At 38.2% G+C, this 72,089-nt stretch overlaps 3 protein-coding genes across 3 annotated transcripts; 2 read left to right on the forward strand and 1 right to left on the reverse strand.

Moving 5' to 3' along the window:
• The first annotated feature begins 1,675 nt into the window (after nucleotides 1-1,675).
• On the forward strand, nucleotides 1,676-26,591 carry LOC145071301 (putative carboxylesterase 18). Its single transcript, XM_079018201.1, has 3 exons — nucleotides 1,676-2,651; nucleotides 24,876-25,295; nucleotides 26,236-26,591. Exons 1-3 carry the CDS (start codon nucleotides 2,058-2,060, stop codon nucleotides 26,287-26,289), a joined length of 1,068 nt encoding a protein of 355 aa, XP_078874327.1. The 5' UTR covers nucleotides 1,676-2,057; the 3' UTR covers nucleotides 26,290-26,591.
• A 2,053-nt stretch (nucleotides 26,592-28,644) lies between these two features.
• Nucleotides 28,645-30,821, forward strand: LOC145070263 (uncharacterized). Its single transcript, XM_079017196.1, has 6 exons — nucleotides 28,645-28,865; nucleotides 28,951-29,075; nucleotides 29,194-29,290; nucleotides 29,377-29,486; nucleotides 30,230-30,304; nucleotides 30,486-30,821. The coding sequence occupies exons 1-6, from the start codon at nucleotides 28,796-28,798 to the stop codon at nucleotides 30,534-30,536; spliced, it is 528 nt and encodes a 175-aa protein (XP_078873322.1). The 5' UTR covers nucleotides 28,645-28,795; the 3' UTR covers nucleotides 30,537-30,821.
• Nucleotides 30,822-56,639: 25,818 nt separating this feature from the next.
• Nucleotides 56,640-57,642, reverse strand: LOC145067198 (inactive protein RESTRICTED TEV MOVEMENT 1-like). The gene is made up of 2 exons (XM_079014393.1): nucleotides 57,454-57,642; nucleotides 56,640-56,948 (listed from the first exon to the last, which is right to left on the reverse strand). The coding sequence occupies exons 1-2, from the start codon at nucleotides 57,640-57,642 to the stop codon at nucleotides 56,640-56,642; spliced, it is 498 nt and encodes a 165-aa protein (XP_078870519.1).
• Between the last annotated feature and the right edge of the window lie 14,447 nt (nucleotides 57,643-72,089).

A 72,089-nucleotide genomic window follows, 5' to 3' on the forward strand; every position in this document is an offset into this window, starting at 1 on the left:
GTTATTTATATGTTGAATGTTATCTTCTTGTGTATGAATCTTGCTTGTCTAGTTTTTTCAATGTAATTAATGGATAGGAAGGGCACACATAAATGCCTTGTTGAATAATATTTATGAGGTTTTCAATTCTAAGCTGGATGAAGGTATATATAAGCCAATTATTGCATGTGTGGAGTTTATAAGGGAGTGCTTGATGAAAAGGTTGATGACCGTACAAAAAGAAATTGAAAATGTGAAGGGACATTATCACTATATGCCACCATAATGTTAAAAGAGGTAAAAAGGATGTTATTCAATAAATGTGTATATTTGTTGGGAATGACAAGTATCAGTTTAATGGTCCTCCCATGGATCACTTTATGGTAAATATGAGGGAAATAAGTTACACATGTAGGGTATGAGAGGTCATTGGTATTCCATGCAAGCATGGAGTAGCTATAATTTTTGATATGTTGGATTATGGATTAGAAGTTGGAGCTCCTAAAACATGGGTGCATCTTTGTTATTGGTTAAAAATATGGAAATTAATGTACAGCTATAAGATTGAACCAATAAATGAGAGAATCATGTTGCCACATCCAACTATCCTGCTACTATGATTGCACCAAACCATCATAGACAGGTATAATACTTTTCAATTTTCTTGCAAATTACTTATATACATTTCAATATTGCTTATAAGTATATCGGTTTAGGTTAGTAGGCCTAAAAAGAAAAGAACAAGAGCAGTGGATGAACTGAGCAACCAAAGTAAAAAATTGTTAAGGAAGTATGTGATAGTGACTTGTAGCAAGTGTAAAAACAAGGGCCATAACTCTAGAAGTTGCAAGGGACAAGGTGGACCAGGTGAGAGATAAAAAAAAAAGGTTAAAGGTCATAAAGAAGGACAAGGGGAAAGAACCAATGGTCTAAGTGTTGTCACATGATCTTTGTTTATGTTTAAGGATGTAAGACAATGTTTCTTTTTATTAGTTTCTTTATGTTGTTAATGCAGTTCTAGGACATCTTTTGTTGTTGTGCTTTTTAAACAATCAACACCATGGATGTGTTCAAAACAATTGTGTGTAACTTTTATATGTGGTTTCATACCATACTAATATATGTGCCTATTATGCTAAAAAAAATTCCATTCATTTTAGTGGTATATCTAATGACCATTAAATGGTCAATATTGTATGATTTTGCTTACAAAAGTACGTGTAAACAAACCATAATGTTTTTTCAAACAAAATATCATTGCACAAACAACAAACACATTTCCATTACACCAAACACATTTTCCATTACACGAAAGACATTTCTATTTCAACAAAATGAAACAAAATACATTTACAACCACCAAAATAGCATCATAACAACAACTGATACTATATTCACAACTTCAAGCAAATAAAAACGAAAATCAAAACCCTAAGTACTTATGCATGAAAACTTGTACATTCTAGCTTTAGCTACAACATGTCGAAGACCTTCTTCAAGCATGTTTCTTCTCCTCAATACCACATGAATGATTTCCATGGATCTAGGGCACATCAATGGGTTAACATATCCAAATGGGCACTTCGATCCAGATTTCGAGCAGGTCCAGAACCTTCGGCCTGCATTGTTGTCGGTCCACGATGTCAGAAATATTGCTCCTCGACCGAAGAAGCAAACTATCAGCATTGTCCTCTTTGTGTTCTTTAAAGGCACGGTTGTTCTAACCTTTGGAGAAGAAAGTGAGAGTTGGAGAAGAAAGAGCTCTAAAAAAGAGATAACGATATGGCATATGGTTTAAATTAGTGAAATGGAACCATGCTTATTAACGTTCAATTTTACCCTCACATGCTATGCACATGAGGGGCTTTAACGACAATTTAATGACGCCGTCTGATAGAGGGACCTTTTATGTAATATCGAAAAATCGTATGGACCGACTTTATCCATTTTCTTGAAGCTGTACTATATGTGTTTATTTCAAGATACCATAGGGACCATTTATGTAATTTTGTCCAAAATTTAAAAAGAACTATGTCGATCATAAAAATCAGCTATTCGTATTTCCGTCTCATCTTTCGATGGAAGCTGCCGCCAAAACTTCGGCATCATTCACCTTGTCCTGGAGACGTCGGATTCTGTTTTCGGTAGTCTCTAGAGCACTTGCAGCAGTTAGCCGGAGAGATGGCACCGTGAACCGCCGTATCCTCAAATTCATAGACTTCCGGACCCCGGCGTCGTCCAAACCCATCAACGGCGTCAAGACGTACGACATCGTCGTAGATTCCACTCGCAAGCTCTGGTTCCGAGTATTTGTCCCCACACAGCAGTCCATAGAAGATCTCCCGGTAATCATCTTCTTTCACGGCGGTGGATTCGTCTTCCTCGCCCCCGACCAGGACATTTACGACGTTTTTTGCCGCCGGTTGTCCAGAAAACTGCCTGCAATCATTGTTTCTGTCGGCTATCGTCTTGCACCGGAGCACCGGTACCCCGATCAGCATGATGATTGCTTTGATGTGCTGAAGTTTTTGGATGATGAGGAGAATTGTTCGAAGTCGTTACCAGAGAAAACGAACATTTCACGGTGCTTTGTCGCTGGAGATAGCGCTGGCGGAAACCTAGTTCATCACGTTGCTCAAAGAGCATGCGAATTCAACTTCCAACGACTTAAGGTACATCAATCCTTTGCGTAACTAGATTTCCATTTATTTAAGTTTCTCCGATTAGTTATACGTACTTCAAACTATTAAACTTGATTAATATATTTTGCATTGGGAAATCGGATACTTATCTGTTTATCCCGATCACAATTTTTTTCAGCCACAATAATTACACACTATGCAACTTAACATTATCTTTTCCAAAATCGTTTGCCATCTATGAATTTTGGTGTCAATTTAATGCAACTATCATACAGTGATATACTCCCTCTTTCTAAAATTATCTTTTCTTTTTTTGTTTGTCCATACAAAATTGAAAAAATGTCCTATAAAATTTTTGGGGTTTCAGTCAAAACCGAGTTTTCTGAATTTACGGTCCTTTTAGAATAAATAGTTTGTATGTGAAAATAGTTTATCCGAAAATTGAAATATTATATTCTTGAGGTATTTATTTATTATTATTTTTTAATTTAATATTTATTTATTTATTTTAACAATAAAAAAAAAAGATAATAAAGAACCTCTCTCTCTTCCGAAAAACATACACCAACACTTTTACCCCCATCTTTATGAGCCTTTTTCATTTACTCTTTATTGCATATGTTTGTGTTTATATTAAGAGTGGGTATCTTGATTTCTCCTCTCTATTGCATAATAACTTCAAATGGGTGGTGTTATCCAACTCGTGAGCTACTGGGTCTAATGTTTTCTTTCAAGTTTGGATGCATTATGTGTGAAATTAGACACTTTTAGTTTATTGAAGGTACATTTCTTTCAAGTGTTTCATCGAGCATCAGGAGTGCATTGTTCTCCTCCTTTATTTTCTGATTTATTTATTAAGGAGAAGGGAGTCCTTCCCTCCCAACCCACTGAACCCACTGCTACATCAGTTTTTTTACTTTCTCTTTCTTCTATCTTTCTCAACCCACACTATACGGAAACTCTATATTTCTCAACTCACTCAACCCACTTTTCATATCATTCTTTTTTATTTTTTCATTTTTTTGCTAATTTTAAAAAAAATCTAAAATATTAAAATAACATTTAATATTCTTTTTCATTTAATTAAATTAGAAAATACAAATTAAAATAAAACATAACGTTTTTTTGATTTTTTTTGCTAATTAAAATTTTTTTGAAATAATATTTAAAATAACATTTAATTAAAAAACCACACTACAAATAAAAAAACACGATAATTAAAAAAAAATACACTTAAAAAAAGACAACATAATTTAAATCCTAAAATGACAATTGAAATTATCTAGTTATTATCTAGAGTTCGAATGTAGACATGCTCAATATGATCAGTAAGATCAGATCGAAGTTGGTGGTGGGTTTCAGCATTGCGTAATTCGTGTATTATTTCTTGGTCATCAACTTCGTCGGTGGGGGGATCGGGCTGATACACATGAGATATCGCAGCACCCTCATCTTTCAATATCATATTGTGTAGTATAATACAAGCGTACATTATATTTTTTGTTTTCTTCACCGTCATAGCTTGTGCAGGCAACTTTAATATGTCCCAACGTCCTTTAAGGACCCCAAAAGCACGTTCTACATCATTTCTTGCTGATTCTTGTGCCGCCTTGAACTGTATCTTTTTTCGGTAACTGGATATGGATATGCCTTCACAAATACAGCCCATGATGGATATATTCCATCCGCAAGATAGTAACCATACTTGTAGTGTTCACCATTCAGATAAAATGAACAATCGGGTCTTGTTCCATGATATTTCTCATCAAACAATGGTGATTGGTAGAGGACGTTTAAATCATTGTAAGACCCGACTACACCATATAATGCATGCCAAAACCATAAATCATGTGACGTCACCGCTTCTAGTATCATTGATGGATACTGATGGTCACCCCTCATGTATTGGCTTCTCAATTCCGTTGCACAGTTCCTCCAATTCCAATGTGTGCAATCAATGCTACCAAACATTCTTGGGAATCCATGTCTAGCTTCATGTGCTTCATACAAAAGTTGAATGTCAGTGAATGTTGGACGGCGTAAATATTTAGCCTTATACATTTGGACAACACCGTAGCAAAAGTTTTCAAGAGCTTCACGAGAAGTTCTTTCTGACATATTCAGATACTCATCTAACGAGTCTGGGTTATAACCCTTCGCTAATTGACGTATTGCTGATGTGCATTTTTGTAGCGCACTGAAACTTCTTTGATTTATTGCATCCCATGTTGTTTGAAAATAAGGATAATTTGTCTCCAGGTCACCAACAAGTCGTATAAACAAACCTTTGCTCATACGAAATCTTCTACAGAATTGCGTGTAACCATAGGTTGAATCATCTGCAAAATAATGTCGGATCAGCAGTTGTTCAGCCTCTAAACGATCTCTGTGGATTGTGTTTCTCCTTTGAATGTTGCTTGAACTAGCATTATTCTGAAGAAGCAGTTGTGCAGTACGAGACAATACAGGTAACAAATTATTGTTGATAAGTTCATCCTCATATGATGAACTATCATCGTTAACTTCCATTACTATTTTCTGAATGTTTGGATTCATTTTAACAAAAGACAAAGGATAGGGAGAAAATGAAACAAACATAACTATATATAGATAATGAAACAAGGATACATATAGAGAATCTTAATAAAAAAAATAAAAATAAAAAACATAATAATAAAGAGAAAGATTCTCCAGTCATATGATGTCGACATTTTGAACTTCACGGGTTCTCCAACTCCCAACCATACTTAGTTGCAATTTTTCGTTTCCTTTCAAGCACCGTGCGCAAAATACCTCCAGTCAAATGATCATGCGGCTGGAGAAAATACTCCATATCTTGGTTCTCTATCTCCCGATCCAATAATTAAGCTTTTCGTTCTTCATTAGCTTCGAGAATGCGTAATTTTTGTTCCCGATATCGTTGTCTCTGTTCCGCCTCTGTTTCGGTTGCAGTCTTGATGCCGGCAATTTGTTTGACTAGATCAAACATTTCATTTTTTGTTAATGATGTCGATGTCACTTTCTTTCCTTTTCTTTTTCTCTGGGGCGGTGAGTCTTCAATGCTAAACGACTGTTGTTGTTGGGGAGAGAATCCAGGAGGATATTGTGGATCAGATGATGATGTGTAGGCGTTGGATGAAGATGTTTTGGTTCGTTTTGAAGAAGGGGGTGGGGAATCTTCACTCACTTTTGCAACAAATGCCCATTTCGTGTTGTCTTTCAACCACTCCCAAGCTTGTTGATGAGAAAAACATTTTTGGTTAATAGTCCTCCGACACTTACTTAGTGAAGATTGTAAAACATCAGCCTTAGATCTCCCGCTAGCCACACTGTTCATCTTACGGTTATAGATGTCGTTGAAAGCATTACATTTCTTTTGGAGGTCTTTCCATTTTGAGTTTACTTGGTGTCATGACCGATCCAAACCTCCCATTTAAACAGTAAAATGCACTAGAACCCTCTCCCAAAATGCATCGAACCTTTTTTGATTTCCGCATTGTTTATCTTTAAAAACATCGACATATGCCCTAGCCAAAGCCAACTCTTTGCATTCCACCCATTTCTTTCGCTTCTGGCGGTGTGTATAGTTGTGTTTTCTCTCAGCAACGGGTTGCAACTCCTCACTGTGAAACGACCCAAAAATACGACCCAAAAATTTCGTTTTTAATACCATCAAAACTATAATCAGAGTATCATATAGATAAACCATGCGTGATATGTCCCAAAAGATAATAAAGTACTGTGCGGAAAATGTAACATGCTATATCAAAACAACAACTAAATCAAATCCAAACTAAAGCTGAAACGGTGGTGTGTGCGATGCCGTCATCCAGAGCTCTTCCCTTTGCTTGCGGAAGTACCTGAAACCAAAACTGAAACTGTAAGCACGAAGCTTAGTGAGCTCCCCCAACTTACCACATACCATACAACAACATATAAACACATATTGGGCCTTGCCCACTGCATCGGGTCGGGACCCGGAAAACTGCATCGGACCGAAGTCCGGAACTGACTGGGACCTTGTCCCCTGCATCGGACCGAAGTCCGGAACTGACTGCATCGGACCGAAGTCCGGAACTGACTGCATCGGACCGAAGTCCGGAACTAACTGGGACCGTGTCCCCTGCATCGGACCGAGGTCCGGGACTGACTGCACATAGCATAGCATATCATACAATTTATACTGCATACTGCATCGGGCCGTGGCCCGGAACATAAACACATACACATAGCACATAAAACATGTCTGAACCACGAAGGCATCAAACATACTAACTACTACATCGGACCGAAGTCCGGAAACTACTATTAACTGGACGGGCCGGCATTGTGGCCTTAGACCCGCCCCTACGGGAAGGAAACTCACCTCGTAAGCTAGCGGATGAGAGTGCGGCTCGGAAGGCTAACGGCTGCTGCTCCTAAATCTCCTCGGCTACAAATCCATAAACACACTCAATCAATCACTAGCACTACACTCAGGGTAAAATGACTCTTTTACCCTTGGTCAAAGTTGACTTACTCAGGGCTGACTCGCCGAGTCGGGATACCCGACTCGCCGAGTCCTAGACTCTCCGTTCAACTCTTACCTGCTATTACTCGTCGAGTGTGGCATCGACTCGACGAGTACCCTCTGGATCCAAGAACTCAGATGATCTTCATCCGACTCGCCGAGTCAGATGAACAGACTCGACGAGTTGTTCTTAATCCTCAAGGAGATTGCCTTGGACTCGCCGAGTTGTATGAACAAACTCGCCGAGTCCCTCCATTACTGAGTCTACTCTTAACTCGCTGGGTCCACTCCCTAACTCACCTCGTACACTCGACACTGAAGAAACTGAAGAACTCGGGACTCGCGACCTGACTCGTCGAGTCGTTCCTCCGACTCGCCGAGTCGCCGCCATGCAACATATTTTTACTCGATTTCTCTTGAATCCAACACATGCAAATGATAGATCTAGGTCCATTAAGCTGTTTTACCACGTAAAGTTTCCAACTTTACGTGCACAACCACATGAATGAGGGAAATAAGACTAAAATATGCACAATAAGGGTAGATCCATGGCTAATAAGCAATGTAACTCCAAAAAGACAGTGGATCTGGACTCTTCAACACCCCAACACTCAGATCCAAAGGTATTTCGGCTCAATAACACAATCAAGCAAGCATAAAGCTTGGAACAAGCATCAAATAGCCCTTAAAAGAGCTCTAATGGAAGTTTAAGCATGAAACCAGAAGAGAACTCCGAAAATACCTCAATAAGTTCACACTTGATCTTGGATCTTGGCACTAGAACTCGTTTCCTTGCTTCCTTCTTCTTCTCCTTCTTCACCCCTTCACAAAATGGAACAAGATCACTTATAAGCTCACAAGAGGAAGGTTTAGGGTTTCTCACAGTGCTCTCAGGGGGAAAGTGACGAGATGGAGGCTATAATGGGGTTTAAATAGTGAGCAAACCCGGGGAGTTAGGGTTTCACCCAGACGGACGGACTCGCCGAGTCCAGGATATGGACTCGCCGAGTCGCCGGCTCCCGCGTGCACAAGATGCGCGACCCGACTCGGCGAGTCAGGCTAGAACTCGCCGAGTCCCTCTTGAAAACTTAGCCCAAATCAAATTAATTAACATACCGGAAACGGGTCGTTACAATTCTCCCCCACTTGTTTCAGACTTCGTCCTCGAAGTCTGCTACGGCTGGATCTGCGAATAACTCCGGGTAGTGCGTTCTCATTTCTTCTTCAGCCTCCCATGTCCACTCAGACCCCTTCCGATGCTGCCACTGCACCTTTACCAGCTGAATTACCTTGTTCCTCAAGGTCTTGGTCTTCCGTTCCAAAATTGCTATCGGCTTCTCGATATAATTCAAGCCGCTATCGACCTGGATATCCTCCAAGGGAACGACCGCTGTCTCGTCCACTAGACACTTCCTCAACTGCGACACGTGGAAGGTGTTGTGTATCAAACTGAGCTCCTCAGGAAGATCTAACCGGTAAGCAACCCGACCCACCCGGGCCAAAACCCTGAAAGGACCAATAAATCTGGGGCCCAATTTGCCCCTCTTCCGGAACCTGATGACACCTTTCCAAGGTGAGACTTTCAGAAGAACCATGTCTCCTACCTGGAACTCCAAGTCTGAACGCCTCTTGTCGGCGTAGCTCTTCTGCCGACTCTGCGCAGTCTGCAGTCTACTACGGACCTGCTGGATCAGTTCCGTCGTCTTGAGCACCACTTCAGTGCTCCCCATAACCCGCTGACCGACCTCGCCCCAACAAATCGGGGTCCTGCACTTCCTGCCATATAACATCTCAAAAGGAGGTCGATCAATGCTCGCATGATAGCTGTTGTTATACGAGAATTCCGCTAAGGGAAGATACGTATCCCAACAGCCCCCAAAATCCAGAACGCATGCCCTAAGCATGTCCTCGAGAGTCTGAATCGTCCTCTCGCTCTGCCCGTCAGTCTGAGGATGAAAAGCGGTGCTGAAATGGAGACGAGTACCCATCTCGTCGTGAAACCGCTTCCAGAATCTGGACGTGAAGCGAACATCTCGGTCCGACACTACCGATACCGGCACTCCATGACGTGCCACAATCTCTCGCACATAGATATCGGCTAACCTTTCCGCCGATATACTCTCCTGGATCGGAATAAAATGGGCACTCTTCGTCAACCGATCCACCACTACCCATAACGAATCTACTCCACGTGCGGTCCTGGGAAGTTTGGTGATAAAATCCATGGTGATGTCCTCCCATTTCCACACGGGAATATCCAACGGCTGCATCTTGCCGTGAGGCCTCTGGTGCTCCGCCTTGACCTTTCGGCAGGTCAGGCACCTCTCAACGTACCAAGCGACGTCCCGCTTCATGTAGGGCCACCAATAATCAGGTCGAAGATCTCGATACATCTTCGTCGCCCCTGGATGGATAGAAAATCGAGACTTATGAGCCTCGTCCATCAATACCTGCCGTACCCCACCCCAGTACGGTACCCACACCCTACCATGAAGCGTCATCAAACCCCGACTGTCGTAGTCGAACGAAGCTACTCGACCCACTATCCTCTCGCACTTCTGCCTCTCCTCCTTGAGACCCTCCATCTGAGCCTCCTTGATCCGCTCCAACAAAGGAGTGATTACCGTCATCCTCATACACAAATCCCTGATAGGGGCCGCCGACACCTTGCGGCTCAGGGCATCGGCCACCACGTTGGCCTTCCCTGGATGATACAGGATCTCACAGTCATAGTCCTTCAGCACGTCCAACCATCTCCTTTGTCTCATATTCAAACTCGGCTGATCCATAAGGTATCGTAAACTCTTGTGGTCCGTGTAGATAGTACAGCGGACCCCATACAGGTAATGCCTCCAAATCTTGAGGGCAAATACAACTGCCCCCAACTCCAAGTCGTGGGTAGGATAATTAGCCTCGTGAGGCTTCAACTGTCTCGAAGCATAAGCCACCACATGGCCTCGCTGCATCAACACTGCTCCCATACCTGTGATCGAAGCATCACAATAGACCACGAAATCCTCAACACCATCTGGCAAGGTAAGGATCGGAGCCTCGCACAATCTCTGCCTGAGAGTCTCGAACGCCGCCTGCTGCTCAGGCCCCCAACGAAAAACTACCGACTTCTTGGTTAGTCGGGTGAGCGGCACTGCTATCTTGGAGAAATCCTGAATAAACCTCCGATAATACCCTGCCAATCCTAGGAAGCTCCGAATCTCAGATGGAGACCTCGGGACCTCCCATTGCATCACGGCCTCAATCTTGGCCGGGTCAACCAAAATACCCTTCTGGTTAACGAGATGCCCAAGAAACTGCACCTCGCGTAACCAGAACTCGCACTTGGAGAACTTAGCGAACAGTCTCTCCCTCCTCAAAGTCTCCAATACCTCCCGCAGGTGCTCCTCGTGCTGTCCCTGCGTCTTGGAATACACCAAGATGTCATCGATGAACACTATCACTGACCGATCCAGCATCGGTCTACACACGCGGTTCATGAGATCCATGAACGCGGCTGGGGCATTGGTGAGCCCAAATGGCATCACCACAAACTCATAATGACCATACCGGGTCCTGAAAGCAGTCTTCTGTACATCCTCATCCCTGACCCTCATCTGGTGGTAACCGGAGCGTAGGTCGATCTTGGAGGTAATCAATACACATCCGATGCGACCCGTCTTTCTTCCTCACAAATAAGATCGGCGCTCCCCAAGGCGAACTGCTCGGTCGAATGAAACCCTTGTCTAACAGCTCCTGAAGCTGTGTAGACAACTCCTGCATCTCAGGGGGAGCAAGTCGATATGGTGCTTTGGCTATCGGAGCCGCACCAGGAACCAGATCGATCCTGAACTCAACCTGCCTCTCAGGAGGTATCCCCGGCAAATCCTCGGGAAACACATCCGGGTAATCTCGAACAATAGGAACATCATCGATCGTCGTCTTGCCCTTATCCCGGGCATCCAAGACGTAGGCTACATAACCGGCGCAACCCTGCTGAACGTAGCGCCTCACCCTAGCGGCAGAGCAGAAGGTCAATCCTCGCTGGGGCCTCTCGCCCTGAACCACTATCTCTCCCCCACTGGGAGTGCGAACCCTCACTAGCTGAAGCTCACAATCAATCACCGCCCCATTGGGGCTTAGCCAATCCATTCCCACAATAACTTTATTCCCGCGCAGGGGAATCGGAACCAAATCCACTGAAAACTGCTCCTCAAATATCTGAAGGGAACACCCTCTATATACTTTGTCGACCCTCACGGTCCTATCATCTGCTATCTCAACCTCTAACGGACAATCCAGTTCCCCCGGAGCTCTGCTAAATCTCTTGCTAAGCGCAAGCGATACAAATGATCGGGTGGCCCCCGAGTCAAACAATACCAAAGCAGGGATGCCGTTCACCGAGAACGACCCTAAATAAAGCGTACCATCAAATAATATTCAAACGATATATTAATAATTAAGAGATGAAAGAAATATACATACCCGTCACCACATCAGGAGTCGCTCGCGCCTCCTCTGCTGTCATCTGAAATGCCCTGCTCTTCGCCACCGGCGCATCAGCTCGGCCCTGACGGCCATCTGTGATCCTCAAAGTAGCAGGGGCGGGTGCATGCACCTTCCCTGCTGCAGCTAAACTGGGACACTGGGACCTTTTGTGTCCCCTCTGATTGCACTGAAAGCAAATCAGATCCGATGCTGTAACCGTAGTGGCAGGGGCCGTACAATCCCTACTCATATGCCCGGTCCGTCCGCACTTGTAGCAGCCGGAACTCCCTGCCTTGCACGCCCCCTCGTGCAACCTCCCACACTTGCCACATCGACCGTGGCTCTGCTGACCCCTGGACCTGTGATCTGAAACCTTGGGCTTTTTGCCCACACTGCCTGCACCCGAAACCGCCTCCGGTTTCCTCTTCCTCTCCATCTCGAGATCAATCTCCCTCTCTCTGGCTCTAGCAATCATGTCGTCCAGTGTTTTGCAACTGGACCGGCTCACAAACATACGAATGTCGCTCCGCAACATCTCGTGATAACGGGCCTTCTTCATCTCCTCGTCTGCTGCATACTAAGGAACAAGAAGGGCCCGCTCCCTGAACTTGGCGGTGATCTCCGCCACTGTCTCGGTAGTCTGGGTAAGATCCTGGAACTCCCTGGCTAACTGTTGCACCTCAATGACCGGTGCGAACTCCGCTCTGAACCTGGTAGAGAAATCAGCCCAGGTCATGGCATCCAATGCCGCATCATCCCCGATGGTATGTCCTACCTCCTCCCACCAGTCACGTGCCCTGTCCTTCAGGAGACAGGACGCCAATCTGACCTTGTCCCCCTCGGGACATCTGCTAGTGCGGAATGCGTTGGCCACATCCGCCAACCACCTGGTACTCGCTATGGGGTCCCGTGCCCCGTGATAGTCAGGAGCCCCGCATGCCCTGAACTCCCTGAAAGTGAGTGTGCGCGACCCCATCACGGCCGCCATCTCAGTACGGAAGGTACTCAGTCTCTCATCCATCATCTCCAAAATGCCCTCCTTGATCGAACCGAAGATCACAGGAGTCTGCTCAAGTATGATACGAGTAATCTCAGAAGAAAGGAACTCTCTGGTCTGCTCATCGATCTGTCCGACCTCCGGGTCGGATCCCGATCCTGATCCTCCTCCGGCATCTGAACTGCCGGCTGCTGGCCTCGGACGCAAAACTACCATTCTGAAACATATCATAACAACATCAGAACATTGAAATATTTCAAGGGATCATGATACGACTACTAGCTTCCTGGTCTAATCTTGGCCTTCCTTGATTCGAATACGGATCCTCTGCTTCCAGTAGTATGGGCCCCTACTACCTTCCACATCTATCCATACTTTCCTCAAGAACTGCCTCGACTTCCCCAAGTCACTTCTACCGCTGCTATTCCCTGCTACTCTCACCCTAGGCTTGCCCTAGAGAAAACTCGAGCTCAATACGACTGGTCCTCAGCTGCTGTAGGTCTCCTTGCACTGCCAGTTAGCCATCACCTGAACACCATCACATGTGATGAGGATCGGATAATCCTTCAAGTAACAGATCCGTCCCTACAACGGTTGGACTCAAACAAGAGCTGCGCAGTAGGGCCAGTTCCAGCACTCTGGGATTATTCAAACCTGATTACATGTGGTGTGACGTGTCCACCTAGTGGCTAACTCCCATTACTCGGAATCCCACTAAGCACAAAGCAAGCAGCATTCGGACAAGGGAAACAGACTCACGCAAGCTATTCTTATAACAAGAAACTGCACTAGCATAGGATGCTAAGCTCATACGATCAGGCGTAACCTAAACAGGCTATCCTACTGCTGTCTACTCAATTCTAGCATGTAATATTCATAGAGCTGTAACACATAAGCAGGCACATAAGGCGTTCTCCTACACCCTTAGTCCTATTCTAGCATGCTGTTCTACTAAACTGAAATTGAACAAATAACTTGTATGGGTAATTTGGGAGTACTTACTTGAGCTCGGTTGACCGCATGCACACACCTTTTTCTTAAAACAATTCTTTTCCTTCTAAGTGTTTTCAAAATTCTTTTGTAAAAACATTTTATTAAAAATCTTTTATTTCCCTTTAGTTTGAGTTCAGATACACCCGAGAGTGTATCCGAATCCCTCAAACCAGGGCTCTGATACCAACTTGAAACGACCCAAAAATACGACCCAAAAATTTCGTTTTTAATACCGTCAAAACTATAATCAGAGTATCATATAGATAAACCATGCGTGATATGTCCCAAAAGATAATAAAGTACTGTGCGGAAAATGTAACATGCTATATCAAAACAACAACTAAATCAAATCCAAACTAAAGCTGAAACGGTGGTGTGTGCGATGCCGTCATCCAGAGCTCTTCCCTTTGCTTGCGGAAGTACCTGAAACCAAAACTGAAACTGTAAGCACGAAGCTTAGTGAGCTCCCCCAACTTACCACATACCATACAACAACATATAAACACATATTGGGCCTTGCCCACTGCATCGGGTCGGGACCCGGAAAACTGCATCGGACCGAAGTCCGGAACTGACTGGGACCTTGTCCCCTGCATCGGACCGAAGTCCGGAACTGACTGCATCGGACCGAAGTCCGGAACTGACTGCATCGGACCGAAGTCCGGAACTAACTGGGACCGTGTCCCCTGCATCGGACCGAGGTCCGGGACTGACTGCACATAGCATAGCATATCATACAATTTATACTGCATACTGCATCGGGCCGTGGCCCGGAACATAAACACATACACATAGCACATAAAACATGTCTGAACCACGAAGGCATCAAACATACTAACTACTACATCGGACCGAAGTCCGGAAACTACTATTAACTGGACGGGCCGGCATTGTGGCCTTAGACCCGCCCCTACGGGAAGGAAACTCACCTCGTAAGCTAGCGGATGAGAGTGCGGCTCGGAAGGCTAACGGCTGCTGCTCCTGAATCTCCTCGGCTACAAATCCATAAACACACTCAATCAATCACTAGCACTACACTCAGGGTAAAATGACTCTTTTACCCTTGGTCAAAGTTGACTTACTCAGGGCTGACTCGCCGATTCGGGATACACGACTCGCCGAGTCCTAGACTCTCCGTTCAACTCTTACCTGCTGTTACTCGTCGAGTGTGGCATCGACTCGACGAGTACCCTCTGGATCCAAGAACTCAGATGATCTTCATCCGACTCGCCGAGTCAGATGAACAGACTCGACGAGTTGTTCTTAATCCTCAAGGAGATTGCCTTGGACTCGCCGAGTTGTATGAACAAACTCGCCGAGTCCCTCCATTACTGAGTCTACTCTTAACTCGCTGGGTCCACTCCCTAACTCACCTCGTACACTCGACACTGAAGAAACTGAAGAACTCGGGACTCGCGACCTGACTCGTCGAGTCGTTCCTCCGACTCGCCGAGTCGCCGCCATGCAACATATTTTTACTCGATTTCTCTTGAATCCAACACATGCAAATGATAGATCTAGGTCCATTAAGCTGTTTTACCACGTAAAGTTTCCAACTTTACGTGCACAACCACATGAATGAGGGAAATAAGACTAAAATATGCACAATAAGGGTAGATCCATGGCTAATAAGCAATGTAACTCCAAAAAGACAGTGGATCTGGACTCTTCAACACCCCAACACTCAGATCCAAAGGTATTTCGGCTCAATAACACAATCAAGCAAGCATAAAGCTTGGAACAAGCATCAAATAGCCCTTAAAAGAGCTCTAATGGAAGTTTAAGCATGAAACCAGAAGAGAACTCCGAAAATACCTCAATAAGTTCACACTTGATCTTGGATCTTGGCACTAGAACTCGTTTCCTTGCTTCCTTCTTCTTCTCCTTCTTCACCCCTTCACAAAATGGAACAAGATCACTTATAAGCTCACAAGAGGAAGGTTTAGGGTTTCTCACAGTGCTCTCAGGGGGAAAGTGACGAGATGGAGGCTATAATGGGGTTTAAATAGTGAGCAAACCCGGGGAGTTAGGGTTTCACCCAGACGGACGGACTCGCCGAGTCCAGGATATGGACTCGCCGAGTCGCCGGCTCCCGCGTGCACAAGATGCGCGACCCGACTCGGCGAGTCAGGATAGAACTCGCCGAGTCCCTCTTGAAAACTTAGCCCAAATCAAATTAATTAACATACCGGAAACGGGTCGTTACACACTGGTTTCTTCTTCGTTTATTTCGGGAGTCAGGTCGTCACTAGAACTGCCAGATTCTTCATTCTGAGCATCATGAAACTGGAAATTCTCGGGTTGAGAAGATTGGAATTAGGTTTCTGAAATCCTTTGAGAAAACTGATTCCATGGATTATAACTCTGATTTTCCTCTGGAAGCCTAAATGTGTTGTAAGATTGTTGCACCAGAAAATATTGTTGTTGGTAGTTTTGGTATTGCTGATAGTTTGGATTTTGAAAATCTTGAGAAAAAAACGGAATATCTTGACTTGAACCGCATTGTGTGGATTTACGTTTTTGGCTAGAACCGGTTTGTTTAGATTTGCCTAGGGAATCCATTGAATGTAACTAAAGGAATCGAATGAAATATAAAATTTTCTAGAGTAAAAACACTACCAGTAAATGAAATATGTATTATGTATTTATAAACTTCTAAAACAAAATAAATAAGTAAATAAATAAAAAGAATTTGTGACTATGGTCAAATGGAAAGTGTATATAGTCAAAGTGATAGTGACGCTTCATTGAATTGAAGTAATGGTGCAGGGAATCTCTTTTGGTTCTGCGAAAGTATTTTACATTCATTCACAAGAAAACAAATTAATAGTCCTCATATTTTAGCGGGTTCACCAACCCGCTTTAACACAATTAAACCATGAAACCCGCTCAACCCAAATGGAGGGAATTGTTTCCCGGCGGTACCGCCGGTACTGGCACCCGAACCCACAACGACTCCGTCTTCCCTTAGGAGTTATCATCATTGGAAGCATACAATTCCAATCATCTGTCCAGAGACATCCAATTCAGCAAATAGATGAACATGTATAGAGATAGGAATACGAAATTAAGGAATTTGAATTAAAATAAGGGAAATTTGTAAGAGACTTGGATACATGCATAAGGAATCGCAGTTGCTCTGCTAATCCATTATCATTCCCTTCACCTGATCCCACTCCTCACATTCTTGTGCTTCCTAGTCCTCTACCAACAGGGCTAGTCCTGAGTTATCTTAGGCCCGGTGCAAACACGAAAAAAAGGCCCCCTAAAAATTAGTTTATATAAAAAGAATTATATATATATATATATATATATATATATATATATATATATATATATATATATATATATATATATCTTTACTATCTTATAAAACAAATCCCACTATTTCTAAAAATAGATTGAATAAAATAATAATATTTTTTTAAGACGTCCAAATCATTAAGCTAATTGTACAACTAATCACTAATAAAATAATATTAAAATTTAAACAAACTCCTATAAATCTTCTCTTCCAAGGTTTTGACCAAATCTTTTTTCATCCAAATAAATACTCAACACCCTATAATTTGGTCATTTCATGAATTTTCTTTATTTTTAATATGACATATTTCCTAAAACAAACTAATGATTAAATTGAAAATAATCATTCTCCATCGAAAAGAAATTAATTGTCGAAACAAATTATTTGTCGCTCGCCGCTTTGCGCGGGTAAACGGCTAGTATATATATATATATATATATATATATATATATATATATATATATATATATATATATATATATATATATATATAAACAAAATAGGTTATGATGAATTGTCCGAGTGAAAACGAAAAACAAAATTGTTTAATAACTCAAAATATGAAATTATAAAAGTTAGGAAGGCCACATTTGTAACTTATGGAAATTGATTTATTAAATGGAATTAAGTACTAAATTTGAGGGGTTGATATGTAACTTCTATTTATTTGATAAAACGAAAAAATTGAATAGGGAGAGGATCGAACCCACATCAAACAAGAAATGGCACGCGTAGGGAGTGAGATTTTGCCGGCTGAGCTAAGTGACGTTTATGTTTTGTTATTGATGAAACAAATATATATACATATATGATAAGTATATAATATTAATTTTGTTAAATTCGGGCCCTATTTTTTCCGAGGTCCTGTGCGGATGCACACCATGCACACCCTTAGGGCCGGTCCTGTCTACTAATCCTTCCATGATCCTTCCAGAAAATGTAATTTTGCATTGTAAATCGATTGCAGCACTAGAAGGTGGTGGTGGCGGCTGGAATCACGGTGGCAGCAGCAGATGCCGATTGTAGTGGTGGTCGGAGGTTGCTCCTGTTGTCTTTCTTGCATCGTTCTTGCTTCTGCTCAACGGGGATGAAGAGAGGGAAAAAAGACAGGGTGATGTTAGATGGTAAAAGTAAGGGCGTTTCAACAGTCACAACGGTGGTGGGTGGTGAAGTGGGTTTTGCCAACGGTGGGTGGCTGCCCGATTATTTTGGCATCTGGCGGTTCATGACGAGAAAGAAGGGAAAGGCTGCAATGTTGATGGTAGTGGAGGTGGGTTAATATGGTGGTGGCACTCGACGAGTTCACAGCCGACCCTTCCTCTCGTCACTGCACAAATTCGAAGGGGTGTTTGGCTTGGAGAGAGAGAGAGCGAGAGAGAGAGAGAGAGGTCCTCTATTATTTTTTTTAATTGTTAAAATAAATAAATAATATTAAATTTTAAAAAATGAAAAATAAATACGCCAAGGGTATTATAGTCATTTTAATTTTTGGAGAGACTATTTTCACATACAAACCACTTCAAAAGGACATAAATCCAAAAAACTCGGGGTTTGGACTAAAACCCCAAAAATTTGCATACCATAAAGACCATTTTTGCAATTTTGTCGTCCCAAAATAATAATCCACTTCTAAAAATAAATAATAATTTTACCAAAATACTCTCTCATTATTACTTAACCAACTAAGCATTTAATGAAACATTAAATGAAAAGTAAGAACAAAACTGTCATTTTATTGTATATAGTTAGTGGTAATTAATGTTTTTTTAATCTGTGTGTTTTTTTGTCTGTGGACAATAATTTTGAGATAGAAGGAGTAACTCACTTAGAAAACCTAAACGACAGTAACAACACAAAACAAATATTAAATGATCTCTAGTGGACCACCATATTTATCAATGCCTAAAACCCAAGTTCGGATCTTGGGTCGGCTATGTATACCAAATGGGTTGATAGTAGAGATTAACCAGGACTGCGCTTAAAAAAGTATCTTTTGGTCAGGATTTAGTCAAATAAGTCCGAAACAACTTGTTAACTTGTCAATCTGAAAGTTTGATGTGTAAAGGTAGAGATGTAAAAACTTGATTTTTTTCTAAACTAGATTGGTTTTGGTCAACAAAGTCAAAACCGGATGGAGTCTAAATTGGATTTGATCCAAACCGGCCAAACACAAATATCCGAGTATATGTCAACCAATTAGGATTGGTTCAAAATTGGTTTGCAAAAATCTATCTTTTTGCCACTTTTCAGTTTTTTGTTTGGGTGTTTGTATTCAACAAACCAATAACCAAAACACATGGGTTTGCCATGATGTAATGTGTCTTTCGAGCATTCAAAATAACTTATGAGTTCAAAACGGTATTTTTCTATTTTTAATTTTTGGAAAACGTAACGGTGAAACTATTCATGGGAAACCTCCAAAAGCTCATTTTAATGGATGAAAACATCCTTTTAGTACATGGATATCAGTTATTTATAGGTTTGAAAACATTTTCTAATCCAATATTTCAAATCGGAATAGATCTATCTGAAACTGGTTTTAATTCAAACTAGTTTTTTATGCATCTCTATGTAGTAGGATAATGGAACGATGTCCATTAGACTCTTCTAGACTATTCTAGGTAAGCCATCTAAGTTGGTGAGATGAACTAATCCTATTCCATAATGACAAAATTGCAAAAATGGTCTCTGTGGTATGCAAATTTTTCGGGTTTTAGTCCAAACCCCGAGTTTTTTGGATTCATAGTCCTTTTGGAGTGGTTTGTATGTGAAAATAGTCCCTCCAAAAATTGAAATGACCATAATACCCTTGGGGTATTTATTTTTCATTTTTCTTTCATTTTATTTTTAAATTTAATATTTATTTATATATTTTAACAATTAAAAAATAATAAAGGATCTCTCTCTCTCTCTCTCTCTCTCTCTCTCTCTCTCTCTCTCTCTCTCTCTCTCTCTCTCTCTCTCTCTCTCTCTCTCTCTCGTTGACTGCGAAAGAAACCACCAGAGTGGTTGCAAATTTCGGCGAGATCGAAAGGGACAAGAGCCCTCGTTCCCCCCTTCTTCCTCTGTTGCCTGGAGCCACCTAGCGCACCATGATTGTCGAGAAAACACAACCTCGAACACCTCTTTCCTCGTATAATTGTTAGATCAGAAAAGAAAGAACAATCTATCTCCCTCGCCACCGCAGATGACCGTGACCACCATAGTTGCCGCCGTTGATGAAAAGTAAACCCACAAAGGGTCGCCAATCTAGACGGACCCCGTTCTCCCTCCTCGCGATTTTTGATCCACCACCAGACAACCTCTCTTGCTGCTTTGTCCGTTCTTTTCTCAGTCTGATGAAAACGAAGGCGCCTCCCCTTTTTGATTTTTGATCCACCACCAACTAAACAAGATCATCATGATTTGGATTTAGGGAATTTCTGGAAGAGTACTTTGAACTCACAACACCATACAAGACCTGAACCCTCTTCCCGGCTTAACTTACACCATCCATCACATTCCACTAATCTAGAACAAATCTCACCGATCAAAACCATCATCTAGGGTTCAGATCAGAGTTAGGGTTCTTGAGATCCATAAAAGGGCTTCTTGTTTATTACCATAACACCAATCTTCCTAAGATCACAGTACTATCTCATAATCAACATCAACCTTTTCTGGATGAAGCTTTCATTATGTTTGTAGTACCACCGGAAATCGAGATTTGGGTGTAGTATCATCGGCGATTTGGGTGTGTTCCCCGGAGAAGATGAACAAGTGAGCGAAGAAGGGGAGACGAGTAGTGGGGATGAAGGTTTGTTTGGACATTGGTATGAGGACGAATATGATTTTGAAGATGCAACAATAAATGGTCTGTTCCTGATTTTATGAGAGAGAGAGAGAGAGAGAGAGAGAGAGAGAGAGAGAGAGAGAGAGAGAAAGAGAAAGAGAGAGAGAGAGATAAGTGGGCCCAGATTAATTATTTATTTTCTTTTTTATTTAAATTAAATAGAAAAAACATAAAAAATATATTAGAAGGGCATTATAGTCATTCCAATTTTACGAGAGACCAAATTTACATACAAACATGGCCAAAAGGACCACGAATCGAACAAAGTCGGGATTCGGACTAAAACCCCAAAAAAAATGCATGCCACAGGGACCATTTTTGCAATTTTGTCTTCCATAAAAGACAAAAGAAATATAATTATAAAGAAAAGGGAAAAAGGAAAGTTTTTGCAGGGACCTTGGTGGCGCAGCCTAGAGACCCACATTGGCGGTTCTGGGCAGTCTCGTCTTTTTTAGTCCGGTCTTTTTGGGACTTGTCTTACGGTCTTTGTGTGCGTCTGTTTTGGTTCGATTTCGGTATTTTTGATTTTTCTTTTCGGGTTTTTTTTTTGTTAACAAATATGTAATTAACACTAAAATTTACAGAAAATTATTAACTTAAAGTTTAATAAAAGAAAAAAGGAAGAAGTTAAGTAATATGTGATTAAAAAATATGTAACTAACATGAAAATGATGTGGATAAACTTTGGCTTCCGGTCTTTTTTGAGATAGGTCACGGGTTGGTCTTGGACCGGTCTCAAAATGATCCAGACTTCTTTAGGACCAGTCTCGGAACGGTACGGATTTTTTGGGACAAGTCTTGGTCTCGGAACGATCATTTTTAGGATCGGTCTCCGAACAATCTTTTTTCGAGACAGAGACAGTCTTTTTGTTCATGTAACATTGTCTCTCTCATTCATATACGGGCCTCTCAATTTTTTTTTTAAAGAAACTTTGTTTTGCTAATAATTATATGTTTACTTTATAAAATAAAATATACCAAAATATGTTTTTTATTTCTCGTTTCTAAAATGAGACCATATTAATATATTTTTAATATAATATTGGATTAGGTTTGGGTTGTTAATAAAGTTATTTTTTTTGAAATGGTTGGATTATGGGGTTGTTCGACTTCGTTTAGCAGTAGGAGCTTTTCATTTTTATTTTAAACAAAAAAAATTATAATCCAAAAGCAATTTCAAGTGGTTTTTGTGAGGGTTTTTTTTGTGTAATTTTACACATTTAAAAGTTAACGACTCGTTACGTCCAAGGATCCAGATCTCGTGACAGGACATGTGACAGGACATGTACTTCTACTTCCTACGACCGTGAGTATTACTAACACCTAATCTCCTATTGAGAGGAGACTAGGTTAAATTATTCTAAGAGATTAAAAGCAACTGACTTCAAGCATAATTTTATTTCATAAACTACCTTTTAAATAGGGATAAACAAAAGACTCTAATAAGGAAACAAAGATCACCCAAATCGACTCAAATGCTAAATGATCATAATTACCAAATTTAAAAACTAAAACAAGATAATTTCCTAAAATAAGATACTTTCCAGAAATTAAAAATACTTATTATCTGTATGATTCATAACATTACTCCCCTCCTCCACATTGAGCTTGTCCTCAAGCTCAATAGTCACCCATTAGCGTCATCTTCCTCATTGTCCATCATGATGCAAAAGAGTTTGACACATTTATGCCCAACCGAGAATATTTCATCACAGTTGAAGCACAAGCCTTTTGCCCGCCTCTCTGCCATTTCTACAGACATTAGTTTTTTCCAGGCCGGATTTAATGTTTTAGTTTTGTAGTTTCCGGCTCCTCCTTTTCCTGTTGACTCTCGTTTTTGGCTTGCAGTCGAGTTTTGATTTCCTATAGGCCCGACACCTATTGGTTGTCCTGCTTCTGCCACTCTTAGATTAATTTGTCTGGCTAGATTCATGGCATAGTATAGAGTTATGGGTCTCGCAAATTCAACCTCATATATTATCACATTTATTAGCCCCGCACAAAAGTGCCAAATGCTTTGCTCCGGTGTGACTCCCGTCTTCCTACCTAACAAAAATTCGAAACTTTCACAGTAGTCTTCTACTGTCCCAACTTGTCGAAGCTGGGTTAATTCCCCTAAGGGATTCAAGCTCATAGGCGGGTCGAAACGGATTTTGAATTCTTCCGAAAACTCGACCCAATTCAAACAATTTTTCATCCTTCTTAGGTTTCGGTACCACCCGCTTGCCCGGTCCTGTAGGGCGAAAGTTGCTTGGCGGACCCACGCCTCCGGCGGTGTTTGTTATTGTTCGAAGAAGTCCTCACACTTCTGTAACCATTAGAGTGGGTCACCCTTGCTTTCATACACCGGAAACTCCATCTTAGCGAATCTAAGAACCCGATTGCCAGACACACGATCACCACGGTGACCTCCTTCATCAAATTCATCCCAACTTTTATGCATCTGTTCTTGTTCAATATGCCGATTGTGTCCCGATCCTTCGGACTTGTGGAAATCCCAGCGATGTTTGAATGATTGTGGTTCTGCATTGCGCCAAGACTCAAACCCCTTCCCTACTCCCCGTCCTGTTCCTAAGGGGTTTGATCTAAACGACCCCCTACCTCGACCTAACACTGTGAAGGAACTCGTCATCTTGCCTCCTGGTGTGCTGCCGGTGATGATGCCCTTGCCCCTTCCTCGGCCTAGCTCGCTGCTATCTTCAAATTGCCGGTTCATCTATTCTTCTTCCTCGCTTACTTCATACCCTTGTTTGTTGGCCTTGTTTTGGGATTGTGATGAACTCTCTTCCAGCGCCGCATGCTTGGCCTTCAAGGCTTCGACTACCCCCTTTCAGTTCAAGGGTACTCTGAGTTTGCTGGATCATGAATGCTTCTAGCTTCTTCATCAATTATTCCTGTTCAGTAGACATCATGAGTGGCTCTGATACCAAATTTGTTACGCCCCGGGATCTAGATCTCGTGACAGGACGTGTACTTGTACTTCCTATAGCCGTCAGTATTACTAACACCTAATCTCCTATTGAGAGGAGACTAGGTTAAACTATTCTAAGAGGTTAAAAGCAATTGACTTCAAGCATAATTTTATTTCATAAACAACTACCCTTTAAATAAGGATAAACAAAAGAGTCTAATAAGGAAACAAAGGTCACCCAAATCGACTCAAATACTAAATGATCCTAATTATCAAATTTAAAAACTGAAACAAGATAATTTCCTAAAATAAGATGCTTTCCAGAAATTAAAAATACTTATCATCCATATGATTCATAACACGACTACTTTTTCCGAACATTTTTACACAAAAATAGCTACAACTTCCAGGTAACGATTGATTTTGTGAAACACGTTCAAGTTTGAAAGTTGAATAGATAAATTAGTTTGCGTTGGATTGTAGATGAAGATATTCTTAGTGAATCAAGATTAGTTTGTGTTGGATTGGTCTTTAATAAGAGATTAGTTTGTGTTGAATTATGAATGAAGATGGTCTTAGTGACCTAAACCAAACCAACATTTTATTAAAAAAATATTATCTTTTTTCCACATTACAGCCCAACCATTTACAATTTTGGTTACTTTATTAGTAACCAATCCAACCAAGTATTTTATTAAAAATGTTCATATTTTAATCAATTTTTATTATGAAATTGATAATGTATATAACATGGTTATCTTATTTCAGTATAAATCAAATGTTATAACTTTTTTATTTTTAATTATAAAAGAATATAAGTATATTGGTGGACTATTTATAATTAAGATATATTTTATTTTTACAAAAATATAAAATTAAACATAATAAAATACTATACAATGTTCGTTAGAAAAAAAAAAAATACATGAACAAGTCACTGCTGGGAGAACCGGGAACTTTGATGGTGGAAGTCTTAGGTGACTTTGTCAATGGTTTTTTTGGTTTTCCTCTCCATTGATTATTAAATCCTTTTATTTTTATTTTATTTTTTTGTGACATTGTGAAGCTTGAAAAAGGAAATGTTTTGAACGCACAGAAGATGTTCGCTGAAATGCTTCTTCATGATATCACTCCATTAACATTTTAGTTTCCTCATCACTTATAGTCGATATGAATATAAAAGTAGTTTTTCTTAGCGATTATAAGTTCTAAAATTAAACATTCAAAGGTAAATGGCGTGTTAGCAATTCAACCTTTTTTTGGAGGAGAAGAGCGAACGAATTCTGAAAAAAAATTCGACGGAAAAGCTCCCCTCGCATCATTAAAGCAAACAGACTGGTACTGGAATGTGATCATGCCGCCAGGTGAAAGTTACAATCGTGACCATCCGGTCATCAATGTTAGCGGCCCAATGGCGGTGGACATATCAAAACTAGATTTTCCGGCGACAATGGTGGTGGTTGCTGGCTTTGATTTTCTATATGATTGGCAGAAAAGGTATTGCGAGTGGCTGAAGAAGTCAGGGGTAGAAGTGTACTTGGTTGAGTACACAAATATGTTCCATGCTTTTTATGTGTTTCCGGAGCTGCCTGAATCTGAACAACTTATGTGGGATGTGAAGGAGTTCATTCAGAATGTCTTAATGAAGGTATGACTTAATACACTTTAGAACCTATTTTACAAAATAGCCTTTTTTTTTGTCTTTGCCACAAATATCCACCAATTTGGCAATTGACCTCTATTCATTGTTTTTATTTCTTTTACTTATTTTTATGCCAATTTATATTTTTGAAAATTACTATCAACCTAACCTTCAATTTTTGCACCACAAAGATATGTTTTCTTGTTTTTGAAAATCTTTACAACAAAAGACTTCAATTTTTTTGTCATCGCAATGATATGAACAAATTTATGAAGAACAATTTAGCAGTATAAGAAGAAAATTTTGTGACATATATTTTTAGTTTCTTTATATATTTTTGGTGTAAATTTCATAATGGACTTTATATATTGTATTTTTTCTAGATTTAACTTCAACTTTATTTTTTTTCTTGCAAAACACATTGCATTTACAAGTTTTTTCTGGATTTAACATCAATTTTTTTTTATTTTTTTGTCCGAAAGAACCCTTATTTTAATTTTTTACGGAAAACCCTTAACTTTTATATTTTATACAACAACACCCTCACATTTACAAGTTTTTTTTCGAAAAAAAATGCTAAAGGGGTTGAATCGAAAAAATAAAATAAAAAAATGCAAGGTCTTTTTCAGGAAAAAATTAAAGTCGGGTTTTAATCCGAAAAAAAAAACATAATATATAAGGTCTTTTATGAGATTAACCTTATTTTTTTTTGGTGTGAATCATATCAAAACCAAATTTTGCACCAAATAGTGGTTTCTCCATGGGCCACTTGTGAAATTGGTGGTTATTTGTGGAAAAGAAACAAAAAAGTGGTTATTTTGTAAAATACCCTCTCTAAGGCTCCAAATTTTTTTACTTTGTCTTTATACTGTATCCAGACAAAATAAAAATTTATTGGGCACTATTAATTTATATGAAACGTGAAATGAAAATCTTATTGAAACAGGTGAATTTGAAAAAAAACGGAATGGAGAAAATGGTTGCAGAAAATGGTGAATAACACACTTTTGTTGCTTGTGCATTATCCATTTCACAGACCAAAGGAGGCACACTTCATGGTGTGTGGTGCGAAAGTGCCTAGCATAATAGGTTGTATGCGCAACAAGTTTTCTAAAATTATATGCAATTTATCTTAAGATTGTTAATTTTTAGATCTCATTATGTGTAATTTGGGTAACAATTCCATCTTATCCATGGCACCATAAGTGAACTGGGAAGAAAATCAAATGTTGAGTCATTGATTGTAAACCAAAAGTTCATGTTTAGAACCATAACCACTATCAATCTTCAATCTTTAAACAAGTCGTTGGAATGCAATTTTATGAAGAGAAAAGTGCTAACCATTCTGATTCCTTTAGATTTCACAATAATCACAAAAAACAATTACTTGTGGAAAGGTTTGCCTAATGAAATTTAATTTGTCAAAGTTATGTAGTGTGATGGAACGATAACAAATTTACACTTATCCACAATATGAAAAAAGGATGAATTTAAGAAAGAAAAGTGTTTCATGCTCTAAGGGCGTTCACAGTGTATTAAACTCGTTAGAGTTGAATGAATTTTCACATCACCATTCTAGTATCCATTCAATTTTATCATATTTGCTCTATAATGCATTGAACTCTATAAAATTCAATGAAACACATTCTCTCTAATAAATAAATGTTTTTTTTTGGTCACTTGTCATATTCTCATTCAATTTGCCAAATGTCATTTTATGGTTATTTTGAATTAATTTTTTCCTCCATGTTATTTTATAAGTTTTTCTATTTTATTAAATTCCACATAGTAATTTAATGTAATAATTGTAATAAATATAGTAATAAATGAATATTAATTTCACTAATAAACTTACCTTTTAATTTCAAAATTCCCAAAATTAAAACTAATTATTTCTTTTCTTTAATTAAATTATTTGTTTAAATTTAAAAGATAAAAAACATTTCCCTTATAATAAATCATTATTTTTCTTTTTTTCTTATAAATTCAAAATTCTCACATATTTTGACCTTTGTATTTAACTTTTTTTTTTTAAAAAAAAAATTAACTCATGTAATACATGAGTCTTACAACTAGTATTTAATAATTAAAACGTTTTTTCTCCATTGAAGAGTTCAGTGAGCATTGAACTTCATATCTATTGAATGTGAGTATGTAATTTCACAATAATAATCTATTAAATACCAATTAGACATATCACCTCATTTAACTCTCAATATATCATGGGTGGTTTAAGTAGGATGATCATTTGGACGATTTGGATGTAAAATGAGTTTGATTTTCAAAAAGATTAACGCAAACACAACAAAACTAAGGGTATGTTTGGGTTAGCTTTTTTAGCATAAAAGTGATTTTTTTAAGAAAAGTGCTTATTAGCTTATAGCTTTTAAGAAAAGCTGGTTTTAAAAAGTATTTGGATAAGAAAAACAACTTTTTAAGAGTAAATGGTTAAAAAGCTAAAAAGCTAGGATTTTCCAGCTTTTTGAAAGCTTTACTTTTTCATATCCAAAAAGTTGTTTTAAAAAGTGTTTTTCAATTACACAAACACTTTTTTAGCTTATTAGCTTTTTGAAAATCTAAAAAGCTAATTGGCGTGTTTGGCAAAAGTAGCTGTTAGCTAGAAGCGGGTAGCGGTTAGCTGGTAGCTTGTAGCTGGTAGCTGGTAGCGGAAAGTTGTAGCTTTTATTTGTTATATGAATGTTTGGCAAAAGTAGCTGGAAACTTTTGAAATATATAAAATTACATAAAAGGACAATTGATTAAAAATAAATAAATATGTAAATATATTTTTTAGGGTAATTATGGAAATTGATTTCAAAAGCTCAGGAGCGTTTTGTTAAACGCTACATGAAGTAACTTTTAGAATCGGAACGTTTTGTTAAAACAAAAAGCTAAACGCTCGTACTGCCAAACGGAACTTTTTGTTTACTAGAACATTTTATCAAAAGCTAAAAGTAGAAGCTCCCAAACGCTTCCAAAAGCTTCATACCAAACACGTCCAATAAGCTATTTTAAAAAGTTTTGTCAAACACCTACTAAGTCTAAGGGGAGTGGTGCTGAGCTCAGTTTCACTGAGTTACACCTAAGCCAAACAAGCCTCATCCTCTTTGCCGACGGTGCCGAGCTCCACACGGTATCCCGACATACCAAGCAGTGTTCTCCTTCTTGTCGGGCTCCACATACAAACATCTCTCTATTTATACTTTAGAACCGTATAATCTTTCCTCATTCTAAAAAAAATAGTAGAAAAATTAGAAAAAGGAGGAACATATATCTATGTTCGTGCATCCAAACAAAAGGTAAAAAGCAATTGGTCAAACTCAAAGGTCAAAACTTTCGCAAATCCACTTTCAAGATCACAGGCTACCTGTTTCTTGATTATTGTTGTGCTGGTCACCAAATCTCTCCCTTCTCTTTCCCCAAATCTCACGCATTTCAATACCCACAATAAATAACCTAGGGTTCTACCCTATTCTCAAATTCAGTACAAAAATCTCTTCGAAGTCATGGGGAACACATCGTCAATGCTCACTCAATACGACATCGAAGAAGTCCAAGAACATTGCAACAACACATGTAAGAGATCACGGAGTTGAGAATCTGGAACTACGTTCTTCTGATATCGTCTAAATTGGATTATTTTTTGTTTAATTGATTGTAGTTTCGCAACAAGAGATAGTTTCCTTGTACCAAAGGTTCTGTCAGTTGGATCGTAACAGTGGTGGGTTCATCTCAGCTGACGAATTTCTTTCGGTGCCGGAATTCGCCGTCAATCCCCTCTCTCAGGTTTTTCTTACTATGCAATTGTTAGTTCTATGCTACATTTTTTTCATAATTGTCATGTATCTCATCATCGTTTAAGTTTATCAATGACTCTTAACTCATATTCTTCTTCTTCTCTCAGAGATTATTCAGGATGATTGATGGATTGAATTTCAAGGAGTTTGTGTTATTTTTATCTGCATTTAGTTCTCGTGCGACCTTACAACATAAAGTAGAATGTAATTGCCTCCCCTTTTATCAATTAACACATGTATAATCATTCTCTTTTACTCTTTGAAAATGGATTTTGCTCTCTTTTTTGCAGTCATATTCAAGGTTTATGATTCTGATGGCAATGGGAAGGTTGCATTCTCTGATTTGTTAGATGTTCTACGAGACTTGACAGGGCAATTCATTTCTGAACAACAAAGGGAGGTAAGTTTCATAATATTAAAATGCATAAACATTTTAGATCATATCATAATCATTATCATACAAAAAAGAATCATAAGTAAAAGAGCACAGTTATAATAAGAATGCCATATAGAGAAAAGGGTAAATTGAAGAAAAGAGCACAACCTTGTTTTCTTGTTCTTGTTCTTTCCTTTTAGCAAAATCTGTCACATATCTCTGACTACTTAGTTTAACAGAAAATTCCAAAACTGTCAATTCAATCTTTGTTTTTGTTCCTTGATGCCTTTGTAAATCTTCATTAGGATTCAAATCAATGACTGAAAGTGGTTTAGAGCCAGAGGTAGATAAAGACTAAAAAGGCAAAAATCAATATACTTTAAAGGTCAAATCATATTTCTAAACGTAATTAAATGTTTGATAAGATCATTAAATAACAACATACTTTCTGATTTGTCTCTCTTAACTAATATTCATCTGATCAATATTTTGGTTTTCTATAACAGGATTTAACCATTTACAAAGTAACAAAATCCAACAATAATCTCTATAAATTTGATACATTTGCAAATGGTTTACTATTGCTGTATACATATTTCTATACTATTAGTTTGTATTTTTGGTACTTATAAAAGAATCTGTTGAAGGGTATATGGAACTTGCTACATTTTTCTTTTTCAACAGAAGCTTTTTTCCTTTTACATGATTTTAATTTGTTTCTTAAACTAAACTGATATATAATCTTTATATGAATTCTGTTTCTACAGATTGTCCTGACACATGTTCTTGAGGAAGCAGGGTATAAAAAAGATTCTTTATTAGTTCAATCCGACTTCATGAAGGTAATTATGAATTTCTATTTTCTATCTTCTCTAACCTAATGAAAAATTACATTTTTTTACTCCCTCTATTCCTCAATCACATATTGCATTTAGTGATCATAATCTTTAAGTTTTCCATATGCATTTAATGGATTGTTTGTTTGATACTTGATAATAAAGATTTTATAATTGGTAATTGCAGATTCTTGGAAACTCGGGGTTGAAGATGGAAGTTGAGGTTCCTGTTGACTAGTTTGAGATGTAGTTTTTACAAAAATCAGGTGTTTAGATACTTGTATCATGTAGTGTAAACAACTAATGTTTTTTACTTTTTAGTTACCCGTTGTTTGAATCTGAATTTGATCTTGTTTGTCTTCCAAGAGTGTTAGAATTTGTATTTTGCATCACTTTAGGGCACGTTTGTTTTGTGGGATTCCGAAGGAAAGTGAAGGAAATGGAAACTAGAATCCCGTAGTCATCGTGTTTGGCTTACCAATTGAATGGAATCGGATTTCCATAATCATATTTTAATTCTGTAGTTGATTGATTTCTAATTCTTTCCCAGCATATCAAGAATCTATATTCAATTCTATATCCTCCTATTATCTTTATGCGTTTGAAATAAAAAAAAATCTACCGATTGTTATTATCTTTTCCCCAATTATCGTATCTCAATATATCTACATATCTCGATCGGTTCTACAATACAATTTCATTGCCGATCGATTTTGTTGTGCGCCTGCGTCTGATACCTTTGTTGACCTAAGGTTAGTTCTTCCTATTCTTTGTTTTATCCTTTTCATTGTCAAGCAAAATATCGAATTCATCCGCAGTTCTTCAAATAACATTGCTTCACCATTCTTGTATAGTTTTTTATACGCTTTTTGCTTCATCTTTGAGTAATATAAAATAATTAATTTCTTAATTAGCTTATGAATTATGGTCTTTAAGACTTTGACTCTCTGTTACATTTGACTCTATGTTACTAGCTTGGATTTACCATTGTAATCTACCTTTTTTATCTTGTACGCAGATGTTAAAGTCACAATAACTTTTTTATATATATTTTATTCAATTTGTTATAGTTTGTTAAACACATGCTGGCTGTTTTTTTAATCTTTGGATATTTGTTCTGCCGCTTCAATAACAATGATTCAATATTTGTTGCAATGCTTTGATTATCTTTGTTGACATCCTACTACAATTCAGTTATGTGTTCTTTTATGTGTCGTAACTGCAATTAAGCCTGCAAGTAAAGTAATTGTTAATTTTGCGGTTGAAATTTATCGTTGATAACATATAATAGCTGTTGGTATAGGTATGCACACCAAGTGTTTGTGTTTTTGCTTGTGTGGTGTTTTTTTTTTTTTTTTTTTTTTTTCAACGTGATTTTTTGTTTTCAATCCTTTAGCCATTATGCTTGTTTTCTTGGAAAAGATTAGACAAAAATCCAATGATTGTGATAAAAGCCATAACTACAAACCAAAATACTCACAAAAATTGTTTACACATTGTAACGTTTTGGAGTATAATTCCTTGTTAAAGAAATATGGTTTCATTGGTTCATTTTAGACCCACCCCTTTTTATGTATTACATTGGATATAAAACATAAGCTTTATCATTTTATAATGCCAACTGTTGAGTTTTGGAGTCTCTTAATTAGGTTAGTTCACTTTCATATCGAAATATATTTGATAATATTGCTTTTTTGAAACAACTATTTAATTCATTTCTTTACAAAATTACTTGTACCAACAAATTTCTATTAAAACTCAAATTTGTTGATGATTAAAATCCACAACAATGTCAACTATTATGTCTTTAAATTGTAAAATTTTCCTTTTTTGGGAGATGAGCAGGAAATGACACGACTTAGTCTAACTGGAAGCAAACACAGAAAAAAGATAAGTCAAATAGTCGTTACATTTTGGAATGAAGTTATGACTAGTATTACATGGTTTTTTATCACAGTGTGCAAGCTACTACAAATATACAGAGGAGGTAAACCACGTATAAAAAACATATCGTCGGATGTGGATCGGCAATCAATAATGCACAAATATGCTTACAAAAGTGACACTACGTGCATATCAAATCTCAGGATGACCCGGAGATGTTTCACAAAGTTGTGTGACATGCTTCATACATTAGGTGGGTTAAGAACAAGTAGACATATGGATATTGATGAACAAGTGACCATATTTCTTCACATTTATCGCACATAATGTGAAGAATCGGGTCATGATAGGTCGTTTCCAACGTTCTGGAGAAACAATTAGCAAAATTGTTTCGCGAGTTTGCAACGCGGTGATAAGGTTGCATCCGCATTTGCTTAAGAAACCCGAACCTGTACAGAAAACTCTACAGATCAAAGATGGAAGTGGTTCAAGGTATATATTAGACTTATAAAAAATCTCGAGTGCTACATAAATTGCTTGATATGACATATGACCATTTCTTATCTTATATTATGTAGAACTGTCTAGGAGCTTTAGATGGAACACACATAAAGTGCTTAGTGCCACTTAAAGATAAGCCTAAGTACAGGACAAGAAAAAATGATATTGCCACAAATGTCCTAGGGGTGTGTTCACAAGATATGCAATTTATCTATGTTTTACCGGGATGGGAGGGCTCAGCTGCGGATGGTAGAGTGCTTCGAGATGCCTTAATTAGGCCACATGGATTGAAGGTCCCAAGGTCGTGTACGTATAATAATTGTTATTTTAGATATATATTAGTTATTAATTATGCTAACTTTACTACATATATAGGTTATTATTTGGTAGATGTTGGTTATACAAATGGTGAAGGTTTCTTAGCCCCATATAGAGGTCAAAGATATCATTTGAATGACTGGCGTGCAAGACACCAACCAACTACACCTAAAGGATTATTCAATATGAGGCATTCATCTACAAGAAATGTTATAGAAATATGCTTTGGTATTTTAAGGCAAGATGAGGAATTTTGAGGGACAACTCATATTATCCTATTGATCTAAAAAATAAGATCATAATGGCATGTTGTCTTCTTCATAATTATATAAGGCAGGAAATGACAACTGGTCCATTTGAGAACCACTTTGAACTAGACGAGGGAACCGGAGATGTCGGTGGTGGAGATTATGATAATATCACTTCTGTTGGTGTATCAACCGAGTGGATCACATTTAGAAACAACTTAGCGCAAAATATGTTTGATTCTTGGAATACTACACATTGATCATTTCTATTTTTGTTATGTTTATCATTTACTATGAATTTGTGCTATATTTTTCATTTTCAATAATGAGATTTAATTTACTTTTATTGGTTATATTTGTAATATATATGGTTGTGTATTTTTATAGCATGCATTGTTTCATCTAATTATTATTTTTATAAAAATAGTAGGTGTGATGGAAAAAATCAGAAAGTATCACAACTGGACAATTACTGAAGATGCCAAGCTCGTGGAAGCATTGGTAAATATGGTGAACATCGGAGGATTTAAAGCCGATAATGGTTTTAAATCTGAATATTTACTACATCTAGAAAACACATTGAAGGAAAAAATTCCCAACTCTGGCATATTTGGTAAACCCCACATTGAGTCAAGGATCAAAACCATGAAAAAAGACTTGCAAGTTGTTTATGATATGGTAAATGGTACGAACACAAGTGGTTTTGGTTATGATAGCTCCACTCATTCTGTAACAGCTGAACCAGCTGTTTGGGATTCTTACATACAGGTACAATATTATGACTTTTATATATTTTGTTACTTCTCAACTATTTATATTATATTTTTATGTGCTAACCTTTTACGATACAAAATAGGTTCATAAAGAGCTCAAGGGAATAAAGCCAAGGATTTTGCCCAAATGGAAGAAGATGCAAGCAATGAAGAACAATCAGAACAAATAGATGTTTTTGAAGAACAAACCACAGAAAATGAAGAATCTCCAAACACAGGCTCAAAGAAGAGGAAAAGAGTTGATGCTACTATTAAGGGAATAACTATTGCAACTAACGTCCTTGGAGAAAAACTTGAAAAAGCAACAAATAGCATGAACCAAGCAATACTAGGAGAAACAAAAGTGCAAAAAAAAGCTTCAATGGTGATTCCTGAAATTTCAGAAATGCAGTCATTAAGTGCCTTTGATAGGTTCAAAGTAAGTAGGAAAATAATGCGTGACCTTGGAACCGTTTTAAGTTTTTGGAATTTGGAAGGAGAAGATCGGGAGAACTTTGTGAGGTTTATGTTGGAAGAGTGATATGATTATGAACTAGGTATTTAGACATTATTTTACCTGGTGTGTGGTTACCTCTTTTTTTTTTTTTTTTTTTTTTTTTTTTTTTTTTTAATTTTAAATTGAGAATAATGAATGACATTTGTTGCTTTATATTTTTATATTTAATGGTTTTATTTCAACTTTTTTAATTATATAAAAATTAGTAATGTTTATTAAAAAATATGATAAGCTTCAAAAAATCATTAAAGGATATTTTTGTCATAATACGTAATTTATTTTTCAATTCCGTTGGGAAATCAGCAAACCAAACAGAAAACAGATTTCATTCTATGTCAACCAAACACATTTAAGTTTCTGGTACATTCATATTCAAATTCCTCCAAATTCCAATTCTTTTGACAGATTTCATTCCTTTCAAAAACATTATGTGAAACAAACACGCCCTTATCTCTCTTGAGTTGCCTTAAACTTGCAAGTATTGTGTTTTTGACATTTCCAATTTAGGGATATATTGTTTTAATAATAAGTGTTTAGTGCACATGAGGAAAAAAAATACACATGACCTTTTTTCACGTTGTAATCTGATCATAATTGGCCCATTAGGAGTTTCCTCTTTAGACAAAAAAGTAGTTTAATTAAGAGTATACGTATTATCTTGCCTTTGAAATTTTTTGTGGATTATATATTTGATTGCAAATATGACACTTTATTTAATACGTGGTCGTTGCAATTCCGTATGCCTTTTGGAACATGCAAGAAGGTAAGGGATGTATTGTTGCAATTTGTAACTATAGAAAATAATTGAAAAGTTATAAATTTTGCTTAAGTGATTTCATGCTAAAGTTGACTATTCTATCATTAAGGCATCATGGAAAAACATATGAAATGGAAGGCTTGTATCTCTTGCAAATTTTAGAATGAATGTATCATATACGCTTTGAGTAAAAATCTATAACCAACTTAACGGAATTCTGGTATACGTGTTTTGTGAAAGTTGTGATTGCATCTAGACAATAATGGAAGTTGAGATGTCGCTTAAACAAACATCTTCTTTTGTGTTTATCATATTAATTAAAACAATTCATTGATTTGACAAATAGTGGTAAGCCAATTTCTATGCTACAAGTGTCAAGAAACTTTTGTGAACTGCGCGTGCTAGACCCATGTTGTCTAGACATGGCAAAACATGACACCTGACAAAACATGACACGACACGAAAACCCGACACGAAATTAGCGGGTTAGGGTCAGAGATTTTGACACGTTTATGTAAACGGGTTGACACGACACCACACGCTAATTAAACGGGTAGGGTTAGGGTCAGGACTTTCAACTCGAATATGACTTGTAGTGGGCCAAACTCAAGAATTAGAAATAATATTTAAATTTTCAAAGTTACATAATTTTACTCATTCTCACCACTTATCCCCTTTGCTCCCCAACTTCAACACTTTTCATTTTGACTTCTAAATTTACTAAAAAAAAAATTCATTCCATCTCCTAACTCCAATGTTTCACTTTTTCATTTTTGCATCCATAACTCATACTTTCCAACCTTTAAAATGTTTCAAGCAGACATGACACAATGTATTTACAAGGTCTAGACCTTAACCCGAAACCCGACACAAAACCGACAAGAAAATAAATTGGTTGACACGACACGACACGATAATTAAACGGGTTGGGTTAGGGTCAAGGCCTTTCAACCCGTTTAATGTCTTGACATGACACGAACTCGACACGACACGACACGTTTGCCAGGTCTAATGTTGTCTACCCAAAAGCTCTTGCCACTTTTAATGACTATAAACCACAAATACCATTCATGGATTATTTCAAAATTATTGGTTTTACATTTCTAATCCAAACCTAATGAATTTACTTTTGTTTTGTTTGAGCATTTTGGTATTTTTTTTGTTGGTGATTTTAGTATCATCATGACATTTTATGTAATTGAAACTTACATATGAACTAAGGGGCTTCGTAATTTGTAATCTAATATATGTTTTGGTATGTGCGGAGTGCACACATGTATAAGATCAAATTAGAAGTCAGTTCGATGACAATCGGGGGTCCGAGGTTTCTAAAGAGGCGTCTAGGGACAGTGCTCCTAACGGGGTCCAAGGGGCAGAGCCCCTGGCTGGTAAAACTGACTAAGATCGTCACTTTTGGAAACCATTGATTTCCTCATTAATTTCAGATTCCCTTGACTTGTTTCCAAAGGAACCCATGACGGCCAACCCTAAAACGAAAACCTACATATCGTTTTCTATATAAAAGACTCCTTACAGGAGAATATATCACCTTTTAGCTCTCATTTTTCTTCATAAGAACTCATAATTCTTTAGAAATTTGTCTTACGTTTTTTGTATCTAGATTCGTAAGTGTCCCATTAGGATTATCCTAGGCTTAATTTCTTGTAACTCGGACATAGGGTAGAAATATCAGTTTGGAAAGTGTTTACACAATCCAAGGGACATCCAAATCTCTACTATAAACCCTACCCAATTTCTAACATTTTCTAGTTTCATCATTACCAAAACGGGTTAATGTTATAAAGCTACGAGGAGTAGGTACTATATCCTTACACCTAATCTCAGCACCACATAATTTTCACTGTCACACCACAAACCTTACAAATACCCGCTACTCCACATCATCTATATCAAGAATGGAAATACCTGATTTGGGTGGGTGTTACACTTTAACTATATTTCGTCCTCAAGCTAGGTCAAAAATGGAGGAAATGAGACCCAAAACTCCATGTATAGCATCAAGACTCTATAAAACTTCAAATTTGGAACATATATCTACAATGGGGCCCCAAGGATCCATAAAGTTGCCAAGTTTATGGTATCCAACCATTGAAACTATACTAAACTTGAAGAAAAATGCAAAGAAACCTAGATCTAGAAGCATGAAGCATAAAGGTTGGAACTTGAAGTCTTACAATGGTCCAAAAGATATGATAGGAAATGGAAGAGGAGCTTGCTTGCTAGATCTTCACACAATGGTTTCCTTCTTCTTCTTCTTCACACCAAAAATCACCACAAAACCTCAAAAACTCAACAACGGTGGCTATGGATGCTTCTAGGTCGAAAAGGAGGTGATGCATCCTTTGTAACATCGTGGTCATCACAAAATCCTTTACTAAGACTTGAATTGCCAAAACTTAAAGATGATATTTACGTGGAACTCAGTGTTACAAGTCTCCCCTATTTGAACTAGATTTCGTCCTTGAAATCTCCAGCTGCAAACAAATCTGGGTAGAGCTCGTACATCATCGTCTCGGTCTCTCAAGTCCACTCCGAGACCTTCTGGTGTTTCCAATACACCTTGACTAAAGGCACCACCCTGTTGCACAACGTCTTTGTCTTCCTATCAAGAATCGTCACTGGTCTCTCCACATAGTTCAGGCGCTCGTCAACTTGGATGTCATCCAATGAAACCACCACTGAATCATCCACCAAACACTTACGAAGCTGAGAAAAATAAAAGGTACTATGAATCTGGCTTAGTTCCTCAGACAGATCTAAATGGTAGGCCACCTTGCCCACCTTAGACACCACTCAAAAGGCCCGATTAATCGAGGGCCCAAATTTCCCCACTTCCTGAAGCGAATAACACCCTTCTAGGGTGATACCTTTAGTAGAACCATATCTCCTACATGAAACTCTATCTCGGACCATTGCATGTCAGCATAAATCTTCTGTCAGCTTTGTGATTTTTGTAGCCTCTGCTTGATCTGTAGGATAAGCTCTGTCATCTATAGTATAACCTCGGTGCTCCCCATGACCCTATGGTCGATCTCTCCCCAATAAAATGGAGTCTGACACTTCCTCCCATAAAGGAGCTCATACAGAGATGCATTGATGTTGGAATGATAGTTGTTCTATGTAAACTTAGCCAAAGGAAGGTAAGAGTCCTATCTCCTATCAAAATCAATAATGCAATCTCTCAACATATCCTCGAGTGTCTTGATACTTCGCTCACTCTGTCCATTTGTTTGCGGGTGGTAAGTAGTGTTGAAGTGCAATCTAGTTCCCAACTCTTTATGGAAACTCTTCCAAAACCTGGAAGTGAAGTGGACATCTTGATCCGATATAATGGAAATTGGTACACCGTGGCGAACAACGATCTCCCACATATAAACATCAGCCAATTTCTCGACGAAAGAACTTTCCCAAATAACAAGTAATTAACACTCTTGGTCAGGTGATCAACAATCACCCAAATGGTTTCAAATCCCTTAGCCGTCCTCGACAAGTTTGTGATAAAATCCATGGTAACCTGTTCCATTTTCATATGTAAATCTCCAAGGGTTGTAACTTGTAGTGTGACCTCTAGTGCTTGGCCTAGACCTTCTGGTAGGTTAAGCATCTCTCAACAAAAAAAAATTATATCCCTCTTTATGCAGGGCCACCAATAACTCAATCTCAAATCTCGATACATCTTCGTGACTCCAGGATGAATCGAGAACCTAGACTTATACGACTCTTCTAAAAACGTCTAACGGACTCCTTCGGAGACTAGAACCCAAACTCGGCCATATTGGGTCAATGATCTGTAACGCCCCGTCTTTGGTATGACGCTTTCGTGGTTTTTATTTAGAAGTTTTATTGAGGGACTCGGCGAGTCTGTGGCCTGACTCGTCGAGTAGGGTCGTGTTTTCGTGCACGTGTTAGTTGGCGACTCAGCGAGTCCATATTCGGGACTCGGCGAGTCTGCCTGCCTGGAAGAAACCCTAATTCCCCGGGTTGCTCACTATTTAAGCAATGCTTTGTGCCCCAAACCCGCCTCCTTCACCCTCAGAGAGCTGTGAGAAACCCTAATCCATCCCTTATCCATTTTAAGTGCTTTTGTGTGTGGATTTTGAAGGCTTAAAGAAGAAGAAGAAGAAGAAAGGAGCAAGGAGAAGAGGTGTTGAGCAAAGATCCAAGGGCAAAATCAGAGTTCATTGAGGTATTTCTCGGATTCCTTCTGTTTTATGCTTTAAATCTTCATTAGAACTCTTCTAGGGCTAGTTTGATGCATTTTCTAAGCCCTATAGTTGTATGGATGCCTTTATGGGACGAGATATCCCTAGATCTGTTCATTTAGGAGTTGTAGAGCCCGGATCTGTTGCCTTTTTGGAGATGCCTTGCATAAGAACCCTAGATCTACTCTTCTAAGTGCCTTTTTAGCCTCTATCTCCTTTTTCATGTGCATGTACACGTAAAGTTGGAAACTTTACGTGGTGGATCAGCTTTTTGGACTCAGATCTATCATTTGTATGCGATGGATTCAAGCAGAATCGAGTTTAGAGTAGTTGCATGGATGTGACTCGGCGAGTCGGAAGAACGACTCGGCGAGTCAAGTCGCGAGTCCCATTTTTTCCCTTTTTGAGTGATGACGAGTGGAAGCCTGTGAGTAGTAGAGTGGACTCAGTGAGTTGGAGAGCAGACTCAGTAATGGAGGGACTCGACGAGTTGTTCATACAACTCGGCGAGTCCAAGGCAATCTTCTTAAGCTCAAGAACAACTCGTCGAGTTGTTCATATGACTCGACGAGTCGGATGAAGATTATCTGAGTTCTTGGATCGAGAGAGTACTCGTCGAGTCGATGCCATACTCGACGAGTAGCCACGAGTGGGGTTGTGAAATGAGAACTAGAGACTCGGCGAGTTGGCGGCCCAACTCGGCGAGTCAAATCAACTGCGAGTTGACTTTGACCGAGAGAGTTGACTTTGACCAAGGGTAAAAGAGTCATTTTACCCCAGTGCAGTGTTTAGTATTTGATTGAGTGTGTTTATGGACTTGTAGCCGGGGAGATACCGGAGCAGCAGCGGTTAGCTTCCAGAGCCATTCACACAGCAGCCAGTTCACGAGGTGAGTTTCCCTTCAGTAGGAACGGGTCCAAGGCCACAATGCCGACCCGTTTAGCTAGCAGTCAGCTTTGGACCTCGGTCCGATGTCTCAGTTAGCTTCGGACTTCGGTCCGATGTCTCAGTCAGCTTCGGACTTCGGCCCGATGTCCTAGTCAGCTTCAGACTCTGTTCGATGTAGGGGACGAAGATCCCAGTCAGCTTCGGACTTCGGTCCGATGTTCCAGTCAGCTTCGGACTTCGATCCGATGTAGGGGGCAAGGCCCCGGTTAGCCGGACTTCGGTCCGATGCAGTGGGCAAGGCCCAGTATGTGCTTTATATGTTATTGTGTGGTATGTGGTAGTTTGGGGGAGCTCACTAAGCTTCGTGCTTACAGTTTCAGTTTGGTTTCAGGTACTTCCGCAAGCAAAGGGAAGAGCTCGGGATGATGGCAACGCACACACCACAGCTACAGTTTTTATCCTGGGAGTTGATCAGCTATCTTAGATATGTTTTGATACAGTCGTGACACTGTTTTCTCATTTGTATTTTAGTATGGTTCTGAGATTTGCAACGCATGGTTTTATTATGATATACTCTGTTTTATGATTTTGGTTATATTAAAAATGAAATTTTCGGGTCGTATTTTTGGGTTGTTTCAAGTTGGTATCAGAGCCCTGATTTGAGGGATTCGGATACACCTCCGGGTGCATCTGAACTCAAACTAAGGGAAAGATAAAAAGATTTTCAAAAAGAAAATTGTTTTCGAATGAAATTTTGAAAAGCACTTAGAAAGAAAAGAATTTTTAAACAAGTTAAGGGTGTGGTGCATGCGATCAGCCGAGCTCAAGTAAGTACTCCCAAATTACCAATACAAGTTTTATTATTATGATTAATTGTTCCAGTTTCAGTAGAACAGCATGCTAGTATAGGACTAAGGATCTAGGAGGATGCCTTATGTGCCTGCTATATGTGTTACAGCTTTATGAGAATTGCATGCTAGTATTGAGTAGACAGCAGTAGGATGGCCTGTTTAGGTTATGCCTGGTAGCGCGAGCTTAGCATTGTATGCTAGAGTAGCTTCTCGTTATGAGAATAGTTTTGCCTGAGTATGTTTCCCTTATCCGAATGCTGCTTGCTTTGTGCTTTGTGGGACTCTGAGTGGTGGGAGTTAGCCATTAGGTGAATACGTCACATCACATGTGATCAGGGTTGAATAATCTCAGAGTGCTGGATTTGGCCCTATTGCGCAGCTCTTGTCTGAGTCCAACCGTTGTAAGGACGAGTCTTTTACTCGAAGGATTATCCGAGCCTCATTGCATGTGATGGTATTCAGGTGGTGGTTAATCAGCATTACAAGGAGGCCTTCGGCAACTGAGGACCGGTATGAGTGGAGTCATTGATTTCCCTAGGGCAAGCCTAGGATGAGAGTAGCAGAGATCAGTAGTAGTAGAAGTGACTTGGTGGAGTCAAGGTGGTTCTTGAGGAAAGTACGGATAGATGTGGAAGGTAGTATGGGCCCGTACTACTGAAAGCAGAGGATCCGTACTCGAATCAAGGAAGGCCAAGACAAGACCCGGAAGCTAGTAGTAGTATCAATGATCCCTTGAGATATTTCAGTTTCTGATATTGCTATGATGTGTTTCAGAATGGTGGTTTTGCGTCCGAGGACAACAGCCGGCAGTGGAGGTGCCGGGGAGGGATCAGGATCAGGCTCGGGGAACGAGCACATGGATGAGCAGACCAGAGAGTTTCTTTCTTCAGAGATTACTCGTATCATTTTAGAGCAGACTCCTGTGATCTTCGGTTCGATCAAGGAGGGTATCCTAGAGCTGATGGATGAGAGATTGGGCATCTTCCGTGCCGAGGTGGCGGCCATGATGGGGTCGCGCACACTTACATTCAGGGAGTTCAGGGCATGTGGAGCTCCAGACTATCACGGGGCGCGGGACCCCATAGCGAGTACTAGATGGTTGGCGGATGTGGCCAACACGTTCCGCACTAGCAGGTGTCCCGAGGGGGACAAGGTCAGATTGGCGTCCTGTCTTCTGAAGGACAGGGCACGGGATTGGTGGGAGGAGGTCGGACATACTATGGGAGATGATGCAGCATTGGATGCCATGACCTGGGCTGATTTCTCTACCAGGTTCAGGGAGGAGTTTGCACCAGTTATTGAGGTGCAACAGTTAGCCAGAGAGTTTCAGGACCTCACCCAGACTACAGAGACCGTGGCGGAGATCACCGCCAAGTTCAGGGAGAGGGCTCTTCTTGTTCCTCAGTATGCAGCCGATGAGGAGATGAAGAAGGCCCGTTATCATGAGATGTTGCGGAGCGATATCCGCCAGTTTGTGAGCCCGTCCAGCTGTAAAACGCTGGACGACATTATTGCTAGGGCTCGAGAGAGGGAGATTGATCTCGAGATGGAGAAGAAGAGGAAACCGGAGGCGATTTGGGGTTCAGGAGGTTCGGGCAAAAAGCCCAAGGTTTCAGATCACAAGTCCAGGTCTCAGCCGAGCCACAGTCGATGTGGCAGGTGTGGGAAGATGCACGATGGGGTGTGCAAGGCAGGGAGTTCCGGCTGCTTCGAGTGCGGTCGGACTGGGCATTTGAGCAGGGATTGTACGGCCCCTGCTACTGTTTTCGCAACATCAGATCTGATTTGCTTTCAGTGCAATCAGAGGGGACATAAAAAGTCCCAGTGTCCGAGTTTAGCTGCAGTAGGGAAGGTGGTTGCACCTGCCCCTGCTACCTTGAGGATTACAGATGGCCGGCAGGGCCGAGCTGAGGCGCCAGTGGCGAAGAGTAGAGCGTTTCAGATGACAGCAGAGGAGGCGCGAGCGACTCTTGATGTGGTGACGGGTATGTATCTTCCCTTCATCTCTTTATTTTATAGATTGATTATTGCTTATGCTTGTATGTTTTATATAGGGTCGTTCTCTGTGAACGACATTTCTGCTATGGTATTATTCGATTCGGGGGCTACCCGATCATTCGTATCGCTTGCGCTTAGCAAGAGATTTAGCAGAGCTCCAAGGGAGCTGGATTGTCCATTAGAGGTTGAGATAGCAGATGACAGGACCGTGAGGGTCGGCAGAGTGCATAGAGGGTGTTCTCTTCAGTTGTTTGATGAACAGTTTTCGGTGGACCTGGTTCCTATTCCCCTGCGAGGGAATAAGGTTATTGTGGGCATGGATTGGCTAAGCCCCAATGGGGCGGTGATTGATTGTGAGCTTCAGCTAGTGAGGGTTCGCACTCCCAGTGGGGGAGAGTTAGTGATTCAGGGCGAGAGGCCACAGCGCGGACCGACCTTTTGTTCCGCCGCAAGGGCGAGGCGCTATTTTCAGCAGGGTTGCGCTGGCTATGTAGCTTATGTCTTGGATGCCCGGGAGAAGGGAAAGACGACAGTTGATGATGTTCCGATAGTGCGAGACTTCCCGGATGTATTTCCCGAGGATTTACCGGGGATACCTCCTGAGAGGCAGGTTGAGTTTAGGATCGACCTGATTCCTGGTACGGCTCCGATAGCCAAGGCACCGTATCGCCTAGCTCCCCCTGAGATGCAGGAGTTGTCTACGCAGCTGCAGGAGCTGCTAGACAAGGGTTTCATTCGGCCGAGCAGTTCGCCTTGGGGAGCGCCGATCCTGTTTGTGAGGAAGAAGGATGGGTCGCATCGTATGTGTATAGATTACCGGGAGTTGAATAAGGTGACGGTGAAGAACCGTTACCCACTTCCGAGGATAGATGATCTGTTTGACCAGCTTCAAGGAGCGTCTTGGTTCTCCAAGATCGATCTACGCTCCGGGTATCATCAGATGCGGGTTAGGGATGAGGATGTGCAAAAGACTGCTTTCAGGACCAGGTATGGTCATCATGAGTTTGTGGTGATGCCATTTGGGCTCACCAATGCCCCAGCCGCGTTCATGGATCTCATGAATCGCGTGTGCAGGCCGATGCTGGATCGGTCAGTGATAGTATTCATAGATGATATCTTGGTATATTCCAAGACGCAGGAGCAACACGAGGAGCACCTGAGGGAGGTGCTGGAAGTTTTGAGGAGGGAGAGACTTTTCGCAAAGTTCTCCAAGTGCGAGTTCTGGTTGCGCGAGGTGTAGTTCCTTGGTCACCTCGTCAACCAGAAGGGTATTTTGGTGGATCCGGCCAAGATAGAGGCCGTGATGCAGTGGGAGGTCCCGAAGTCTCCATCTGAGATTCGGAGCTTCCTAGGGCTGGCAGGGTATTACAGGAGATTCATTCAGGATTTCTCTAAGATAGCAGTGCCGCTCACCCGACTGACCAAGAAGTCTGTGGTATTTCATTGGGGGCCTGAGCAGCAGGCAACGTTCGAGACCCCCAGGCAGAGATTGTGCGAGGCTCCGATCCTTACCTTGCCAGAGGGAGTAGAGGACTTCGTAGTCTACTGTGATGCCTCAATCACAGGTATGGGAGCAGTGTTGATGCAGCGAGGCCATGTGATAGCTTATGCCTCGAGGCAGTTGAAGCTCCACGAGGCTAACTATCCTACCCATGATTTAGAGCTGGGGGCAGTTGTGTTTGCCCTCAAGATTTGGAGGCATTATCTTTATGGGGTCCGTTGTACTATCTACACGGATCATAAGAGTTTGAGGTACCTTATGGATCAGCCGAGTTTGAACATGAGGCAAAGGAGGTGGTTGGATGTGCTGAAGGATTATGATTGCGAGATCCTTTACCATCCAAGGAAGGCCAACGTGGTGGCCGACGCCCTAAGCCGCAAAGTGTCGGCAGCCCCTATTAGAGATTTGTGTTTGAGGATGACAGTGATTACTCTGTTGTTGGAATGGATCAGGGAGGCTCGGGTCGAGGGCCTCAAGGAGGAGAGGCAAAAGTGTGAAAGGATAGTGGGCCGAGTAGCTTCGTTTGATTATGACAGTTGGGGATTGCTGACACTTCATGGGAGAGTGTGGGTACCGTACTGGGGAGGAGTACGGCAAGTGTTGATGGACGAGGCTCATAAGTCTCGATTTTCTATCCATCCAGGGGCGACGAAGATGTATAGAGATCTTCGACCTGATTATTGGTGGCCCTGCATGAAGCGGGATGTCGCTTGGTATGTTGAGAGATGCCTGACCTGCAGGAAGGTCAAGGCGGAGCACCAGAGGCCTCACGACAAGATGCAGCCGTTAAACATCCCCGTGTGGAAATGGGAGGACATCACCATGGATTTTATCACCAAGCTTCCCAGGACCGCACGAGGAGTGGATTCGATATGGGTAGTAGTGGATCGGTTGAAGAAGAGTGCTCATTTTATCCCGATCCAGGAGAGTATATCCGCAGAAAAGTTAGCCGATATCTATGTGCGTGAGATCGTGGCATGTCATGGAGTGTCGGTATCGGTAGTGTCAGACCGAGATGTCCGTTTTACATCCAGATTCTGGAAGCGATTTCACGGCGAGATGGGTACTCGTCTTCATTTCAGCACCGCTTTCCACCCTCAGACGGACGGGCAGAGTGAGAGGACGATTCAGACCCTCGAGGACATGCTCAGGGCATGTGTTCTAGACTTCGGCGGCAGTTGGGATACGTATCTTCCGTTAGCAGAATTTTCGTATAACAGCAGTTATCATGCGATCATTGATCGACCTCCCTTTGAGATGCTTTATGGGAGGAAGTGTAGGACCCCGATTTGTTGGGGCGAGGTCGGTCAGCGAGTCGTTGGGAGCACAGAGGTGGTGCTTAAGACGACCGAGTTGATTCAGCAGGTCCGTAGTAGACTGCAGACTGCGCAGAGTCGGCAGAAGAGCTACACCGACAGGAGGCGTTCAGATTTGGAGTTACGGGTGGGCGATATGGTCCTCCTGAAGGTCTCACCCTGGAAGGGTGTCATCAGGTTTCGGAAGAGGGGCAAGTTGGGCCCCAGGTTCATTGGTCCCTTCAGGGTTTTGGCCCGCGTGGGTCGGGTTGCTTATTGGTTGGATCTTCCTGCAGAGCTTAGCCAGATCCACAACACTTTCCATGTGTCTCAGTTGAGGAAGTGTTTGGTGGATGAGTCAGCAGTTGTTCCCCTAGAGGATATTCAGGTTGATAGCAACCTGAATTATATTGAGAGGCCGGTCGCGATTCTGGACCGGAAGACAAAGACCTTGAGGAGCAAGGCAATTCAGTTAGTGAAGGTGCAGTGGCAGCACCGGAAGGGGTCTGAGTGGACGTGGGAGGCTGAGGAGGAAATGAGGGAGCACTACCCAGAGTTATTTGCAGATTCAGCCGCAACAGACTTCGGGGACGAAGTCTGAGACAAGTGGGGGAGAATTGTAACGCCCCGTCTTTGGTATGATGCTTTCGTGGTTTTTATTTAGAAGTTTTATTGAGGGACTCGGCGAGTCTGTGGCCTGACTCGTCGAGTAGGGTCGTGTTTTCGTGCACGTGTTAGTTGGCGACTCGGCGAGTCCATATTCGGGACTCGGCGAGTCTGCCTGCCTAGAAGAAACCCTAATTCCCCGGGTTGCTCACTATTTAAGCAATGCTTTGTGCCCCAAACCCGCCTCCTTCACCCTCAGAGAGCTGTGAGAAACCCTAATCCATCCCTTATCCATTTTAAGTGCTTTTGTGTGTGGATTTTGAAGGCTTGAAGAAGAAGAAGAAGAAAGGAGCAAGGAGAAGAGGTGTTGAGCAAAGATCCAAGGGCAAAATCAGAGTTCATTGAGGTATTTCTCGGATTCCTTCTATTTTATACTTTAAATCTTCATTAGAACTCTTCTAGGGCTAGTTTGATGCATTTTCTAAGCCCTATAGTTGTATGGATGCCTTTATGGGACGAGATATCCCTAGATCTGTTCATTTAGGAGTTGTAGAGCCCGGATCTATTGCCTTTTTGGAGATGCCTTGCATAAGAACCCTAGATCTACTCTTCTAAGTGCCTTTTTAGCCTATATCTCCTTTTTCATGTGCATGTACACGTAAAGTTGGAAACTTTACGTGGTGGATCAGCTTTTTGGACTTAGATCTATCATTTGTATACGATGGATTCAAGCAGAATCGAGTTTAGAGTAGTTGCATGGATGTGACTCGGCGAGTCGGAAGAACGACTCGGCGAGTCAAGTCGCGAGTCCCGTTTTTCCCCTTTTTGAGTGATGACGAGTGGAAGCCTGTGAGTAGTAGAGTGGACTCACTGAGTTGGAGAGCAGACTCAGTAATGGAGGGACTCGACGAGTTGTTCATACAACTCGGCGAGTCCAAGGCAATCTTCTTAAGCTCAAGAACAACTCGTCGAGTTGTTCATATGACTCGGCGAGTCGGATGAAGATTGTCTGAGTTCTTGGATCGAGAGAGTACTCGTCGAGTCGATGCCATACTCGACGAGTAGCCACGAGTGGGGTTGTGAAATGAGAACTAGAGACTCGACAAGTTGGCGGCCCAACTCGGCGAGTCAGATCAACTGCGAGTTGACTTTGACCGAGAGAGTTGACTTTGACCAAGGGTAAAAGAGTCATTTTACCCCAGTGCAGTGTTTAGTATTTGATTGAGTGTGTTTATGGACTTGTAGCCGGGGAGATACCGGAGCAGCAGCGGTTAGCTTCCAGAGCCATTCACACAGCAGCCAGTTCACGAGGTGAGTTTCCCTTCAGTAGGAACGGGTCTAAGGCCATAATGCCGGCCCATTTAGCTAGCAGTCAACTTCGGACCTCGGTCCGATGTAGTAGTTAGTACGTTTGATGCCTTCGTGGTTCAGACAGGATATGTGTTTATGTCAGTTGATATGTTTATGCTATGTTCAGTCAGCTTCGGACTTCGGTCCGATGTAGGGGACAGAGGTTCAGTCAGCTTCGGACTCCGGTCCGATGTAGGGGACGTAGGTCCCAGTCAGCTTCGGACTTCGGTCCAATGTCTCAGTCAGCTTCGGACTTCGGTCCGATGTCCTAGTCAGCTTCGGACGTTGTTCGATGTAGGGGACGAAGATCCCAGTCAGCTTCGGACTTCGGTCCGATGTTCCAGTCAGCTTCGGACTTCGATCCGATGTAGGGGGCAAGGCCCCGGTTAGCCGGACTTCGGTCCGATGCAGTGGGCAAGGCCCAGTATGTGCTTTATATGTTATTGTGTGGTATGTGGTAGTTTGGGGGAGCTCACTAAGCTTCGTGCTTACAGTTTCAGTTTGGTTTCAGGTACTTCCGCAAGCAAAGGGAAGAGCTCGGGATGATGGCAACGCACACACCACAGCTACAATTTTTATCCTGGGAGTTGATCAGCTATCTTAGATATGTTTTGATACAGTCGTGACACCGTTTTCTCATTTGTATTTTAGTATGGTTTTGAGATTTGCAACGCATGGTTTTATTATGATATACTCTGATTTATGATTTTGGTTTAATAAAAATGAAATTTTCGGGTCGTATTTTTGGGTTGTTTCATGATCCCAGACTATCAGTGATTAATCTATCAATCTAACCCCTGATCTTCTCCTTATTCTAGTTTCTCTCTTGATTCCCTTGGCCTGAGCCTCTCTGATCAAATCCAGAAGCGGTGAAATGATGGTCATCCTCAAACATAAGCCTCTAATAGGAGCATTATCCGCCTTGTGGCCCAAAGCATTCGCGACCACATTATCCTTCCATGGATGGTAAAGGAACTCGAAATCATAGTACTTTACCACATTAAGCCATCTACGATGTCTCATATTTAGATTTGGTTGATCCATAAGATATCTTATACTCTTGTGATCCGTGTGGATGATACAACGAACCCCATAAAGACAGTGTCGCCAAATCTTGAGGGAAAAAAACATTATCCCTAAATCCAAGTAGTGTGTCGGATACTTACTCTCATGAGGCTAAAACTGTCTGGAAGCATAAGCAATAACTCTACCCCTCTGCATGAGCACCGCCCCCAAACCTATGATTGAAGCATCATAATATAGCACAAAATCCTCAACATGTGTCCAATTTTCATGGTGCCACTTCAGCTTGACTCTTGGAGGAGGGGAATGGTCGACTTGCTACGTGGTGCTCTCAAATGTTGCCATGTCATCAGTGCGTGTTGGGCACTTCGTGCACCCGGTTTTCCTGATTTTCAAAATGGTGTAACTTCTTCATACTAGCTCCGTTTTCGATGTTCTTTATATCCTCGGAAATGTCTTGGTGAGATCTACAACTTTCTTTTAGATCTCAATAGCTAATTCTCAATATATCAAAATTTTATATTTTTGATAGGCTTAGCCTGTTAGAGAATGTTGTAGAAAGTATAACTCCTACATTCAGATTCTATTCTTGATGTTCTTTATATTGAAGAATTCCTATTGACGAGATATTCAAATCTCTTTTAGGTTATTATTCCTAATAATCTACTTTTCTAAAATTTAATGTTGGTGCACACAAAGATGTGTTGAATCCTAGAAAATCATAACTTCCTCTTATGGAGTAAGATTTGGACGTTCTCTATATGCACGAATTTGCTTTTCTGAATACTACGACTTTCATTTAGATCACTTAGAGTAATAAGTGACCTATATCTAATTCATTATTTATGACATACGGTTCGAACGAGGAACTTCGGAAGGTTGTAACTTCTTCACTCGAAGTCGGACTTGAGCGTTCTTTATATGTATGAAATCCTTGTTACATATACTATAACTTGGTTAAGATTATTTACCCCAAATAATCTCCTATTTAAAAGTCATTATTCTGGCTCATAATAACTTATTTGTCTAGCTCAAATTTGCAGGTGCTAAAGTTATCTCGCCCTTAGGATGATTACGTCCCGGAATCATCAGCAAAACAGGTTGGATAACGATCTTACGTGTTAGCCTTCCATCTAGATAACAATTGTAACTCATGTCCTATTATTTCTAGAATTTTTTCTCTAAGAGTCAATTGTTTACTCTTGAAGGTACCTTCCTTCATGTTCTAATATGGTACTACCACGTCTTTGTACGTAGCTTTCCTAGATGTTGGCTACATAGTCTTAACGACGACTGCGATATGTCTATCGATCACATTGATCCCTCATTGCTTTAATTTTTGACTAGATTCGGACACTACGTCGAACATACTTCGTAGATTAGTCAGACTCGATTAGATATGACCACTAGGGTCGGAACATGAATCATCACCGAAACAATGGTAATGATGGAAATGAACAAAATAGGTCATATTCTAAAGTCTTAGTAACCTTTTGAATTTCCCTGATCTAAGTGCGAGTCATGTACGTCTGGAAGTATAGACCTCTGCTACTTTTCACACCTACTCATACTCGTCCCAAGTATTGTCTCGCAGTTCACTAAGTTAGAAAATCACACAGAAAGACAACATATAACATAATTTAGGAAATTATATTGTTTATTTGAAACGATTATAACATTTATTTGAGTTTTCCATACTCATTAGGCTACATAGGTAAATTCTAATTATTTATCTCCCTCCCTCAAGTACTCTAAATAAGCAACTCTAACCTCTCGCCCTCTTGTTAACACATCAAGTTCCATAAAATATGTCCTCCCTTTTGGCTTTGGCAGAGCATTTGGCCTTGCAGTTCCTTCTTTCTTTGGGCAGTCTTGCTTGAAGTGTCCTTGTTCACCACATTTAAAGCAAACTTCCTTCTTGGCCGTGAATTCATTAGCATAGTGACCAGTTTTCCCGTACTTGTAATAGGCCACTCTTTCAACGCATTCCCCAAAGTTCTTCTTTTTTCACTTGTCGGACCACCTCGCGGTGTCACTTTCAAGCTTATGATATTTATACTTTGAGGACTTACTCTTCTTATCGGGTCTTGAAGATTCCTCCAACTTCCTCTTTTATCCAACCTCCACCTTCTCCAGACCATTCTCTTTAATCTGGGTCTCTACATTCTTAGATACTCTGATCGCTTCCTTCAAAGTGGTTTCCATCTTCACCGTTGGACCAAAGTCCGCTGGTAGTCCGTTAACAAACCTCCCTATCTTGGAGATTTCATTGGGCACCAAGTAAGGAAATAACTTCATCTTCTCCATGAAAGTAGTGGCATACTCATTGACACTCAATTTTCCCTTTTTCAAATTCTGGAACTCTTTGTTCATCTCTAATAGGTATGTTTCTGAACAATACTGCCTCTTCAATTTTTCCAAGAATTTTTCCCATGACATCTTGATGGTCTCTCCTTTGGGAATTGTATCAGCCAATAACTTCCACCAACTCAACACGCCAGTATTTAGTTGTCTAATAGCAAAGATCGTCTTCTGTCTGTCGTTGAAGTCGCAACTATCAAACACCATCTGCATTTTGGAGATCCAATCCATAACTCCTACTGGTGTTGGGCTTCCTGAAAGACTTGGTGGTTTGGCACTCTTGAAGTCCTTATACTTACACCCACCTTTTCTGTCTCCCCCATTAGGGTGGTTTTTCCTTACTACTTGGGGTTCAACACGACTAATAGTTCTATTGTAGTTTCCTTCTTTTGACAACTCCTCTTCCATTCTACCAGATCAGTTGCCACATTTCCTCTCTTTGCTCAGCTAATAGAGCCCTAAGCATTGCTATTGTGACAGGTTCAATTACCGACACTGCTTCAGGTACACGTTCAACTATTCGAGGCTCAGGCTGACGACTTCTGTTATCGTCTCCTAATCCACTATGTGTCCTCACCATGACGTTCTATACACCGAAGCAGTCGTTCAGTGTACATTGAAGAGAATATAGATAGGGGAGACCTTACGTAAAAATCTTCTTATCACTCCGATCTAATACCGTAATTAAACGTTTAGAAACCTGAACACATAAAATTTCCTAATTCCTAGGCCGACAACAAACCTTAAATGCTACCTAATAATAGCATCGTAGATAATCAATCCTAAGGCATGATATAACATAACTCATTTAGCACATGAAAGCAAATTAGGCATCTAATCCTAAAGTAAGCTAGTGCTAGTGTCAATTTAGATGTACTACCTAAAATATAATAGACACTCATCTTACAATCATCGCTTAGAATTCTAAGTTCAAGTCTAGAAATAAATCATTACTCCTAGTTCGCTTAAACTAATGTTCTGATACCAACTGTAACATCCCCATTTTTACGGCCAGAAAAGACCTACCTTTTTATGCTTAATATATTAGAGTATCCTTTTAAAAATATTTACTTTGCGGAATTTGTCCCAAAAATATGATTATAATATTATCACGAAATTTCCAAGAAATATATTTTATTTATAAAACCCGGGATGTCGTCGCCAATACAAAAAACATAAGCATAAACGAAGACTTACAACATCTCTTTACACTAATAATTTATATCTCCTTGGAATCTCTAAACAGATACCTATATCATCATATATAATTACCTGTGCTACAATAAACTAAGTGAGTCAGGTTGGGAAACCTAGCAAGTACATAGGGTTTTCAACCCACAATCAGATAATTTATCTCTTTATATAACTCACACCAAAAAGTTAACCCCGATTACTCTTTCCTGTTACTCTCTCTCTCTCTCCCTCTCTCTCTCTCTCTCTCTTCCTCTCTCCCTCTCAAGGGTTCTATCCTAAGGGTTACGTGTTGATAAGGTAACCAAGGAAAAATAGAGTACTCAAATGAATCCACAATCCATACTCTCGGTCAGTGTTGCAAAACTCGGCCGAGTACTCGAAGTCGATCCTCTACCGAGGCGAGTTATGTGAACTCGGAAAAAAAACTCGGATTAGGTCAAACTCGGTCAAAAATCGGTCATCCTCGGTCAAAATCTCCCTAACTCGGGCTTACTCGGTCAACAAAGTCAAACTCGGCCTACTCGGTCAAAGGATCAAAATTGTCATAAAAAAAGAAAAAAATAAAGAATTTCAAGATTAATATGTATAATACACTTAATGATTTATTATTTAACACGCATGTGATTATATATATATATATATATATATATATATATACACACACACACACACACTAGGTTATAGCCCGTGGAAACCACGTTTTGGCAAAATAATTATATTCTTTATAGTAAAAACTTTTAATTATTAATGAGTTGTTTTAAATAGATTATTAATTAAGAGATTTATGTTTTTATTTATGTAAAATTATAATTGTTGATTCAAATAAATATGTAAAGTTATTTTTCAATATATATTAGTCATTTTTTATTTTTTAATTAATAAAAAGATATTTTATAGTGAAATGTTAAATTAATTATAAAAATAAAACAAGCACGACAATTGAAGTAAATTATAATTAATATATGGCAAATAAGAAAATTAAGTTTTTGAAATAAATTAATATTTAAAAAAATACGAAATTAAAACTAAAAATTAACAATAAAGTTTTATTAAAAATAATAATAAAAAAAGATGTTATAAGAAATAATATTCTACAAGCTACTTACAAATTTCTAAAAACTTCTTTATACACAACATTAGAAGTTTTATTTATAGGTCTACTATCCTTATCTAAAATTAACAATTTTAATCATTCTCTACTTTTAACTCTAGATAAAACAACATATAATTGGTCATGTGTGAAAATCGGATCTTTAAGAAACAAACCAACCTTATATAAAGATTGTCCTTGGCTCTTGTTGATTGTCATCGCAAAACAAACGGCTAATGGAAACTTTATTCTTTGGAATTTAAATGAGATTTTTTTTTCAGATGGTGTTAAGACATTCTTAGAATAAAGGTCTAATTTCCAATATTACTTCCAGATATAATAACCGGCTCAATAACATGTTTGCCCAAAGATATCACCTGTAGTTTAGTGCCATTACATAAGCCATTTTTTTTTATCAATGTTTCTCAGCAACATAACTGGAACCCCGACTTTCAAAAAAAAGGGTCGACAGATTGTGATCATGGAGAGGAAAATGAGGAAGGAGGATGCAGGTATCACTCATTGTTTCATAATTTTCAATTTTACTCAAATCGTGTTCTTTTTCTTTTCTTTTTTTTTTTTTAACATTTTATAGATTTAACATGTGAAAGGCGGTACTCTAGTTTCTTATGATGGGAGGTGCAGCTTCTGGAAATTTCACAAGTTCCTGAAGAGCATTTGAGTTTTGTTTCTTTTTATTTTTCTTTTTAGGGAGAGAAATAGCAACATGCTTTTATTGAAATGTCTATTATAACACCCTACTTTCAATTTGTAATTAGATATTTGTTAACTGTTATCCATGAAATATAATTTTATTTTTATTTTTGCTTTCTTTGCTGCCATATAGCTTATATTCACACCAAAATCAAACTTCCATGCAGTCTGAACACACACATTATGATCTAAAAAAATAACTTTTATGACATAGTCCAAATGCGGTGGAGCCGCGTCCCCTTTCTAGTGACATATAAAAATATTAATATCACTTTTTAGAACAATGTATTTTTCGTTGCTTACATTTTATAAAGATGCACTGTATTTATCAATAAATTCTAATATTTATAGTTAACCAATATTAACCGATAACTATAATTATAACCAAAAGCAATTTTAACCACCATCCACTTCTTAAGAAATGTCTTAACCGAATGCTTTGGTTATGATTCGATTTCGGCCATTAACCGCCTCAAACCATCCCATACACACCCCTATGCCATATGGTAGTACAATCAATCATTGACAAAGTAATCACATACTAGAAGTTTGTGTGCAGCGTTACAGTTCGTATTTATTGATGTTCTAGTCTTCTTGATGACAATTGAACTTTTAGCTTCTTGAGCTAACATGATGATTGTCCTTTTAAGGAATGTGTGCAAAACATATCATTATCATCTGAAGATGAATGTGAATATGAAAAATAGTGCATCTTTTAGTTGTGTTTGTGTGGGATGTTTAGAAATGTAAAATTGTCTTGATTCCAGAACAATATTCAGTGACAGATGAATCTCCCATGACAATGTTGTGGAACTAATTGTCGAGTCCAATCACTTTAGCATCCTTGTTGTCCCAGAAAAGGTCATCAATGCTCTACCAAATATGGTTTGTGATTGCACTCTTCTTTAAGATCATTTGAAGTAACGGTTGTGATAGGGTTCATAGATCCAAGAATTAACGATAAAAGTCGATTTGAGTCTGTTTCATATGTTTGTCATTAGCGATCACACGGCGGTCATGCTCATGCGCCCCATATCCAATGCAATGCAATGAGTGTTGAACAATTCACGCCAAACATATTGTCAATAGAAAGGAACCATTGATGGATAATGAAGAGAAAGATTTGATATTAGTAATCTCATACGGTTTTTGATAGGAGCAACTATTGATGGATAATGAAGAGAAAGAAGGTAGAAGAAGATAAGAGGAATCATATTGTCAATAGAAAGGAACCAAATGAAAGAGATGATCGACGGCTAACTAGGGTTGGAGCCAATGCTCTGATACCATGTGACGAGATATTTTCCCATAATCAGGATTTGCACTATAGTTAGAAATATATACAAAATAGCAAGGTCATGGGCCGATTCATACAAAAAATATACATGGGTTAACTAATAACAACACACAAATATAATTAAATACAAGAGAGACGGCTAATATGAGCAATGTTAGAAAATAGGGTAGAAATAGAATAGGTAATCACCGGATTCTTCAAGGACCGTGTTGGTTCACTTTCCGAATCAATATTTTTCCTCTACGTTTGGGTTACGAAAAAATCAACGTTGGATAATCCTTAAAAGAACAATCAAGAATCTAGGCACAAAAAAATTGATCAAGAACAAGAGAGAATATGGTCCGTGTAATTTTCGTATGTTTCAAAAAATGAACCAGAATTTAGAATAAATACACTATTCTAACCCCATAGGGGGTGCGCCCCCCTTGGCCATCACTCTTTTGGTAGGAGACTAATACAAGTGTGTACTCTGCACCTTCAACCAACTAACATATAAACCCCTATGAAACATATATAAATCTCATTACATAAAATGAACCGGTGATAGTAAAATCATCAAAAAGTAAAACATAATCTAAATCAGCGTATCGAATCAAAAACCGGTATACATTGTGCCTCCATTGTTATACCCTAACTCATTCATCAATATCATCTGACTTGTGGTCTGAGAATACACCCATTTCCACAAAATCAACATAGTTCACCCTTTCATCCATATAACACCTTCTAGGACACTTGGTGAACATTCCACCACACACAATATTTGTAATTTTGTCTTTGAAAATATGATCACATAAACCTGTTTTAATGTTTTCAGTACATGATTTTGACTCAACAAAGGTGAAACCAAATCAGTAAGACTCAAAAAAGACGATCATTGTATATCATCCAAAAAGATAGTCATTATATATCATCCAAACAAACCCAGGGTTTAAAAACAACTTGTAACATTAATGTATAAATACTTTGAGCATCATTTTTCAGTTTTGACTTGAGCAAGAGACTCAATGGGCTTGTTGTTGAGTTCAGCAAGAGACTGGATGGGCTTGACGTAGACTCCAATAGCATACACTAAACCATACCAAACGGTTCCATAAAAACCTGCAAAAGAGGACCTCGTTCCAAATTTATAGTTGAATTCGCCTTCTGTAGATGTGGATGTCTGTCCAAAGGGTCCATATTTACGTTTGTTTGTGCCAAACACAATAGAAATCAATCGATCATGATCATTATAGCGACCACTTACAGAAGTTAAATACTCGGACGGATAATCAAATGTCACCTATATTGTTCAATGCAAATAAAACTGGAACACTTAAAAGAAGTTAAATGTGGAGCTAGCAAGATAGTATGTACCACCTTATATATATGTGGTATATTTTATAAATAGAGAATGTAAATTTAGAAAAACAGTCATTCAAAGTCGTATGATAATGATTAGATTCTTGTAACAAGGCAAGATTCTTATGAAAAAAACTTTTTATGTACTTGTATGCATCCATGTGCACACAAAGACATGCATATTTTACAAAGATACACAAAGACAAATATAGAACTTTGATACGACAGAATATAATAACTAGTTACAAAAAATATATCTTTTTGAACAGCAATGAGTTACAAAATAATGATGTTATAACTTATAACATTCATGTTACACTAAAACTGTATGATGAAGTAATATATCTCTTTGAAAGATGTTTTACGACAATCAAATACGATTGAAAGTAACTGGAAGCATATTTAGCATTTGAAACAAGTAAAGAATTGAAAACAATCGTACTTACTGCATCAAATCCCACGCGACCGTCTTGTCCATATTTTTTTGAATGCCGCACGCCACCATTTTGAACGTATGCGAACTGGATGGAACAGATCCTGTCGCTGTCATATGAAATTAATATTTGCACAATTTCACTCATCCCTCTTTCCTCCCAATTACTTCCTCGCAATGGTCCTGGACCCAACATCATCATTGTTTCCAATTTGTCAGTGGGGGAATTAGCTACTTCAAATATATATGAATGTCAAAACAATAAGGAACCAAACAACCTGCAAACAAATATATATATATATATATATATATATATATATATATATATATATATATATATATATATATATATATCGTGCATAAACTTATCGGAAGCTTAGTGAACGTAAGGGAATTGAAACGGTGCTTGGTAAAGAATATTGAGAGTCACGCTCCACGCATATTATTAAAAGAAAAACCCCTTAATTTTATTTTATTTTATTTTTGTTTTTTCCTAACATATCAACCAAATTTTATAAAAATTTACCAAGCATAGCTATGCCGTAAATAAAAAAGAAAATAATAATAACACCTGATTATTTGAAAGATGGGAAATTTAAATGATTTATGATGGTAACAAACTCTTGATTTTGTTTAGGTTTAATTATTTTTTTTTTCTTTATACTACTTCCGTCCCAAATTGATAGTTCACTTTTGACTTTTGAAGTCTTTTGTCTTCAACTTTAACCTTAAATATTTTTGTTTTTGATTGATAATACTTGATGCAAAATATATGAATGAATTGTATTTTAAATGTTTTTTCATTATTATAAGTTTTATCAAGTAATATATAACACAAACAAAAATATTTAAAGTCAAAGTTGAAGAAAAAAAAAGACTTCAAAAGTCAAAATGGACTATCAATTTGGGACGGAAAGAATATCATATACTATCTAACTTGTTAAAGTTATCTATATTTATCTTTGTGACCAGCTAGTGCACGTTACAAAAGTAATATATGAACGGTTTCAAAATGTTAAATGATATATAATATACAAAAAATGTATTAAATGTGAACAAAAAATCATTTCATAACCAATATTTGTGTGATAAATTTTTATTCCGCATATTTTTTTCAAAAATCGTCCAAGTCAATTGCATACGTAATAAAGAAAATAGGTTTTTTGTATTGTGCATATATGCACATTTATAGTTTTCATCGTTGTTTTTTTTTTTTTTGTATTGTTTAGCCTACAACTAACCTAGACGGTGTTTGTTAAGTTATTTTTGGACATATCAATATTTCTTAATACACTAGAAATGTTGGTTTTTGTTATTCAGATTCAACCACGAACCGAACAAAATAACCTTAAAATCGATTTATCTAAACGTAATTTGGTTCGGTTTCGGTTAATAAAAACTGATTAAATCGGATTGAATAAGCTGATAATCAATTAAACTAATGAATAAACTCATACATACAATGATAACCTAGTCTAACAGTTAGACCTGTCAATGGAGCGGGTTTTGATCATGATTCATTCCAAACTCGTAAGAATTTTACGGATTTTGATTTTAGTTTCGGATTCGTTATAGATTTACGACCATACCCGTTTACCTTTTTATTCAATGGGTTGGATATGGATCATACCCGTTTACCCTTTTATTAAATGGGTCGGATATTGACCATTGTCGATTCGCTCCATTTATAACCCACCCTATATATATATATATATACATATGTTATGAATTGTTATTTAGTGAATTACTATTGGATTCTCTATATTCCCCAATTACTCTCCATAATTAGTGAACATTATAGCAAACATTATTATGAGTTTTATGAGTATAGTTATGCACCACTATAATGAGCATTCATATCATACATCACCTTTCATCTTCTTTGTCTAGTATAAATAGTGAATATTATGTATTGTAAAGTTTGATGATTTCATTACAAGTATTGGAATAAAAGTTCTCTCTACTCTCATTTCTTTCTTTACTTTATAATTTATCTTGTTATTAGCTTCATATTTTATAATACGTTATCAGCACGACTCTACCATAGAGCTCTAACTCCTTATTGTTCTTGTCATTTTCAGGTATGTATTTTTTATAATTTTACATGTACAATGCATACAACTTATTTTATGGAATTTCTTAACTAACAATTCCTTAGCATACAAGTCTTTATTTTGATTTCTATTTTCATTATGGAAAACCATGCTAGAGAAAACTTTCTCTATTTTTCATACTACTAACATGCTCCTGCAGTAGCAATATCATGAGAAAGGTTTAAAATAAATATGAATTAATCTCATGTCTTATTGTGGCTAAACAAAACAATGAGTTATTGATGAAAAATCACCAATCAATCTCGACCGGTTCTAGTGCATTCCCTGAAGTGAATGCAATATCATATAATCATAATAGTCATGTGTATAATCGAGGTTGTGGAGGTTATTATCAAAAAAAATAACAAGATTACAAGCAACCACCAGAAGTTGGAAAATAGCAAAAATCCACATCCTAATAATAAAACTGGTCAAGAAAAAAAGAAAGTTGAAAATGTTTGTCACCGATGTGGAATGACCGTTCATTGGTCTTGTACATGTCGCTTACCAAAGCATTTTGTTGATCTTTATCAAAATTATCTCTTTGTCACCGCTCTCCAGAGCATTTTATTGATCTTTATCAAGTTTCTCTAAAATCTAAAGAAAAATAAAATATCAATACAAATTTTTTTCAAAATAATTTTCACAAAGATCAACTATAAATGAGACATTTGGATGTTCTCGATTTTCTTGTCTACCCAGAAGGGACAAGTGATGTTATGGATAGTGATGGAAGAATAATGTGTAGTTTTGTTTCATGTCGTTTATTATGTTTTTATGTCATATTCGTTTCATGAGAAACGATGTCGTCACAATCTTCCCAAAGTAATAAAATATGACTTTATTTCTCTAAGTCGAATGTCTCTTGTGTTTTATTTATTTATTGAAAAGAAATATGGATATTCACAAAAGAAATAAGGAAGATATATTTCTTACAGACAATGCAATAACACATAACATTTTTAATAATGAAAAGTATTTTGCTTACTTATCAATTAGAAAAACAAATGTTAATATAATAACATGTAATGCAAAAATAATTGAAGGCTCCGGAAGAGCGAATATCATATTACTACAAGGGACAATAATTACAATTAGTGATGCATTATTTTCATCAAAATCACCAAGAAATTTATTAAGTTTTAAGGATATTCGGTCCAACGGATATCATGTTGAAACAACTAATGATGGTGATAAAAAGTATCTCAACATTACAAAAATGATATCGGATAAGAAAAGATTTTTGGAAAAATTATCTGTATTGTCCTCCGGATTGTACTATACAAATATTACAATGATTCATGCTACTGAAAATAAAAAAAAAAAGGTATGATAATACCTTCAAAGTTTGACATGGTCAGTTGGGTCATCTCGGATAAATTATGATGCGCAAAATAATTGAAACTTCAAGTGATCATTCCTTGAAAAACCAGAAGATTTTTCAAGCTAATGAGTTCTCTTGTGTTGCATGTTCTTAAGGAAAATTAATTTCTCATCCATCATTGAACAAAGTTGGGTATGAAAGTCATAGTTTTAAGAAAGATTTCAAAGGGATATATGTGGACCAATTCAACTACCATGTGGACTATTTAGATATTTTATGGTTTTAATTGATGAGTCAACTAGATGGTCACATGTGTGCTTGTTGTCTAGTTGTAATTTGGTTTTTTCAAGACTACTTGCATAAATAATCAGCCTAAGAGCACATTTTCTCGATTACCCAATTATGAAAATTTGACTTAACAATGTTGGAGAATTTACATCATAAGCTTTTAATGATTATTGCATGTCGATTAGGATAACTATTGAACATCATGTTGCATATGTTCATACACAGAATGGTTTAGCTGAGTCATTAATCAAACACCTTTAATTAATTGCAAGACCATTACTAATGCATTCTAAACTTCCTACATTGACATGGGGCATGCAATTTTACATGCAACATCACTTATACGCATCAGGCCAACCAGTTATCATTAGTTATCCCCAATTCAAATGGTTTGCAGCCAGGAACCAAATATTTCCATCTAAGGACGTTTAGATGTGCAATTTGTGTACTCATTTCTCTACCTCAAAGAAGAATGAGAATTTATGTTGGATGAAAATCCATCTATAGTAAAATATTTAAAATCATCAACTGGAGAGTTATTTATAGCTATATTTGATGATTATTATTTTGATGAATCATATTTTCCAACATTAGGGGAAGAAATAAAGAAGCTGGAAAATAAATCTCTTGAAAGGAATTATCATTTTTAGTTTTAGATCCTCGCAGGGGCGGACGCAGAATTTTACAGTAGGGGTTGCACAGGAGAGTTAGGGGTTGCACGGTAGTAGAAAAAATAAAATTTTCAAAAATTTTCGAAAAATTTTCCACTGCGGCCAGAAAAGTTAGGGGTTGCCGGTGCCACCGTGGACCACCCCTAGGTCCGCCCCTGGATCCTCGTTAAAGTCAATGTGAACTTGAAATAATAAAAAAAAAAGATAGTTCATTTACAAAATGTAGCAAATCAATTGCAAAAAGCATTTACTGGCCCTAAGAAAGTAACAAAGTCTCAAGTACCGGCTATAAATACTCCAATTAGAATTGATATCTCAGAAGGAAAAAATACAACTACAAATGAATCTAAGGCACGCCTGAAGCGTGAAAGACCAGCCGGTTCCAAAGATAAAAACTCTCGAAAAGGAAAGGGAGCAAATATAATTGATGGTCCAAAAGAGAACAAAATCTCTTGAAAAGATTAATGAAGCTCTAGAAGAGCTCAATGACATAACAAAAGAAAATAGGGTACCTGAAAAAATGAAAATGATGAGATCTCAATAAACTATGTCATGATAGGAATAAGATGGAACCGAAATAAGATAGACGTCGACGATAATTTTTCATATCATGTTCCGCGCGCGATTATAAAGAAAATGAGCATCTTGAACCTAAATCTATTGAGAAATGTATGAATAGAAAATATTGGCCAAAATGGAAAGATGAAATAAATAAAGAGCTTAATTCTATTACTCAACGAAAAGTTTTTAGACATGTAGTCCATACACCAAACAGAGTAAGAACAGTGGGACACGAATGGGTATTTGTGCACAAAAGAAACGAGAAAAATGAAGTTGTGAGATATAAAGCAATACTTGTTGCACAAGGTTTTACCCAAAGACTCGAAATTGATTATTAAGAAACGTATTCTCCGGTAGTTGATGCAATTACATTCAGTTATTTTATAAGTTTAACAACATATGCAAAACTTGAGATGTGTCTAATGGATGTATTTACCGCCTATTTATATGGTTCACTTGAAAATGATATTTATATGAAAATCTCATAAGGGTTTAAGGTGCCAGAAGCACAAACTTCTAATTCTCGTGAAGTATATTTGGTAAAATTAAATAAATCTTTGTATATATTGAAACAATCTGGTCGTATGTGCTTCAACTGTTTAGTACATTTCGGTTGAAAGAGTGCTATAAAAATGATCCATTAAGCCCATACGTATTTATAAAAAGATCCAGATAAGAATTTATCATAATTGATGTTATTGTAGATGATTTGAACATAATTGGAACTCCTAGAAAATTGGAAAATGTCACTTCTTGTTTGAAAGAAATTTTTGAAATGAATGATCTTGGTAAGATGAAATTCTATTTGGGTCTTCAAATTAAGCACACAAAAATGGAGTTTTTGTACATTAATATTTAGAAAATGTGCTAAAAATGTTTTATATGAATAACTCACATCCATGAGTAACCCGAAGGTGGTAAGGCACTTAGATGCCAAAAAGGATCAATTTCAGCATCATTAAAAACATGAAAATTTTATTGTTCCAGAAGAACTATATTTTAGTGCTATTGGTGCACTAATATATCTTACTATTAATACAAGGCTTGATAAATCTTTTGTCGTAAACTTATTAGCAAGATATAGTTCTTGCCTAACAAGAAGATACTATAATAGAGTCAAACACATTCTTTGATATCTTCGAGGTACAATGGATATGAATTTATACTAATCAAATTCTTAAAATGCGAAGTTAATTAGTTATGCAGATGCTGAATATTTATCTGATCCACACAAAGCTCGATCCCAAATAGGTTATTTATTCACTTGAGGAGGTAATGTAATTTCTTGTCATTTTGTTAAACAAACTTTAGTTGCTACTTATCCTAACCATGCAGAGATTATAGCAATTTATAAGGAAAGTCATGAATGTATTTGGTTAAGAAATTTAACTAAACACATTTGCAAGAATTATGGTCTAACTTCTAACATGGATGTTCCAACCATACTATATGAAGATAATACAACTTGTATAGCTCCATTTAAGGAAGGATTTATCAAAGGAGACAGAACCAAACATATATCACCAAAGTTTTTTTCACTCATGATCTTCAAAAAGAGTGTGGCATCAACATCTAGAAAATTCAATCCAGTAACAACTTTCCTGATTGGTTTACTAAAGCACTTCCTACATCGAAATTTGAAAAGATGGTATGAAACATTGCTATGCGATGATTCAAGAAAATCAAGTAACCTGCTAATCAGGGAGAGTTGGAAAGATATTGTACTCTTTTCCTTAGCTATGTTTTTCCCACTGGGTTTTCTTAGCAAGGTTTTTAACGAGGCAATTGTTTCCAACATCTATTATTAATCATGTACTCTTTTTCCTTAATAAAGGGTTTTTCCCATGAGGTTTTACCCATTAAGGTTTTAACGAAGTATGATACAATCGTCATTCAAGGGGGAGTGTTATGAATTATTATTTAGTGAATGACTATTGGGTTCTTAATATTCCCCCATTACTCTCCATTATTAGTGAACATTATAGCAAACATTATTATGAGTTTTATGAGTGTAGTTATACACCATTATAATGAGCATTCATATCATACATCATATTTCATCTTCTTTGTCTAGTATAAATAGTGAATATTATGTATTGTAAAGTTTGATGATTTCATCACAAGTATTGGAATAAAAGTTCTCTCTACTCTTATTTCTTTCTTTACTTTATAATTTATCTTGTTATTAGCTTCATATTTTATATATATATATATATATATATATATATATATATATATATATATATATATATATATAATGTAATTCTTATTGTATTGGATTTTGAGTATTAAATAATGTATATATTATTTAAGTAACTTTTTTATAAATATTACTTTGTGGCACAAATCAAAATTATGGAATTATAATATTGAAAAAAGATCGAGTTAATGGGTCTGGTATTCGTTGATTCGGTGGATACGGGTATGGATTTGATTATTCAAACCCCTGAGGGCTATTGGAACGGGACGGGTCATGTTTTTAAAATTTTTAAAAGATTTAATTCAATGGTGATTCGGCCCAAACTTGCCCCATTGACAGGTCTACTAACAGTAAGAAGATGACCCCTTTAATAAGTTGCTACCCTCTTTTGTTTATTTTTGTATGATAAAATAAATAAGAGCAAAAATTAAAAAAGTTTGTATTCTTTATGATTTATGTGTTAAACGAACCATTTAATTCTAAACTATGAAATAAGAAAAACTATAAATATGAAAACTACAAAAATATTGTTATTATAGTGTGATTGATTTAGACGATAGGTTAGGGGTGATGGGTATTGGTTTTGAAATATATTGGTCGGAAATTTTTTTTCTCAAGTTCTCATATAATTATCGGTTCTTATTATTTTTTTTGTTTACATTTGGTCCCTTCTTTTCTGTAAATCATATACCCATTAACTTGTTGAAATTGTTCACATATGGTTGCAAAAGAAAATTGTGAACAACTTCAACAAGTTTGATGGTATACGATGTACAAAAAAACAACTAAATGTGAACAAAATCAAAAGTTAGTTACCATTCCGAGTCATTTTCCCATTAAAAGATCCACGAAAATCCACCTCAATACCTATACGAGGTCAATCATGGAATAATAACAATATTTTGCACGTGTAAGAGTTTGAACCCATATGTTTTTGTTCATTATCGTTTGAACATAATCTTATTCAATTGACCTAACAGACATATATATATATATATATATATATATATATATATATATATATATATATATATATGGTGAAGTTATTGTGTTTTAACTATTTATTGTGTGCATGTAGTATTGATTGTGGGCCAATCATTTTAGTTATTTTAAGAAAATAATTAATACATATTATATGTTGAAAATATAATGAGTATTAATTAAATCACCAACATTTAATATTCCTTAATTAATTTCTTAAAAGAACTAAAATGATTGGTGCACGATCAATCTTACATGGACACAATAAATTGTAGAAACATTTGATTATTTGAACCTAATTATATATATATATATATATATATATATATATATATATATATATATATATAATATCTATTGTGTGCTAGAATGCACCAATAATAATTTATAAATAATTATATGTATATTAAATGATATCTATACTTATAACTCATTTTTATTGAAACTAATTAAATTCGTCATTAATGTCAACAATAATATTTTTTCAGAATTAATTCGTATCTAGAAGAATGAGAGTATATTTCAGCAGAATGAGACTATATTCTAGTAGAATACATTATCGTTCTTTATATTCCATTCAACTTTATTGTATTTTAAGTGAGTTAGTCCTGAAACAAAAAACGAACTGATATATATATATATATATATATATATATATATATATATATATATATATATATATATATATATATATATAACCTAGATACGAATTCATTCTGAAAGAACATTATTGCTAACATTAATGATGGATTTAATTAGTTTCCATAAAAATAGAATTATAATTATGGATATCATTTAATATACATAAAATTATGGAAATCATTTAATATCTATATTTATTTAATTAAATAATTATTTAATTTACTAAATTTCTATTGGTGCATTCTAGCACACAATAAATGTAAGAAACAAAATAACCTAGCCCTATATATATATATATATATATATATATATATATATATATATATATATATATATATATGCTTAGGTTATTCTATTCTAACTAATTATTATGTGGATATCGTATGCTATGATGATAATCGATGATACAAGAGAAATTGTTTCATATTAGAAAAGCATGTTTTTTGACATTTTTATTATGAAAACTTGAATTTAAAAGTGGTTAAGGATGTGAAAAATAAAAAAAGGAGAAACAATTATTAAAACCGCCTTGTATTTAAGACCGGGATTTGGTCATCGGCATTGCAAGGAAAGACCATGGGGGTAGTCCATAGCACTTGTATTTAAGACCGGGATTTGGCTCTCAGCTTTGCAAGGAAAGACCATGGGGGTAGCTCATGGAACTTGTATGTAATGGTATATGTGGTACTTTGGGGAACTCACTAAGTTTTGTGCTTACAGTTTATGTTTATGGTTTCAGGTATTTCCGGTATGAAGGGGAATGGCCTGGCGTGACTGCACCGCATCCACCATAGTTTTCCGTATTGGCAATTTTCTATATTTTCTCTTGTAACGACCCAAAAATCGAGGGTAAATTTTTCATTTTTATTATAGTCAAACACAGATATCTTTAAATCCAAGTATTCCAAAACATTGCTAATTTAAAACATTTATCAGAGTTCATCCCAAAATCTCTTAATACAAAAAACACGGGTGTGCGTTGCGATCAAGTTGAGCCATTCCTTTCCAAAACAATGATACTTGAAACCATAAACAAAATTGTAAGCACGAAGCTTAGTGAGTTCCCCGTAGCATACCCACGCAATCCACATAACCACATAATCCATATTAGCTATAACAGCTACAATAACCATATTACTCACATAAGTCATTCCCATAAATATATAGGGATGCCATGGAAACCCTCCTAGGTCTTACACCGGGTGTCACTGGAACCCCCACGTGGTCTTAGCCCACGGCCATGGGAACCCTCGCATGGTCTTAGTCTACTTCCACGAGAACCCCCCGGGGTCTTCCATACAAATGTCATACCAACATAACACATAATCAATTAACAGTACACATATACAAACCATATAAGCCATACATGAAACATATAAGGGTTCCCCTACATGGTCTTAGCTCACTGTCATGGGAACCCACACATGGTCTTAGCCTGGAATGCCATAGGAACCCCCACATGGCCTTATATCCAACTGCCTCGGGAACCCCCCGAGGTCTTCCATGCAAGTAACAAAAATTCAACTAGCATACCACATATCACAGAAATATCTAGCATTTCACATATCACATAATAGCTAGCATACCACACAACACATATAACTAATTGCCATGGGAACGCCCACATGGTCTTCATATAAATACATAATGTATCAATAGCACATTCACAATAATCAACACAACTAAATAAATGGGCCGGTATTGGTGCCTTAGACCCATTGGTATGGTGAAGAGACTCACCTCGCACTGCTGAAGTCCCGCGGATACAACTCTAGCTGCTGGTTGACAGATTCCCGAACTGTCAATCATGAAAATGACACCCCAATTAATAGTTGGGTTCCAATACATAACCATAGGTCCATTCTTGGGTAAAAAGACTATTTTGCCCTTAACCTAACTTTATCCAAAACCAAGGTCCAAACACACACTCTAAAGGCCCAAAAACCAATCAATGAACCAAGGCCCAACATATGGCCCGATTTTCCAAAGTGGGCCCAAACCTCTACATGGACTTACCATAAGTTCCAACCATTTATTCTAGTCTAAACACTTGGCATTCTGATGGCCCAATATCTCATAATCATCGAGGCCCAATTATGACCCATCTATGGTCCAATTTTCCAAATTGAGCCCAATCCTTTCCAATGGGCCTTATCCTAAAGCCTAATGATTTCCTTAGTCCAAAAACATGCTCCCCATTTGGCCCACAAAGGCCCAAAAGAAGTTATTCCAAGAAATAGCCCAATAAGAACCCAAACCCAATTAGGGTTTTTCACATAAAATGACGTTTAGGGTTAAGTGTTACCACTTAACCTATTAAGGACTTAATCCATTAATTCCATCACTCCACTAGTCCAAACATATAATGTGGTTGTGTGTAATTCAAAATTCCAAATCCAACCGTCTAAACGCGGGTCCCGACTAATCCAAAATACACATTTCCAAAATTAGGGTTTTCAACCCAATCATGTGCCCGTTATACCATCGGTTAAGTTTTTAGGTCAATTTGTGTTAGATAAATTGGGCACCACCCACTACCATCCCGTGTAGTGGTGGTCAACGGCGGTCCGTGGTGTGACGCCCGCAAATTCGGACTAGTCAATTTAGAGACGATAAGCATCAAAAATGATTTTTTGATAGAGGATTATTTAGAATAAATAATCTAAAAAAAATATGTCACAAGGTTTTCGTGCATATAAAGAATGTCGAAATCCGAGTTATAACGAAAAGGTTATGACATGTCGAAATTTCGCGACAAAACCGGTACGACACCGGGAACCGTAAAAACTGAGTTTATGATAAATACTTTTTAGCCTTAGGGGTCTAAATGAAGGTTGTATATTACGTCTCCACCTACGCATGGATATAAAGAACGTCAAAAATGGAGCTCGTATGCAAAAGTTATGGCCTTCCGAAGATGTAGCTGTCTGAGAGCATGACACGTGTCAGAAACCCTAAATCTGACTGAGCTCACGACGTGAGCATAGATTTTCACGACGTGACATGTCAAAATGCCAATTCTCAAATCTAGAATACGCATGGTAAGTCTACTGGATGATAAGTCAAAAGCTCACGACGTGAGCTAGGATTTCTAACAACGTGAGGAGTCAAAATTTGGATTATAAATAGAAGGCTCTCCTTCTTTGTTTTGGTTACAAAAGCGCATCTTCCTCTTTCGTTTGTTGAAGCTTTTTCCCTTCTCGAGCCCGATGATCACGAACCGCTGACCGTTTCTAGTTAGATTCTATCCAATTACGCTACTAATGTGAGTGCATATTAGTTTCATCTTACACATAGATATGAAGTATTTATTATAAATTACGTTCTATGTGTGCATATTATTTGTATATTTTGTATCTATGGTAGATGAACGATTTTATACATGTTTTAAATGATTTAAACTGTATATGTATTTTATATCTACAAGTATGTTGGGTAAAGCATGGGTAGATGAAATAGTTGGTGTGTGATGAAAGATGAGTTGAATGATGAGACGAAAGGTGATATAGATCATGAGATGAGAATGAGAGGTGAAAAATGAGTAAACCCTTTACCCAAACGATGGCCCCGTCATCTATCATAGTATGGATGACAACCACAGACTATTCTAGACAGTCTAGTGGAACACTAGCAGACTCGCAACTTGTAGGTTTTGTGAACGATATGTTCACCCGGTGTACTCTAAAAACTCATTGACATGTGTTGCGGGTGGACTCCCAAAAATAATACTGTCGATAAATGAGGAAAACCTTGGCAGCTATGGACTTAGTGCCTTGTATATTTACATTGGTAGCTATGGATTTAGTACCGTATGGATGAACATTGGTAGCTATGGACTTAGTACCTTAGCGGCTATGGACTTAGTGTTTGTTGTATAAACCCGGGCAGCGATGGACTCTGTGCCTATTCCTTAGGAGAATCCTTAGGAAAGAAAGAGTAAATGATAGATGATTCTTAGGGTAAATCCTTAAGAAATAAAGAAGATAATGGGGATGGGTAATTGGGTTGATTGTTTGATGATTGAACATAATAATTATATTATTGTGGGTTGAAAACCCTATGTACTCATTAGGTTTCCCAACCCGGCCCACTCAGTTTATTTGTATCATGGGTATTGATACAAAGCTTCTTTACACTAAGAGATTAAAGGAGATGTAGATCCCTAGTGTAAATGAACGTAACTTCTGTTTATGCGTATATTTATGTATTGACGATGACATCCCAAAGTTTAAAAATGAATAAAATACATTTATTTGGAAATGATTTGATAACATATTATCATGTTTTTCTAGGAACAAATTATGCAACACTTTTTCTGTAAAAATTTACTATGACTGGAAAAAATAAAGCATAAACAAATTGGTCTTTTCGGGCCGTGAAATTGGGGATGTCACATGTGGCGGCAGCCACCACCTCGTGGTGGTGGTGGTGGCTGTGTTTTTAGGCCAAATCAATGCCAAAGGTACTCCAACTAATAGTCCAAACGCACCTAAACGCAGACCACCACCGGAGATGGTGGCTAACAGTGGCAGAATAGCGACAGTGGGTGGCAGCCACCACCTCATGGTGGTGGTGGCGGGCCTTCGTTGGTTTCCAGCCGAGCAAACCCACACACACACACAAATACGATCTGAACACGTGAACACATCCAACTCAGCCACCTTGGGTGGCAGACGACGACCGAAAGCATAGGAATGGCGACCTAAGGCCACCGACGACCACAACCGACGTTCACGACATCATATTCACAGAAAACAACGAGAAAGAGAGAAGGTAGATTTGTGGTTGGACTTACCGAGTGCTTCCGGTGGCTCGCGACTCACGCATGACAAACACAACATGCCCCACAGTCCTCGGCAGTTCTTCTGTTGCCCATGACGTCTCCGGCAGTCGGGGTTGTTGCGGCGGTGATCATCGGCAAGGTAGCAGTCGGAAAGAGTGGCGGTCGGGCTCGGTGGTGCAACGACGGCTGAGAACGTCTTCAAAATGGTGGCAGATGTAGATGAGTACGCTAGGGTTAGGGTTACCGATGCTAACACTTGAAGCGGGAAGGAAAGGGTAGTCCGGGTCTAAACACGTGCTCTTTTCAAACATCCATTCGTTTGTACAAGTTTAGCCCATCCTTCGCCATAACTTTTCAACATAACCCCAATATATACCATTTAGCCCCTTAACCTCCAAATCTTATTCAATATAAGTCCAAAATTTTACAAAACACCCCCTGACTTCTAAAAATCTTCACAACATAAATCCTGAAATTACACGTTAATCCCCGAAAGTCTAAAATATATCATTTGGCTCCCCGAAACTAACACTCCGCTAAATATTATTGATTTGGCTATAAAATAATAGTAATAATTACATCCCATGGCTTTAGAGTTTATTATTTATTTAATTGATTTTAAACGGAATGTTATATCTCTGATGTTTAAATAATATATTCACCTTAATCGGTTTTGGAACAACTCGTTTGTTTGGTTTATTGTTTTAAAAATGGAAATTTTACTATAAATTTTGGGACGTTACAATTCAACTGGTAAGTATTCACTATACCTTAAACCTTTTTAAGTAATAATGCTTGTAATATGATTGTCACGTTGTATAACCAAAATACTTTTAGCACTTATTTAATTATATCTGGCTCGCACATAATGTTATATAGTATTTACAGTTAACATGTATCATATATAAACTATATTATCAACATAGAATACAAATAACAAACTTTCAGTATATATTTAATTCTTCAAGTATTCAATACTTATATTAAATCGTGTTCATGAAAGTAACTATGCAGTCACTTGATTAATGTGGAAGATCCACAAGAAAGTTAGCTCCTCGACGGATACTTCAGCCTTTCCCTTTTTATATGACATAAATATGAATATT

Source organism: Lactuca serriola, chromosome 8 (assembly GCF_051521515.1).
Source record: "Lactuca serriola cultivar US96UC23 chromosome 8, Lser_US96UC23_V15, whole genome shotgun sequence".
NCBI classification, from domain to species: Eukaryota; Viridiplantae; Streptophyta; class Magnoliopsida; order Asterales; family Asteraceae; genus Lactuca; species Lactuca serriola.

Excerpts from the sequence above, each read along its gene's own strand:
- LOC145070263 (XM_079017196.1), top strand. The coding sequence starts at position 28,796 with ATGGGGAACACATCGTCAATGCTCACTCAATACGACATCGAAGAAGTC. Across the intron at positions 28,866-28,950 it reads AGAACATTGCAACAACACAT|TTTCGCAACAAGAGATAGTT; the intron begins GTAAGAGATCAC and ends AATTGATTGTAG. Across the intron at positions 29,487-30,229 it reads TTTCTGAACAACAAAGGGAG|ATTGTCCTGACACATGTTCT; the intron begins GTAAGTTTCATA and ends CTGTTTCTACAG.
- LOC145071301 (XM_079018201.1), top strand. The coding sequence starts at position 2,058 with ATGGAAGCTGCCGCCAAAACTTCGGCATCATTCACCTTGTCCTGGAGA. Across the intron at positions 2,652-24,875 it reads TCAACTTCCAACGACTTAAG|GTAAATGGCGTGTTAGCAAT; the intron begins GTACATCAATCC and ends AAACATTCAAAG. Across the intron at positions 25,296-26,235 it reads TTCAGAATGTCTTAATGAAG|GTGAATTTGAAAAAAAACGG; the intron begins GTATGACTTAAT and ends TTATTGAAACAG.
- LOC145067198 (XM_079014393.1), bottom strand. The coding sequence starts at position 57,642 with ATGATGATGTTGGGTCCAGGACCATTGCGAGGAAGTAATTGGGAGGAA. Across the intron at positions 56,949-57,453 it reads GTCGCGTGGGATTTGATGCA|GTGACATTTGATTATCCGTC; the intron begins GTAAGTACGATT and ends TGAACAATATAG.